Source organism: Solanum dulcamara, chromosome 9 (genome assembly GCF_947179165.1).
Source record: "Solanum dulcamara chromosome 9, daSolDulc1.2, whole genome shotgun sequence".
Classification (NCBI taxonomy): Eukaryota; Viridiplantae; Streptophyta; class Magnoliopsida; order Solanales; family Solanaceae; genus Solanum; species Solanum dulcamara.
The window spans coordinates 70,734,702-70,806,790 of NC_077245.1; the positions used below are offsets into that span (position 1 = coordinate 70,734,702).

At 33.3% G+C, this 72,089-nt stretch overlaps 3 protein-coding genes, 1 long non-coding RNA gene and 1 pseudogene across 6 annotated transcripts; 1 reads left to right on the plus strand and 4 right to left on the minus strand.

Moving 5' to 3' along the window:
* Positions 1–4,632: 4,632 nt before the first annotated feature.
* Positions 4,633–8,292, plus strand: LOC129904174 (uncharacterized). The gene is made up of 4 exons (XM_055979717.1): positions 4,633–5,050; positions 5,972–6,393; positions 7,363–7,905; positions 8,134–8,292. The coding sequence occupies exons 1-4, from the start codon at positions 4,633–4,635 to the stop codon at positions 8,239–8,241; spliced, it is 1,491 nt and encodes a 496-aa protein (XP_055835692.1). The 3' UTR covers positions 8,242–8,292.
* A 6,096-nt stretch (positions 8,293–14,388) lies between these two features.
* Positions 14,389–18,342, minus strand: LOC129903769 (2-dehydro-3-deoxyphosphooctonate aldolase 1-like; annotated as a pseudogene).
* Positions 18,343–22,834: 4,492 nt separating this feature from the next.
* Positions 22,835–24,247, minus strand: LOC129903427 (uncharacterized). The gene is made up of 2 exons (XM_055978984.1): positions 24,060–24,247; positions 22,835–23,947 (listed from the first exon to the last, which is right to left on the minus strand). The coding sequence occupies exons 1-2, from the start codon at positions 24,145–24,147 to the stop codon at positions 22,944–22,946; spliced, it is 1,092 nt and encodes a 363-aa protein (XP_055834959.1). The 5' UTR covers positions 24,148–24,247; the 3' UTR covers positions 22,835–22,943.
* Positions 24,248–28,257: 4,010 nt separating this feature from the next.
* LOC129904411 (uncharacterized) lies at positions 28,258–28,991 on the minus strand. Its single transcript, XR_008770422.1, has 2 exons — positions 28,650–28,991; positions 28,258–28,559 (listed from the first exon to the last, which is right to left on the minus strand). It is a non-coding gene; the product is annotated as an uncharacterized LOC129904411 (long non-coding RNA).
* Positions 28,992–32,765: 3,774 nt separating this feature from the next.
* Positions 32,766–37,822, minus strand: LOC129902504 (probable serine/threonine-protein kinase PBL7). Of its 3 annotated transcripts, XM_055977767.1 has the most exons (6): positions 37,446–37,822; positions 36,235–36,500; positions 35,888–36,077; positions 35,397–35,788; positions 35,218–35,304; positions 33,500–33,638 (listed from the first exon to the last, which is right to left on the minus strand). In XM_055977767.1, the coding sequence occupies exons 1-5, from the start codon at positions 37,552–37,554 to the stop codon at positions 35,239–35,241; spliced, it is 1,023 nt and encodes a 340-aa protein (XP_055833742.1). In that variant the 5' UTR covers positions 37,555–37,822; the 3' UTR covers positions 33,500–33,638; positions 35,218–35,238. The 3 variants fall into 3 exon arrangements, with proteins under 3 accessions (XP_055833740.1, XP_055833742.1, XP_055833741.1); XM_055977765.1 differs by lacking the exon at positions 35,218–35,304 and having other exon boundaries at positions 32,766–33,638; positions 37,446–37,815; XM_055977766.1 differs by lacking the exon at positions 33,500–33,638 and having other exon boundaries at positions 35,142–35,304.
* Between the last annotated feature and the right edge of the window lie 34,267 nt (positions 37,823–72,089).

A 72,089-nucleotide genomic window follows, 5' to 3' on the forward strand; every position in this document is an offset into this window, starting at 1 on the left:
TTAAGAAAGTAATAGTTTGTGTTTAGCTAATCAATTTGAAAAACACTTCTATCAATATTAGAGCAGTTATTTTTTCTTGACTAAGATTCCAAAAGTGCTTATGAGGAAAAGCTACATTTTCAATTTTTGAAAAACTTCTTCTGCTATTCAGAAACACTTTGCTTATTTTTATTTGATACAAATGATTATAACACGAGTTGAGCTTAAATAGCAAAGTGATGATTCATATATATAGCCGACCTCTAACTTGCTAGGGACTAATGCATAATTTTTGTTATATTATAAGTACTAGCGAAGTAGCCTGCATTTCACAGTTTATAATTGTGACATTAGTACATATAATTGATATTGTTGTAAACTTATTTTAACATAAAAACTTATTTTAACTATAGAGCTTCAATGAACTGCATTTTTTTTCATTTATGTGTTTAAAAAACATTGATAAACAAATATATGTATGTGTGTATGAGCTAGCTTTAATACATGAATATCTTTATGTGTTGTTGAATACATGAATCATACATTTGTTAAAAAGTATACTGATATATTTATTTCATTTATAAAACTTTTGTTTTTTAAAGAATTTCTTCTATTCAGGTAGCTTAAAATGAAATGAAAAATAAGGAAATTTAACTATGAATGAATACAAGCCAAAGGGAGAATTCTATTTCGATTTAACTTTCAGTCTTTAAGTTTTGTGCATAAAGATAATAATTCCAAGAAATACCCACCCCCGCCCCGACCCGTATAACCCATATATCTAAGGAAGGATAAGTAGAGAATTCATATATGTTTGTTATCTTGGGCCATATCTAAATTTTTAATCCTGGATAATATTCAGAGCAGGGCTGATCCATATTAGAGCAGTCAAACTAGGCTTAAATCGTGAGGTCGGCTCAATCCAATCCTTGAATTAAGTAGGATTGGGTTAAATTGTTTAAACCGATTTAAGAACGAGACTTTTTAGCCTAGCCTCATTTGGCTCGCCAGCCTCATAGGCTCAACCCGCGAGCTTCAGAGACCAGTCCGTCAGGGGCGGACCCACATGTAGTTGAGGGGGTCATCCGAACCCCCTTCGTTAAAAAATTACACTGTATATATAAGATAAAATTTTTAATTTATGTGTATATATTTAACATTGAACCCCCAGAACATAAGCCAAAGGACTAGTGTAACACCCCTCAAAAAATTTTCCTAAGATTCGGACCTTTCTTGTACACGTGTAAGGTCGAACTCGAGTATTGTGAAGCAATTGCATGAGTAAGATGAGTCTTTGAGAAATTGAGCAGCGTTAGAGGTGATGTGGGGTCATGAAGGACCCCTAGGACCAAGCTAAGTCCAAAAGATCCGTCGGGGCTAAGCTTTAGGATGAGTTCGTAAAAGGGATCGACTTCTAACGACCCTATCTTTTGAAAGACGATAATTTAGGTGGCCCACGACCTATCAAATTAAAGGTCGTCGAGTCTTCTTATCAACGCCGCCAAGAATGTAATTTTTGGAGTTCGGAGTTGAAAGATATGACGATCCTAAGATGAACTAGCATAGTAGAGATTTTCAGGCCTGGGTTGCAATTGCTGGAAAACTGGGCTTGGGACCGCAGTGGCGCGACGCGCCACTATCGCGCCAGAAACATGCCTCAGTAGTTTGGGCTCTGGCGACTAAAAGGTGTGCAGGGTTTTTCAAGCCAAATTTCCAGAACCCAGGAACAATGGCCTTGGCACTGTAAGGGCGCGACGCGCCACTATCGCGCTAGAAGCATGCCTCAGTAGTTTGGTCTCTAGCGCGGCGTGCCACTACGAGGTGTGCAGGTTTTAGGCGTAATCGGCCTGGCGCTGCAATGGCGCAACGCGCCACTATCGCGCCAGGTGCATTTTCGCCTATTTTTCAGAACTTTGAGAAGGGGCAATTTGGGAATTGTCCCAAATTATATATGTATCCTCCTTGAGCATTTGAAGACACATTTTTCAGCCCCCACTCTCTCTTTAGAAAATCCCTAGAAAACTCTCTCCTCTTCATCTTCTTCTTCTTCTCCATTTCCAACAAGAAATTGTTCCAAAAGCTTCAAGACTTCAAGCTTTCCATTGAAGACCCAACAACAAGGTTTCTTCAAGAGTCTATTCTAAGGTATGTAAGGCTATCCAAAACATGGGTTGAGTCTACCCATGTGCCCTACTCTTGCTTTGAGGTTAGATGTTCATGAAAAATGGAGTTTTCTTGGTATGGTTATGTTTGTATGAGCTTTGTCCCCTATTTATTTGACTCTATATGTGTTGATGTTGTTGAGCTAAAAAGTTCTTAAAATGGGCCTTTATGTGAGTATGAGTTGATAAAGACGAGTTGTTAAATATATTTTATTGATCTTCTTAATTATGTAGATTATGATAAAAGATGCTATCTTCTTAAGAATGTTGCCTATTATAAAGTGTCGATTTAAAGTCTTGAAGTTGTGATGAGTCTCAAAGATTTCTCAATGGATGGAGGAAATGATTGGTTATGTCTATATGTTGCTATAAACGTGCATTTAAATTTCTTTAAAAAATATGATTGAGATTGATCGGATAGTATGATTGAGAGCGATTTGATCATGATAGAGTTGATGAGTTGACAAGGTTGAAATGAGACTTGTCGATGTGATTTGATTGAGTTGATTGGATGGAGTTTTATGAGCATTGAGTCTTGGGAGGAGTATCGAGCACCGAATTGGGCAAGAGTATAGTCCATACTCGAACCCAATAACTACGTCGCCAAACGTAGGGGGGATTGAACCGTTAAAGTCGGATGTTTCCCCGAGATGTTTATCCTGACATTATAGGACTTGGTTGGATTGGATCCATGATTGGTTGATTTGTTCATACCCTGGCAAAGTATGAACGGATGCGGCAACAACGTCGGTTTATTGTACTTTCACTGGCTCATAAGTGATGGTTGTCGGGTAAGAGAAACTCCCAAATAGGTCTTGATAGTACTCTAAGTCAGATTGAGTTGAATTATATGTGATTGGTCCCGTCTAAATCATATCCTTGTTTAGACTTAGGACATTTGATTGAGTTGTTATCCCTTTTGAGTTGAGATTTTGAGTTGATTGATTCTTTCTTGATGTTCGTTGCATTCGGCCATTTTACATACTCGTACATTCCATGTACTGACGCCATTTGGCCTGCATCGTTTCATGATGCAGAGACAGGTACTAGAGATCATCAACCAGTGCTCCATTGAAGATCCACATACACTCCCAGCTAGTTGGTGAGTCCTCCTAGTTTTCGGAGGATGTTGAGCTTTCTTGTATAGTGTGTTGTCGTTTCCTTTATTTTGATTATTGGTAGCCATGGACTTGTCATTGGCACCTCTTAGACTTTGATAGAGGCTTCATAGACTGGAGTGTGGGGAGGTTGAACTGTTATTTTGAGGAGTCTTATTATATTGTTTTGTTGGGTTGAAAATGCTTGACCTTCGGCCCCCACATATATATGAACGGTATTTCATTATTTGAGTTTTCTGCTAAGAGAATATGATTGAATGAACGTGTGACTGGACCAGGTGGTTCGCTCGGAGGTCAGAAATGGCCTTCGAGTGCCGGCCACGCCTAGGGTACCCTCCCGAGGCGTGACAACTAGCTCAGTGGCAAATGGGGTTCAATATTTTACCTTAGTTTGTCTTAGCTCGCGGGTTCGAATCCGAATAAGCATATATTTTTTTTCTGATTAGCGTGTTTAATTTTTTTGAACCCCCTTCATAAAATTTCTAGATCCGCCATTGCAGTCCGTGGATCGTGAATTTTAAAAATATTTTTTATATATATTTTAAGTAATATTTTATTTTGCCAATTTTTCAACAACTAGGTGATTAAAGTTATTATAACTATGAATCTTTGACCTCTTTTACTTTTGTGTTTATGCCTAATTTTTTCGTTTCTCTTTTCTTGTCTAGTTTATGAAAAAAATGATCATGTAATGTATGTTGTTCTGATAAATCCTATGAATGTTGACGGTTGTATCTTGCATATTCTATTATTTTGTAAGTATTCTACTAAAGTGTGCAACTCATGGACATTGGATTTTTGACGTATTGGTGTTGTGTTTATCTTGTCAATCGAGTAGGTATTTTGGATTAGGATAGTCTTTCTAAGAGGCCAATATTGTTCATTTTTTAATTTAAAGGTCAACCCGTCCCAATTAGTAGCCCGCTTAGAACTGGATTGAGCTTCTATTTTATAGGCTCTTTAGTTAAAAGGGTCCGTCCGTCCTAATCCATTTAACTTGCTATATCTTTAGAGTTGGGTTGGATTGAATTGAACCAGCCCATTTTGACAGCTCTAGCTCTAATAATATACGAAGTATCTGATTGAACAAAATAAATTATGTTGATTTCTGCTAATAAGCTATTCTTTAGCAAAGTAAATAGATAAATATAATTAAATATATGTTCAAACAAGTCATATAACAATTTGCAATTATTATCATAAATTAATTTAATAGTATTCGTGCATCGCATAGATTCGTTTATTCCTCTAACAAACTTCAAAAAATTTGATCCGAACATCTCTCACACTCATCAATTTTCTTCTCCATCATTGAATTGTAAACAAACTCAACCATTTTAATTTCTTCTTCTTTCTTCATAATAATAATAATAATGAGTGTTTCTCAACGTTCTCAATTTAGCCATCGGAATTTAATTACTTGGTTCTTCGTCTTATTATTAATCATTTATCTTATTTACTCCTCAAATTACATTCTTAACAATGATGATTCTTCAGATTGTTCTTCCAACATTTCCATCAATGAAAATGATCATCTTTCCACGAATAATGCGTCTATGTTCACTCTTCCAGAAGAAGAAGAAAAAGAAGAAAGAAATTATGTTCATAAAAAGGAATTAACTGAGCTCAAACATATTGTATTTGGAATAGCTGCATCGTCGAATTTGTGGGATAAAAGGAAAGAGTATATAAAATTGTGGTGGAAACCAGGAGAAACAAGAGGGGTTGTTTGGTTAGATGAAAAGGTCAAAACTAACAAAAATGAACCCCTCCCTGATATTAGGATTTCAGGTGATCACACTTTCTCTATTTTTTATTTTTTTTTTTGATACGATGATTTCAATCTTTAGGTTCTTATCGTGGAAATCATTACACTTTTAGTAACTCTTGTGTCAAAAATGATGAGTTCATGAGTTGAACCTGTTGATTGTATTTCAACATATTAGATTTGCAACATATATATAGATGTACTTTTGATTTTCAACTAATAAAGAGTGTCAGGTTTCTAGTAGTAGAAATATTGATTATCAAGAGGGGATATCCTTGATTCTTTAATTTTTAATTACATTTAAACATATATATTAAATTTGCAATGTATCGACGTACATATGATTTTCAACTCATAAAGAGTGTCAGGTTTCTAGTAATAGAAATATTGATTGTCAAGAGGGGTTGTCCTTGATTCTCTAGTTTTTACATTTAAACATATATAATTATATATTAAATTTGCAACGTATCAACATATATATGACTTTCAACTCATAAAGAGTGTCAGGTTTCTCGTAGTAGAAATATTGATTATTGAGAGAGGATATCCTTGATTCTTTAATTTTTTTCATTTAAACATATATATTAAATTTGCAATGTAAGTCATGTTTCTAGTGATAGAGGTATTGATCGTTGAGAAGGACATCCTTGATTCTTTTAACTTTTACATCTAAACATATATACATTAAATTTGCAACATAAAGACATACGTCTAATTTTCAACTCACAAAGAATGTTAGCTAATTTCTAGTAGTAGAAGTATTGATCATCAAGAAGGGATATTCTCGATTCTTTAATTTCTACATTTAAACATATTGTATATTAAATTTTCAACATATAGACGTACGTATGATTTTCAGCTCACAAAGAGTGTCTTCTTTCTAGTAATAGAAGTATTGATCATCAATGCATGATTCTCAATTTCTTTATATTTGGATTTTTCAGGTGACACTTCGAATTTTCATTACACGAATCGACAAGGGAGAAGATCGGCTCTGAGGATATCTAGGGTTGTTTCGGAGACATTAAGGTTGGATTTGAAAGATGTGAGATGGTTTGTGATGGGGGACGATGACACGGTTTTTTTTGTAGAAAATGTGGTTAGGGTTTTATCAAAGTATGATCATAACCAATATTACTACATTGGTAGCTCATCCGAAAGTCATGTACAAAATATATTTTTCTCATATGCAATGGCTTATGGTGGTGGTGGATTTGCAATTAGTTATCCATTAGCAAAAGAGTTAGAAAAAATGCAAGATCGTTGTATACAAAGGTATCCTGGATTATATGGAAGTGATGATAGAATTCAAGCTTGTATGGCTGAACTTGGTGTACCACTTACAAAAGAACGCGGATTTCATCAGGTAAATTTTTTATTTGTACCGACAGTATAAAGAATTTTTACACTATCGATCAGTGTAAGTTTTACATATCATAATAGGTTATCTGACTTATTTTTAGATTAGTAATTTCATAAATCTTGAATGGTTACGTGTAATTATCTTTTAGGTGATTTAGAATTTTGTATTTAATTGATTGATATGCTTGCTTTATTTGGATATTTGCTTACCTATATATAGGAGCATAGATCCCCATGTGCAAATGAAACATATGGTCACTTAATTATGGCAAATTATGGAGGTAATTAAGTTACTTTTCGTTTATCTAATAACAAAAAAATCACGCAATTATTGAAAATGGTGTAACAAAGTCATTTTTCTTTATTTTGTTATAGAAAGTCACTTTATTATTGTTATATAAAGTCAGTAATATTGCCCCAATACTTCAAAAATACTTCATTGGATGCATAGTACGTGTTAGTTCTTCTAAAAATAGTGGTTTTTTTTGAGAATCTACACAAGTACGGCAATATTTTTTGGAGAATCCAAATAACATTGATTATAAGTTAAAACTCAATTCTTATACCTTTTGATTTTATCATAACTCATATGTTATGTTGCTCAAACTCTTAAAAATAGTCGTCTAGCGTATGTTGGATCATCCGAAAATATTGCATTTTCGGAGTCCAATACGGAGAGACTCCGAACTACATAGATTATAAGTACTCTAAAGTGTTGTCTGAATGTTTTCTTTTTGTTTGTGGTAGTATACTATAATATATATGTGAACTTCTGGATGATAAGTCATGTTAGTTTGCTCAACTCTTAGAAAAAGTCGTTGTACTTGTGTCACAGCCTTCAAAAGTATAGCATTTTTTGGAGAACCCTATTGGCACGGGTTCATCAATATTTTTTAAAAGTCCGGGCTACATAGATTATAAGTACTCTAAACCATTTGGCTAAAATTGACGATTTTTTTTTGTGGTCGTATAGTATGATGTATATGGGAATTTACTAGGCCTATTGGGAGCACATCCAGTGACACCACTAGTCTCACTTCATCATCTTGATGTAGTAGACCCAATATTCCCAGGAATGTCCAGGGTTAACGGTCTCCAACGACTATTCGAATCTTCAAAACTCGACTCAGCTAGCCTAATGCAACAATCAATTTGCTATGACAAAGACAGATATTGGTCTATTTCAGTGTCATTGGGCTATGTTGTTCAGATAATTAGAGGAAATATTTCACCTAGAGAACTTGAAATGCCTACAAGGACATTTCTCAATTGGTACAAAAGGGCAGATTACACTGCTTATGCATTCAACACTAGGCCTGTTACAAAACATCCTTGCCAGAAACCTTTTGTGTATTACATGAACACCGCGAAATTTGATCAATCGAGAAATCAGACTATTGGGATTTATTATAGACATAGAGAGCCTTCACCTTCTTGCAGATGGAAAGTTGAGTCACCTGAGAATATCAACAACATTGTTTTGTTGAAAAGACCAGATAGCAACAGATGGCAAAAGGTACAATTTTTAACACTTCTATATAGCAAATAGTCTCATATTTTTTGTTGGCTTTAATGGAACTTCAATGAATTCCCCGTGTCAAAATACTTTGGGAAAAAAAAAGGTTAAGATTTGCTAATGATGGTGTCCAAATCAATTTGCACATATATCAACTATAACACATTTTCGTATAATGTTTTTTGTAGTGTCTTTCTCTGATGGGATCTTTTTTTCTTTCTGGTGCAGTCTCCAAGGAGGGATTGTTGTGGTGTTCTACCATCAAACAATAACTCAAAGTCAAATTTGTACATGTGGGTAGGCAGTTGCAGAGATGGTGAAATCAGTGAATTGTAGCTGTTAGGGAGAGAGGCTTAACTCCATTTTTTTCTAGTTTATCTGTAGTTCTGTTTTTAGGCCATAGAAACAATCCAAATATTGGAAGTATAAAATGAATTTGCAATACCTGAATCATTCAAATATTATTCCTGTGTAAGCATCACACTAATTTGACCATTGTAGTTTTTTGTCTATTTTGCCTTGAAATTCTTTTCTGGTTACATAGGAAGGAAAGGCTGAAAATAGAAAGGATAAGAAAAGGAATTTGCAACAGGCCGAGTTGGATTTCCAATCTCCAGGAAGACTAAGCTAGACATGGTCTGAATTGATGGTGTTTGAAATTCTTAAACCTAATTCATTCTGATTACAACATAATTTTCTTCATCATTTTCATGCTCTGCTGTGGCCATACCTCTTTTTTGGAGACTGATAATACGACAACACGAGTTTCAGCTAGCAAATATTGCAACTCAGAGGCCATTTGAATTGGCTTATAAACTATTTTTAGCTTTTTTTTAAGTGTTTGGCTGGTCAACTTAAAGTCATTTTGTGCTTAAAATAAGCCCCAATAAATAATTGAGTTTATTTAGATGAACTTATTTTAAGCAGTTTATATATAAGTTGAAAACAACTTATAAGTCAAAAAAAAAAAGTTGATCTGCACCTACTTTTTTAAAAAAAACTTATAAGCAATTTTCAACTTATAAGCTGCTTAAAAATAAGTCAATCCAAACACGTTATCAATCGAATGCATGGAAGTAATTCTTCCAGCATTATCTTCCTCAGTTTTTGCTTTTTGTCTTTTCTTTTCACGGTATGTCAACAAAATCAGAACTTGAATGAATTCACAATGTATGTTAAATAGCATGAAAGGTTCTATAGGAAGTCCAAAGACAGCATTTTTATTGCAACTACTTCAGTATACTTGCTTAAAAATCACATGGCCATCACAATACACACACCAAGAAAGCTGCATTGGTAGAAATGATAGGTAAGCCTTCTAAATGCACTGGAAGTGTTACAACTCTCACCAATGACTCAGTCTTGGATCAAATTACAATAAACAGTGAAAATTTAATAATGTTCAGTACATTAACGAATACACGCTGTAATGTCTGTTAGATTTTTAAACAGATAAGAAAAAATAAGGTTTTGCAACAGATTTTACATTCATATGACATCTTACATAAGGCTTGAATACATATAGCTATATAAGCTTTTTCAAAAAGTAAGTAGAGTCTATACCTATCCAACCACTTACAAAACAAATTCCATAAAACAAGGATTACCCTTCCTTTACAAACCAAACATAATATTTAAAAGAGAACACTATTAGACTAAAAAACTATCTAGAAAATCTCATTTTCTAACACTCCTCCTTGAGATTTTTCTTGGATACTCCCAGCTTAGCCTTTAGAACTTCAAATTTCCCCTTAGGAAGAGCCTTGGTCATGATGTCTGCAATCTGCTGATCTGAGCTGCAATGAACAAGTTTAACTTCGCCATCCTTCTCTGCTTGTCTGATAGCTTGAAACTTCACATTTATATGCTTGCTACGACCATGTTGCACTGGATTTTTGGCCATAGATATTGCTGACTTGTTGTCAACCTTAATGACAGTAGCTTCAATGTCATTTTGCTCCAGATCACATAGAATCTTTCTTAACCATAGAGCTTGATTAGTTGCACCAGCAGCGGCGATGTATTCAGTTTCTGCAGAAGATTGAGCTACCACCTCTTGCTTCTTTGAATTCCATGAGAACATGCCTGAACCAAGTGTAAAAGCATATCCAGAAGTACTTTTCATATCATCAATGTTTCCTGCCCAATCACTATCTGAATAACCCATCAATTTCCCTTGCTCTTCTTTTTTAAACCAAATACCAAAATCAGCAGTTCCCTTGATATACCTCAATGTTCGCTTAGCGACGCCAAGATGAACTTGACTCGGAGCATGCATAAATCTCGACAGAAGACTTGCTGCGAACATGAGATCAGGTCTTGTTGCTGTCAAATACAGCAAACTACCTATTAAACTTCTATAAACTGCAGGATCAGCCCTATCACCTCCTTCAAACTTCGAAATCTTTTCATTGTGAACTAGTGGGGTCGATACAGGCTTGCATCTCTCCATCTTGAATCTTTTAAGAATATCCCATGCATATTTTCTCTGTGAAATGAAGATTCCATTTGTAGCTTGACGAATCTTCATTCCCAGAAAGTAATTCATTTCACCCAAATCAGACATTTCAAACTTGGTCTCCATTTCTTGCTTGAATTGATTTATCATAGCTTCATTGCTTCCTGTTACCAGAAGATCATCAACATAGAGTGACACCAAAAGCACATCTCCTCTTTTAGCCTTCTTCACATATAAAGTGGCTTCATTTTCACTTCTCTTGAAGCCACAATAAATAAGATGAGAATCAATCTTACTGTACCAGGCTCGAGGAGCCTGCTTTAATCCATACAATGCCTTATGTAGCTTGTAGATTTTATCCTCCATTCCTGCAACTTGAAATCCTTCTGGTTGGTCGATATAAATCTCCTCCTGCAACTGTCCATTTAAGAATGCTGATTTCACATCCAAATGATACAATTTCCAATTTGATTGAGCTGCCAAAGCAAATAGAAGCCTTATTGTATCATGTCGTGCAACTGGTGCAAATGTGTCTCCATAATCCAGACCTGCAACTTGCGCATAACCTTTCACAACAAGCCTTGCCTTGTATTTATAAACTGAACCATCTGGATTAAGTTTGGTTCGATAAACCCATTTCACCCCTATTACATTTCTGTCTTTTGGTTTATCAACCAGCTTCCAAGTATCATTCTTCTCTATCATACCAATCTCCTCCTTCATAGCTTCAATCCAAACTTCATGTCTTGATGCTTCTTGATAGCTATTTGGCTCTGAGATTACAACATTACATCTTTCATATATCTCAGAAAGGGAATTTGTTTTCAAAATGGGCGAATCAAGTGAGGATTCCCCATCTGATTCTTCATCTTTTTCCAAATTTTCAGAGCCAAATGATTGGATTTCAGGCAGCGGACGCAAGTTCTGAAAATCTGTATTATCTTTCTCAATTTGCTCCTTATCCCAGTTCCAAAAAGCATGCTCATCTACTACAACATCTCTTTTGATGGAAATACTTTTTATTTGCAAGCTGAAAACTCTATAACCTTTGGCTTGCGATGAATAACCAATAAAGATCCCCAATTCACCTTTCGGTTCAAGTTTGCTTCTTTTGACTGAAGGAACATGAGAATAGAAAATCGAACCAAAGATTTTTAAGTGCTTGGCAGATGGTTTTATTCCACTCCAAGCCTCAATAGGAGTTTTCTTATCCACAGCTTTAGTTGCCAACCTATTTAAAAGATATACTGAAGTATAAACAGCTTCTGCCCAAAAGCTTTGCGGTAGTTTCTTTTCAAGCAACAAACATCTAGCCATTTCAACAACAGTCCTGTTTTTCCTCTCCGAGACTCCATTTTGTTCGGGTGAATAACTTACTGTCAACTTGTGATCAATACCCATATCTTCATAATACTTATTGAACTCATTTGAAGTGTATTCACCACCATTGTCCGATCTCAAAGACTTCAGCTTACAACCACTTTGTCTTTCAACAAAAGCTTTAAATTTCTTAAAAACTGAAAATACTTGGCACTTGTTACTCAAAAAATACACCCAAGTCATCCTTGTTAAGTCATCAATAAAGAGAACAAAATATTTATTTTGTCCTAAAGATGATGTCTGCATAGGTCCACACACATCAGTATGAACTAGTTCAAGTTTTTCAGTTGCCCTCCAGGTAGCACTTTTAGGAAATGATTTTCTGTGTACCTTACCCATCTGACATGCCTCACATACTTCTTTAGACAGTGTGATCTCAGGCAACTCTTTAGTCAAGTCTTTCTCATACATAGACTTTAAAGTAGCATAGTTAAAATGCCCATATCTTTTGTGCCACAACCATGACTCATCCATACTTGCAAACTTTGCATTATCAAACTTCCCATCTAAAGGAAAAGATTTATCCACCATTTCTACTTTAACAATCAAACTATCTTTTGAGTCAAAAACCAAACAATGTTTGCCCTTAAAAATTAAGGAACAACCTTTCGACATCATTTGAGCCACACTTAACAAGTTACATGCTAAACAAGGAACATACAACACATCATGTATAAACTTTGTACCTTGTGTAGTTTGAAAGGTAACTGAACCCTTTCCATGTGCATCGACTGATTCACCATTTCCCATCCTAACTTTAGCTTTGAACGACTTGTCAAGTGTGTGAAACAAGAGCTCATTGTGTGACATATGACTCGTACATCCACTGTCTATGAACCATGAGGATTTGTTGCTTGTGTTTTCTTCGTGAGAAGCCATATACAAGCTTTCTTCTTCCTTTTCCGACTCTTCAACAAAATTTGCCTGCTGCGCATGATGTTGTTGTGGCTGATTCTGCTTGACCCTGGAATTTTTCTCAATATGACCCATCTTTTTACAGAATCTACATTGAATGGATGGCTTTCCTTTGAACCAGCAGTCTTTTTCTTGATGATTGGTTCTTTTACAGTGGCTGCAAGGTGGAAACTTTCCTTTCTTTGAAGATTCCTTCCATGGTTTTCCCTTTGCTACTTTATCTCCTTCCATCCTTCTATTGTCCTTCACAAGCTGCTTGCCTTTATGTTGTGCCTGAAATGCCATTTTTGCTACTTCTCCATCTCTTATGCTTGATCTTTGTTCTTGGGCTTGCAACTTGCTGATCAGTTCTGCAACTGATAAAGTCTTTAAATCACAAGATTCCTCTATTGCTGAAATCTTGGACTCGAACCTTGCTGGTAAGCTTATCATCATCTTCTCCACCACCTTTGAATCTGGAAAGATTTCACCAAACAACCTTATTTTGTTTACAACTTCCACAAGTTTGGCAGAATACTCTTTCACAGTATCTCCTTCTTTCATCCTTAACATCTCAAATTCTCTTTTGAGAGTTAAGAGTTTGACATCCTTCACTCTATCACTTCCATCGAACTCCTCTTTTAGCTTATCCCATGCTTCTTTAGGTGTTTCACAAGTCATTATTCTTGTGAAAATCACATCTGAAAGTGCTGAATGAAGACATGTGAGAGCCTTTGGTTTCCTTGACTTCGCATCTTCATAAATCTTCATTTGTGCAACTGTTGGATTTGGTCCAAGTGGAGGAGGATCATCTTCTCTTTCAATTGTTTCCCATAGACTAAGAGCTTTGAAATAAGCCTTCATCTTTATCACCCATATGTGATAATTTTCTCCTGTAAACATAGAAGGGCCTGCACCCAAGAAGCTGTTGGATGCCATGTTACTGCTGCTCACTGCTCAGCTCACCTTAGAAGAACTGGAGAAAACCTTGGCTTTCTTGCCTTCACAGATCCCTCAAGAAGAAGGGCTCTTGATACCACTGTTAGATTTTTAAACAGATAAGAAAAAATAAGGTTTTGCAACAGATTTTACATTCATATAACATCTTACATAAGGCTTGAATACATATAGCTATATAAGCTTTTTCAAAAAGTAAGTAGAGTCTATACCTATCCAACCACTTACAAAACAAATTCCATAAAACAAGGATTACCCTTCCTTTACAAACCAAACATAATATTTAAAAGAGAACACTATTAGACTAAAAAACTATCTAGAAAATCTCATTTTCTAACAATGTCTTCGAAGCAGAAAACTAAAAATGCAAGAAGCTCATCACCACATGTAAGCTAAAACGACTGGAGACATCGTCTCTGCAGAATCATCTGGTTAACATTCAAGAATATGGAAGTTGAGAGATTTATAATTTCAAGGCATAGAACTAACAAGTTCATAGGGCTCAAGAAAACATTCTCATCTATGTTAGACAGGTAGTTTGTCAACAAAGTGAGCTATATGCCCAGAAAACTCTGACAAACATATCCAGATCAGAAACTATTATATAAATCATGGACTAGATAAAACCAATCCATTTTCCATAAGTAGTAAGAAAAACACTACAAAAAGTATAAATGTAAATCATGATCCGCAACCTGAGTTCAACTGGTCAAGTACAACTCCTATCAGCTTGAACACATAATTTATGGTTTATGGGTTTGAATATTGCTTACTGATAGCCAAACTTGTGTGCCCTAATCACAAAATGGAGTGAGTCAATTTTGAACTGCTGCTTTCCCTTGCTAACTCTCTGTAAGAAATGTGATATTAGGAAAGAAAAGAATAACTGCAAAGTGCTTGGAACAAAAGAACACAGAGATATAAAGAATGCTAAAAGCATAAGCTAAATGACAACATATACCATTTAAGTAGTTTGATTTCTTTGTTCCTTGCATTTACCAACATCTATTTATTGTTTTAATGCAGTGATTTCTCTTCTGTAAAATCCATAAGTTTTAAAAGGGCAATTTTTACTCATGTTTTCTCATGAAGAGGAGACTTGGACAACGGTAAACTTGTCTCCGTGCGACCAATAGTTCACGGGTTCAATCCGTGGAATCAACCACTGATGCTCGCGTCAAGGTAGGTTTTGTGTACCTTACACCTCCTGGGTGTGCAGTCCATCTTCATCCCCGTATGAACATGGGATGCTTCGTATACCGAGCTGTCATTTTTTTCCTTTATAGTGTTTTAATACTAACTATTTATATATCACTTTGTCAACTATATTTATTTTCTGGGGCGGCTTTCTCAAAGACAAAACCTGTAGGGAGACGAGGGGCACGCATTAATGCCTAGATATCTGCATTTGAGTGAGACAAGTATCCAACTTTAACTTCACCTTGTTATTTGGTTTAAACGCACATCAAATGAGCATTCAACACCACTGCAATGTAGCAAGATGTCCCAAATTTATAGAGTCTTGGAAATACCCTTGTGGGTCAGGAACTACATCTCCTTACAACCCTCTTCAACTCTTATAGACCATGACATCAACAGGCAACAAACGATGCTAAAATTGGCTCCTACAGACTAACTTATTAATCAGATTAGAGAAATTAGGGAAACAGAAAACATAAACGAAATAAAGAAAAATTAGCAAACATTTCAGATAAATGACAAAAAATAATCAAAAAAACAAAAAGAAAAATAGAAGAGGAAGACTAGGAAATAAAAAGTTTAGATTTACCTACTCTTTAATACATCTCTCCTATATTTTCCCTCTTATGTCATATACTTCTAGCACCAAATGTGCCTGCTATAGCTTAACACAGCCTACTCAAATGCCCAGTGTTTTGGATATAACGTAGCACCTTATCAGTCTCCCTATATCTTCTACAAGTGTTGGTATTTAGAAGTTTAGTTTCATTCATTTAAGCAACAAAGAGTGTCAAATATGCAATTCATGCTAAACAGAAATTAACTTACACCAAGCGCAACAAGCTCTTCTAGTAGTTCCTCCAGATGACGCAGAGGCTAAGTCAATACAAAGATGAAAGCATTGATCAGATTAATAGCTAAAATCAGAATGCCATAGCTTCATGTAAGGGGAAAAAAGTGATGCCTCAAAAGTCCCAACAGATAATATAGTTTGTGTTTAACGTACCCACTGTGTTGGAACATCAACTGGAGCACTCAGGGGATCATTGTGCACCTAATGAAAAATATCTCTGATTCAGTCAAGCAGGAATTTTTTTGAGAATGAGTTGAGCAGAAATTTAAAGCAAGTTTTGACAAAACGGATATCCTAAAAGTTCAGGAATCTCAAGAATGGCTTGAAAGTTTCTCTTTTGAATGAATGCACCAGCAAAAGTAGTATCACCGCATTTTGATTCCAGTTCCTTTTCAGTCTCCTCTTAAATGAGTAAACATCTTTGTCTTCTTAAACAAGAAGTGCATACAGAAAGCAGATTGCAACTTTATAAATACCAGATGCTCTTTTATAACTCCATAAATATTCCAACTATTCCCACAGCAACGGCTGTCCTGGCAATACAAGGAATTAATTCACGAAGACCGCCACTAGCAACACCACCACCTTCCAGCTGTACAAGAATGGAAAACTTTAATTCATTGACATAGAATAAACTTTTAACATTAGATCCTAAGAAAGGTCTGATTATGCGATTGAACTCATGCTTAGATCGTTGAATTGGCTACTGATTAATAGTTATAATAAATTATTAACAGTTGATTCTGAGGCTTGAAAGATTCAAACAGCACAAAGTCAGGACAATGTCATAAAAGAAAGAGAAGATAGGCAATCAAGAATTGATTCTGTACACAGACATGTCTAACATGATATGGAAGAATGAATTTTATGCTAATTAAACCTAAAGCTTCAAACTAATTAAATTCCATGAGTCATAGTCATGGACTAAGAGTGAAGGCTTGTGTTGGCAATAAACTGCATGTATCCAATACTGATATGCAATGGTAAACTAGAATAGTTTCTCCTTTTCTTTCCCTTTTATCAGATCAGTTGCATACGTATCAAGGACTCCTATAAAGATTTTCACTACTCTCTAAGGAAAGGATAAAAGAACAATGCACCTTTTTGCCTGCAGGCTGTTGTAATGAATGAGTTATATCAGCAACCTGAGAATAAAGAATGTAAATGAGAAAAAGTACATCCAAAAACAACTATCTATGTAATTGGATTCCTCCAGTTATTTTATCTGGGAGTAGAATAATAAAATACAGTCATAAATAAGACTCTTACAACAGGGCAATTGGCCTCCCTCATCCACTCAAAGTTCCGGGGATCTACAATCAAGTCATCTGCAGAGATAGATAATATATGTTAGATTTAAATTACCTGCGGTAAGCCTCCTTACCGAGTTTGGGAACAACTATGCTTTGTGAAGGTCCAACAGGTAGAGTAAAATCCACCTCATCCACCTATACACCTTGCTTTTACTGTTATACCAGGAGTTACTCTATGTATTGTTTGACGTAAAATGAATAATGGATTTGCTTCTGTCCACCCTGGGTCCCCACCCCAGAATCATTTTGCATCTGGTCTTTTATGAACCTTTCATGAACATTGAGTACATTTCTCCTATGCTTTCTATGTTTAGCATTGACCATAAGAAGATCAGTGCAGAAAATTATTCATAATGTACTTGTAAATCTTCAAGACATTCCTTTCCCGCTTATAAAAAACTGAAAATAACTTCTCAAAGACTTGGCTCCATCCAACTAGAAAAAGTTAACAAGAAGAAACAAACTGAAGAGAACTTACTATAGCCAAACATTGTTCCTCTCTCACACACCATGACATTTTGATTTCCAGCCAATCTCACTTTTTCAGCAGAATTTACCATCACCTGAGAACATTGTAGCATAAGTAGAAAACGGACAGAATATAAACCCACGAGTGCATCCAAGATAGTGGATAAAAGTTTATCAGGGTTTTGACAAGGGCTAGTGTGTTGGGAATAAAATAGACCCGCAAAAAATAATATTCACAGTATTAGTGATAAACGCGGAACACTAAGTTATGATTAAATCAACAAGAATAAAATGCAGCAATAATGACACCAAGATTTTACGTGGAAACGCTTCTGAATAAGGGAAAAACCACGGCCAAGAGGAGCAGCTGATATCACTATAGTAAGGAATTTTACATTGTGTAGTAACGAGTATAAATACTCTTAAAACCACTACACACTCAAAAAAAAAACACTCTTTTAGTTTTTCCACCTCACTACAATATCTCTCACACTCTATTTTTCTTCACAGACTATTTTCTTATAGTCTATGGAATACCTTGCTCTCTATATTTTTTTTCTCTCTTTTCTGGTGTGTCTTAATTGAGAAATGATCTGCCTATTTATAGCAATAGGCTACCATCCTATGACATCATCAATAACATAAATGGCATACAAATTGTTCACCTACCGTCCAAATAAATCTTTGGCCAACCAACCAAAGATATGCACACCTTTGAAAATTACTTCCTGCAAAACATGGGGCTGGACCCCACAAAGTGGAAGAAGAGCTAAAACAAAACTGAAAGGAGGAGCATTACTTACTGATTGATCCAATAAAAAAAAAGGAATGTTACTTACCGAAGAAGCACAAAACTGGCCCTTCTTAATGTTAATAACTTTTCCAGTCGTGGCAGCTGCAACAAGCAGGTCAGTCTGTCATTAAAAGCCGAAAAGTAGATCAATATGGCTGCTTCCTGAGAAATGTATTTAAAATTTGGGCAGAAAGTCACAATATCTTTCTGAAATTGAAGATTATAACCTGCCTACATAAGAAAGCAGGAATTTGAATTATATCTGCCACCCGGCCAACTGCTTCACACTGAAAAAACATTGATAGATGCAGTTCATATTGTAAGGGAAACAACTTCTGGACCATCAATATTCAATGATGAGCTGATATACAAAATGGATAAATGAACTGAAAATACCACATTACACGGATACCCGAACTAAATTTTTTGCATAATATGTTTCTGACAAATAAAGTGTCAGTACAACCAACAACACACTAAGTTTTTGAAATCTTCTCCTCCATTTATTTAAGACGGGAGAATAATTAGAGCTAAATACCATAACCATAGAACACAACATCTGTTAGTGAGATCATTTTAACATTTCAGGGACTAGGCAGTTGTAGAGTGAGTGAGGAAAAGTAAAATGCTGCGTATACCGTCTACAATTGAGGAACAGTTGGTACTAAAAGCAATTAGAGAAGAATGTCCTTGGGAGAATCTTCCGAAGCGGCTTCAGTCCACGTTAAATTCCAAAGAAGATTGGCACAGAAGGTTTGTTTTCATTTTTCCAAATCATGTTTATGGTAGAGCCTACTGGTTTTGTCCAATTCTGTTGTTGGAAGCTATAATTAATAGTTCCATTAAATTCAACTAAGCATGTTTATGTTACTCCGCGAGTTATGACACTTTGATTCGCTCTTGTGTCTCATATGGAAGCAAAGGACGAAAGTTTTTAGATACGTGTATGTTGAAGACATAATTAAGTAAATAAAAGTGTCGAATCTAATAGTTTAAGCTTTTACACTTCAACATAGTATTAGAGCAGAGTTTATGGTTTCAAATCTCACCACCATCCTTTGTCAAAATTTAAAATAAATCACATGCTTGACCCATGAAAACGAATAAGGCCTGCCGGCACATGATGACGTGAGTTGAGATCTAATTGAGTAAATAAAAGTGTGTCAACTCTAACTGATTAAGCTTTGAATGAGGTGGTTATGCTGTTCAACAATTTCAGAAAGAAAATATGTTCAGACGGGCTTTAGGATGATGCAATGCAGTCAACTTTCTAGCAATCTATTTGAACTTTTGTAGGATATATTGACTTCAGGTAAAACTTTTGTATGACTGTCTGCAATTAGCTATGAAGTCAACAGTGTACATGAGGCTATCACTCTTGAGCGAACTTGTTATGATATGTAATGAGTTTGGAATAATTGTGTTTACTATGACCGTCTAGGTTCATTTGAAAGTGAAATGCTAAACAGTTGTGAGTGGTGAGATGGTTCATTTTCTTGACATAAATGTTTTGAGGTCTCAGTGGAAGACAAGTTGCAGGAGACGCGACTGAGATGGTTTGGACATGTAAAGAGGAGAGTCCGAGATGCACCAGTGCGAAGATGTGAGAGGTTGGCCATGGATGGTTTCAGAAGAGGTAGGGATAGGCCGAAGAAATATTGGGGAGAGGTGATCAGACAGGACATGGCGCATTTACGACTTACCGAGGACATGACCTTAGATAGGAGGGTGTGGAGGACACACATTAGGGTAGAAGGATAGTACATAGTGGCATTATTCCCCCTTATCCGTAGGCGTATTAATGCACTATGATTTCTTGTACTCTGATTTATGGTATTTATGTTATTATCTAATAATACCTACTGTTTTTTTGTGCTTTGATTATTTTGTTATCTACTTATCTACTTTTAATATTCTTGTGTGACCTTTTTCTATGCTTCTATTGAGCCGAGGATCTTTCGGAAACAGCCGTCCTACATTGATAGGAGTCAGGTCTGCGTACACTTTACCCTCCCCAGACCCCACGATGTGGGATTTCACTGGGTGGTTGTTGTTGTTGTTGTAGTAAATTGCAATTTTAGCAATTGTCCATTGATGATATTTAATGTCATCTTTATTATTCTTTCTTTAGTGTATAAAAATGTCTTTCATTATCATCTTTATTTAGTGAAAGACTAAATCATTCCATTATGTATTTTTAATCTAATTATCACTAATAAGTGGTGCACTAAATCATATTATTATGTATTTTTAATCTAATTATCACTAATAAGTGGTGCACTAAATCATAATGGTGCACTAAATCATAATGGTACACTAAATGATGATAATGATGACATTCTATTATTTTTTTCATCTTTGTATGATTTTCTCTCCTATAAATAGAGAGGCCTTCTTTGTTTTGAAAAGTAAGATAAGAGAAGAAAAAATTGAGAGAGTTAAGTTTATATAAAAAAAAGAGTTCTTATTAGTTGAAGGGAGGTGTTCTTTGTGTAGAGCTTTAAACTCAATTCTTGTCGAGAATTTGTTGAGTTACATTTTTGTGATAAGACTGTTGTATCCTGGAGGGGACAAGTCAAGAGGACTACTGCTGGACCAGTGAAACAATTTACTGCAGTGGGCTTGAATCTCCTTAAAGAGAGCGAGATATTCGCGCATCAACCAAGAAGTGAAGTTAATTTCTTCATTTTATTTTTCAATTGTAATTTGTAATCTTATAATTTCACCAACAACATCCATGACATTCTCAGAAGAGTCGGAATGAGGAATATAATGCAAAAAAAAGTACTTTGTGGAATGGAAAAACCTTAAGTTGGTCAATAAACTTCAAAGGAATAAGAATGGATGAAAATAAAAAAATGATGAACAATTTATTTACAGAACATAATTTCCTAAGTGAATATTGTAGTGCCACTAAAATATGAAAACAAATTTTTACCTGAATAGATTAATGAACATCAGTAACAATCGGTATGTCATATATTGTTTTCACCTTTCAAGAATATGAAACGAAGGGGGGAAAGGTTATATGCTGGAAGAGTTTTTGTAACAGTGGAATTCATACATGAGATGGAATATAACATATTAAACCAAGTTGCAAAATTAAATCACAAGAGAAGAAGGATTAGAGACCTTCATTCACAAAATACATCTTTCTAAAACTGGTATAGGAGTTAAAAAAAAAAAACATGAAACCAAAGTATTGCAATATCCTTCCAGAAATTAGAATGTTTTTCCAGCAAAGCAATGGCACTTCTATACCTTCAAGCCTTCAGCTAAGCCAGGACCGCGAAATGATTTAGACGAGGTTCGGTTAGCCTTAAAAGTTGAAGTAGTATGATATTTAGCAATATATTTTAACTTTTACGGATAAGTAATTGTAAAAAACATTAATAGATGATAATCATTTAATATTTTGAAGATTTAATAATGTTAGATTTGATTTTTTCTTACCTCGTCAGCTATATATATAAAGTGATATTTTTGATAGTGTATGGGTTATATTAACAAATACTTTTTAATTTTAGAATATTTGTTTTAAAAAATTAGAAAAGTTTGTAATTTGACGATCGGATTAGAAAAAATCTAAGCTCTAAACTAAATTAATTATGAAATAGGTCATATGCATAGAACTAATTTGAGAAAATATTTACATTTGTATGCATAAATATATGAAGATTTCATCCATTAAACCATTATATTTCGGTTAAATTTTTAATGAGATTACATTATGGATTTATATCTCATGAGCCAAGATTTCTGTTTATTTAATTTCTCACTTTTTGGATCTTTTCACTCATTTTAATACATTTCTATTTTTATTTTTAAGAGATATGAATTTTGATTAATATTTAATTAAAATATATATTTTTAATCTTATTGACATGAGAAAAAAATGTAATTTATAATACTTCTTGTATAATTTTTGAATAATTAATTTTTAATTTTTAAAATATCAAATTAATTTAATTTTATTTAATTTTAAAAAATAATCAAATTGATCGTAAAGAGGAGCAATCTCATTGAATTGTAATGTTTCCACTTAATAACGTGTGAGATTATATAACAATAAAAAACAATAATTTATTTAAATATTATATTTATTAAAATAATATAATACAACAATGTAAAACACAATATGATAATACGTGACATAATGAAACAATACGTAACAACCATTCAAACAAAGTGCTAAGTATAACATATTTTTTTGAACTTACAAAAGGTATTAATACTACTTTTTATGAGTACTTTGAAAGTTAAATACATTTCTTAATATCGTTCATAAAAGTTACATGACTTTAAGTCTGTTACAGAAATAAATTCCACATTTTTAAATGCGTCTTTCTTGATTAATAAATCTATTACATGTTTATGGTCTTCTTCCTTGAAAAATCTGCACATTTATTCACCTCCCCAAAATATGTGTAATAATAAAGTTATTCACTTTCAACAAATATGGACACTCTTCATTAATGATCTTTTAGGTAAGTTTGACAGCAAGTACTATTACTATTAACTTTTATATACAAATCAATTTATTTATTTTTTGCTAACTTAATCACATACAAGAACATTAACTATGCAATTAAGTAAAACAGAATAAGACTAAATTTTGAATCTTGCAAAACTTTCTCATTTCTTCATGAATTCACCATAACAAAGCTGACTCAAGAAAAAAACAAAGAAGTGAGAACCAGTTCCTCAGTACATTGATCTTCATCACTGCAGCAAAAAGATACTAACACCCAAAAAAACCATAAACTTTTCAATGGAAAATGGAATATTTGAATCAGACCCATCAATAAAACCTCTTCCTCTTGCAGGAAAATATGATGGAAACACTGATTTCGGCTTTAATGTTGGAGTAGGAGCATCAACATCAGCATCAGGCATTGGTGGACTTTCAACAGGAGGAGATAACAGGGGTTCAGCATCATGAACTGAGTATTCAAGAATCTTATCGACACCATGAACTGTGAAGGCAGGATTTACGTATAGATCTGGGTGTGTAATTTGAGACCCATCAATGGTGAAATTGGATAAAGAATTATTGGTGACGACGATGAATTTCGAAGGCAAGAGAGTTGGGATTCGGGTGTTGGGTTTGAATTGTAGGAGATCGGAGAAAGAGAGGCGTTGTGGGATTATGTGATAAGCGATTAACAACGGGTCTAAGTTTTGTTGAACACCAAGTGTTTGATGATTTAACATGGCATTGTTTCCAGGGATGAAGAAGGTGGCGGTCAGTGGGAGAGATGATAGATCTGCTGAGGATAACAAATTAGCCCACCCCACGAAATCCCCTGCTCCAATTAATGCCTCTAAGATGTTGTTCAGTTGCTGTTCTTGGATTTGGCGCTGTGTCAGCGACGGCGGCGGAGGTGATGAAATTGCCGTGGTTGAGAACGGCGGCGTTGGTGGTGGAAATGTAGGCGGCGATGTTGGTGAAACTGATGCTAAAGAGACGAGATGAACTGGACTATGACTCATAGATTCCGGCATATCAGTTCCGCCATTGTTGACCTTCAAATTCGATTTTCTCAGTGGTTCATCAGCTGATGCCAAAGAGACGAGATGAAATCGACTTTGATTCCGAAATTCAGTTCGTGCATTGTACTCTGTTTTCTCCCGTAATGATTTGAGAAATACAAGATCTAAATGGTTCTCGTTCAGATAGCGATCAAAGTCGTCCATGGTTTTTCCATGTCTCATCATCATTCTCACTGTAAAAAGCATTCAAATCAAAGATTCTTAACTTCTGATAATGAACAGAGAAAAACTCAAGAAGAAGATAAAACAGGAAAAAGAATCAACCATGAACAGAGAAATGCTTACCAAAAATACTTGAGTAAATCAAAAGGTAGAGTAAGAAGAGAAGGGTAACGATGGGAACAACAACAGACATCCGTAGAGCCATTTTCATGAAACTTGGTTCTTGAGCTTTTCTTCTGTAAACTTTGGATCTTTGAAGAAGAAGAAGAAGCAGCAAAACTTAGCGGCTTCTTATGTAAATATAATTCAGTTAGTTAAAAAGGCGGGAGTCCTTGTTACTGGTGCCAAGATTTTGTTAAAATCAGTTATACAATTGCATTAGCATATGTAGGCAATTATATTTAACCATTTTTTTGAGATGTAGATAGGTGTGTGTCGATTGTTGAATCCTAAAAAAATAATGTACTTATTTATTTTAGCAAATTAAGATAATTTTATTATTTTATTCATCCTAATTTATGTGATGTCGTTTGATCAGACACAAAATTTAAATAATAAGGGAGACTTTATTATGTTTATTGAATTGCTTCATAATTCATAGTATTCATTGAAACCTAATAATGATAGAAATGGATATGTGTTATTAAAATAATTGTCAAATAAAAAAATATGTTATTTTTTTTTTAGACAAACTAAAAATGAAATGGTGTACACAAATTGGGATAGAATGAGTAATTTTCTTTTCTATATTGCCCTTAGAGCTTGTTTGATATAGGGATAAGTGATAACTAATCTCAGATTGTAGTGTTATTTTTACTCCGCATTGAGGGTGGAATAACAATATTGAAATAATTAATCATTGATAACTTGTTACTATTATTATTGACTAGTGAATCTTTATAAAATTATATATATTTAAAAAATTTATAGAAATATTTATATATAAAATGAAACATGGAGATATGTGATTTAATAATGTGCTACCTTTGGATATTCTCAATATCTTGTTTATGAACTATGGTTTGCTCATCTGATAAAATTATATATAAATTTAAAAAAAATTGATAGTTTTCACAACTTATGGGGTATTCATGTTTGTGAAAAAAATTAACTTAAAAAATTCAAATTATATGTCCAAACAAAATTTTAATTTTATATTAATCTGATTTCATATTATGTCCAAACACACCTTTAATGTTGTTTGAACTTTTTAAAAAATGTAAATGAAAACGGACCCTTAATGTTGTTTGAATCCTAAAAAATAATATATAGTTCTAAAAAATTAATACGTGGCAACATCTTTAAAGATTAGTACAAGCAATATAGAATATATCATTAATAAATGCAGAATTGAAGATGTACGTTAATTTTTTTCTGGTTTCCAGTTAGATTACTAATGGGTTGCTATTTTTTAAACTTTTATTTTACTTGTCTATTTTAGTAAATTAAGAGAATTTTATTACTTGTCCATTAAATAACTATATGAAGTAGTACTCCCTTTCGTCTCAAAATAATTATTTAAATTAGTACAAAACTATCTTTCATCCATCTCTCGGCCCCCAAATACTCCTAACATCAATCTTTAAGCTCAAAAATACCCTTGATATTAACTAAGAAATCAATATGTACAATGTGTAGTTTACTAAACTACTTCTATTTAATAAATATCTCTTGAAAATGGAATACTATTAAGAAGACGAATATAGTTGAAAAAACATACTCCCTTTATTCCATATTAGCTGAATTTCTAGAGCCTTTTTCATTAGAGAAATGTTTAAAACTTTTTCCATGTTTACCTTTTTCATTAATGAAGTTTTGTAATTTTCTATAAGTTAAATTACACTACTTATAAGATTATACTCCAATAAAAGACTATTTATATTTATGATCTCATATTTAATCATCTTTATGAGGTTGATAAAATAAAAGGGTAATAGAGAAAAATATGGTTTAAATTTTGTCTTAATATGAGTACATTATCTTAGAAATTCAGTTAATATGTAATAGATGGAGTATTAATTATTGTCTTGAATTTCTAAGGTGACACTTACTTTGAGACATTTTTTTTTGCTAGGGTGACACTTATTTTTGGGTGGAGGGAGTAGTAGTCAAATTTAGAACTCCAACACATCATTAATAAGGTTAGTTTAGTAAAATACACCTATAATAAAAATAAAATTCCAATGGGATGTCTAGTCAACAAGGGTTAAATAATATGAAATAGAGAAAGTAGTTGTTATTCTAAAAAAAGCCAAGATAGAACTTTGTTCCTTTTTACTTGTCACTATTCATTTCACAAGAATAAATATGACTAATTTTTGGAGTTAAATTAAATTAGAATTAATTTCATATTTAAAATATAGATAACCAAAAATTATATGAAAAATATTATAAATTGCAATCTTTCTCATATAAATATGATTAAAAAAAATACATCTTAAATTGTTGGTCAAAGATCATGCAAATTGACTCTCGAGAAGTATAATATGCCAAGTATAAAAGGAACGGAGAGATTATTAGTTTTCACCATTATGCTTACTCAACAAATATGAAGAGAAATTATAAAAATAATAATATTAAATTAAAATCAAATAATAATAAATAAAAATAATTTAGTTAAATTATCCACTTAGTCAATTATACTTGTGGGAAAGACTAAATGTAGCAATTCATATAGTATAAAAAAAGGTTACATTGAGTATAGTTAAATCTCATAACTTATGGTCTATGAATATATTGGAAACTAGGCTCGTGTGAATTTGGATAGACATCTTCGTCCTCCTATAATGATAATATGATAAGTCTGATCAATTTTCTAAAATTAACTTATTTTATAAAATGATTTTTTAAAAATAGAATTTTTGGTGAGAAATAATTTTCATTTCATTATACAATCTAAAAAAAATACTTTAAAGCAACGACTAACGTTTGATCAAACTTTTTAAGAAAAGCTTCTAAATATAGTTTTCAAAAGTGCTTTTCAGAAAATTATTTTTGGGGATTTTCTTTATTTTTTTTAGCAAACAACTTCTGCTATTTCCTAAAGAGAGAAGACATAAATTCTCCTTTGAACTTGTTCCGAATAATCAGTTACACGTTTAAACTATCATGACGATCTATTACACACATAATCTTGTTCAAAGTGATATTAATATCCCCTTCTGAAGGCAATCTCAATTTTTGTGTGAAAAGGTGTTATACACACATTTTAACGCGTAAATAATATTATTTTAATCATGGTAACAAATGAGAATGAATTACTCAAGAAGAAGAACTCAAAAGAAAAAAAAAGAAAAATGTAAAAGCCTTTAAGAAATGAGGGCCACCAATTAAAAAAAGGAGACATAATTAATATATTAGAAATTATAATACTTAATAATAATGACCAATAAAATAGTGTCATGAATTTAAATTTGTCATTTTAAATTTTTTTCTTCTTCTCACACACCATAAGGAGGGTGAAGGCACTTTCTCTGCCATGTCACCTTCTAAGGGGGTATTAATATCACTTTGAACTAGATTAGGTGTATAATAGATCGACATAATAGTTTAAGTGTGTAACTGACTTTTTGAGACAAGTTCAAAGGGAAATTTATATCTTTTCCCTTTCCTAAAATTACTTATTTTTCTCTTAAAATATTGATCAAACACCCCACTCTTTTTAAAATGAGCACTTTTGGAAGGAAAAAATAGAAGACTCCTCCATTTTAATTTGTTTGGCTTACTTTCTCTTTTAATTCGTTTTAAAAAAAGACTTTTTCCTTTTTAATAATTCTTTAATTTCAACATTTCACATAACATGTTCCAGACTACAAAATTAAAGAACAATTTGATACGTTTTGTCGTATTTTTAATTTTAAACTATAAAATTTAAAAGTCTTTCTTTATTTTTATAATATCCGTATAAAATCAAAATAGGCCAAATAAATTAAAACAAAGGGAGTAAACATTTTTAACCTGTCATGAACATAGTCAAACTTGAAGGTAGTAAAATTGCTTTCATAGATACTCAATTCAAGTAAAATATTTAAAAATATATAGGTAAAAAGAATACATTAGTGAAAATAATCGAGAAAAAGAATAAGATATTAATTCAAGTAAAAACTCACTACAGAAATACGAATCAATTTTTCGTATTCATTATTTCTTGAACTTCTTTGAGTACTTTCAGAATGCATAAAAATTGTTCCTTAGCATTAGTGAAGAAGCTACGACGGAAGTAACGGAGAATTGAGAAAAGAACACTAACAAGAACAAATTATATGATAATTGAACGAAAAAGAGTAATATGTAATCAAAATAGAAGCAAAGAGACAAGTAATACGGATGAATGAATACTCATTCTATTTCATTTGAATCCATAGGAAGACTCTGTTTTTCAGTTTACAATGAAGGAGATATTAATGTTTTTTTCAGTACAAATTCAGTATAGAAATACGTATCTAACTTGAATCAATTTTGGGTATTCATCATTTCTTGAACTTGAAACAATTTGGGTATTCATCATTTCTTGAAGTTGAATCAATAATTTGTGTATTCATCATTTGTTGAACTTGAATCAAAATTTGTGGATTCATCATTTCTTGAACTTGCAGCTCCATTTCTCTGAAAATTGTTATTTAGCTGCACGAGAACAAAGAAACAGGGAAATCATTCAGAAACAGGGGAACAAATTAACAAATTATTTTCGAGAGAAGAAGAATATATGGATACCATGAGAGAATAACCAGTAGAAAAAAAGGAAGACGATGATGATCAACAACATCAGCATAATCCATTCCCTGTATCTCTGCCTAAATCCTCTGATAAACCTTGTACCAACGGATTCATCATCGTCAACAACATCTCTAGAAATCGTCATTCCCTGATCCCACGATAACCATTTCGTGAACATCTTCAAATCAATTTTCTTCACTTCTTTCTGTAAAATGAGATTGTTATGTGAGGAGTAATTACTCTAATTGTTATATATACTCTGCTTGTTAGTTAGTTAAAAGACGGTTTTCAAATATGCGCTAATTGGCACTATGAATGGGTGGGAATGCAAAAGGCAATCTACACACCTCCGTATTAATTTAGGTGATAGGAGTATTTTTTATATTTTCGAAATTCAATTAAGCTTTTTTAATTGAACCTTTTTTATGTCTTTAAAATATTTTAGTTATCAATTATTATAACTTATAATATATTTAACGTAATTTTCAAATATGTAAATTTTAATTTTAAAAACTTAAAGATTTTGTGCCCGAAATTTATAATTAAAATTAAATAATTTGACTCTCGAAATTCAAATTGTGTCATATAAATATAGTAATGTACTTTGAGTCAACATTTTGTAATTCAAAAAAGGGTCCTTGCTCCCTTTCTCTCATAAAAGAATCATAATTGCCCTTCGTTATATTTTTTTTGAATTAAATAATGTTTACATTTAATTATAGGGGAAAATAAAATTCACCTAGGTAATTTTATGTGAGAATATGGAGATTTAACACATTGAGGGTAAAAATGGCATTAAAGTTAAATGACAAGAGCAAATATATCAAAAAAAATATAAACGCATGCCAAATATGTCCCTTTTCTGTTTGTAATTTGTTCCTTATTTATTTATTTATTTGGAGGGTTGGGGGGTGTGCACCCACGTAATCTCTTTTTTTTCCACAACAATGCTTAAGGCGGACCCACCCGTATAGTATCGGGTGCTCAAGCACCCATTGACCCCGACGAAAACTTTATATATGTATATAAAAAATATTGAAATATTAATATAATCTATTCGTGAGCACCCCATAACCAAAAGGTCTCAGACTAAAGTTAAAGCGTGCACTAATGCCCTTGAGTGTAAGGGTTCGAATCTTGGTAAAACCAAACTAACTTTTTAATTGAAAGAAAAAAAAAGGCCAGCTGAAGTTTTTTCTTACATATTTACTCTTCTTTTTATATCTTTTCACAGTCATTTGCTTACCTTTTTTTCTCTTCAATTTATTGTTTTCCCACTTTTTTATTTTTAGTATTTCATTACTAATTAAACTATAAAAATATTAGTAAGCTTTAGAAAGAAAACCCTTCTTGGCAAGCAACTTTACATTAAAGGATGTGAGCACCCATGACCTTTGGATCTTGGATCCGTCACTATTATACATTATCATTGTAAGCAATGTATAGATTTGTATAATATTGTATAAGAGGTGCTTGTATACACTTCTACATTGTAATACAAATTTATACAAAACCGTGTTTGGTCTTCTACGAAATGGTGAAGTCTTTTTCAAAAATTGGTACATAACATTTATAAGCAATTATAGTTTGCTTGTGTTTGGACATGCAATATGAAATTATGATTTCAAATCAGTATTTGGACATGTGATTTAAAATCAATGATTTCATATCTCAAATTCTCTAAAAGGGATGATTTGATATTCCAAATCATGATTTCAAAAAAAATTAAATGTAAAACTTCACCCATAAATTTATATTTTGTATGAAAAATCCATCATTTAAATTTTGCAAAAAAAAGGACTCATGTTCGACGTAATGAGATTGTTTGCATAATGTAAAAGGTATATATTAAAGAATAATCGGAAAAAGGACAATATATCTCTTAACTATTATAAATGGTATCTAAATACCCTTTATTATACTTTTAGGACACTAATGTCCTTGAGGTGTATCTTTTGGGGTCTATATACCCTTTGGACTAACGAACAAACATGTGTCAATTTCAACTTTTCATATGACATGTTTAAAACCACAAGATATACATTGTGATACATTTAACATATCTTTAATTTTAGACCATAAAATTTAAAAGATTTACTTTCGTAAACTAAATGTTCAGTCAAAGTAGACCAAACAAATTCAAACGGAGGAAGTAAATATTCTACCTCCCAAAAACTTGATCAAACTTGAAGGTGATAGAGACTAGAGATTGTTTCCATAGACCCTCTATCGAAGTAAAACATTTTAAAGCCTATATGAAAAGAGAATGCATTAATGAAGAAGCTACGAAGGAAGTAACGGAGAAAAGAACAACAAATAATATGATAATCGAACGGAAAGGAACAACAGGTAATCAAAATGGAGAATACTCATTTCATTTCATTTGAATGAATAGGAAGACTCTGTTTATCAGTTTACTTGTTTTTCCATTACAAAGAATGAGATATTAATTGGATAAATGTGTTGCTATCTAACTTCAATCAATTTCTTCAACTTGCAGCACCATTTCTCTGAGGACTTTCACAAATTCACTACAGAAGTACAATTTCTTTAACTTAAATCAATTTTCATATTCATCATTTCTTGAACTGTCAACTCCATTTCTCTTGAGGACTTTCACAATGCATCAAGATTCTTCGTTAGCTGCACCAGAGCCATACACAGTGTGTTCATAAGTTTAATAATCAAAATTACCAAGAAATCAACAGAAACAGAAAAGAGAAAGGTGGTCAATGATGTTAGAATGGTAATCATTCAATCATATCCGCCTTTAAATCCTCGTAGGTAATGCTCTTGATCGTATCAGATACCGGGGAACGTTAACCAAAACAATTACAAATTCACTTGAGAAACAAAATAAAAAAGAATTAGGAAGCAGAAACATACAATAATTGAGTAACCAGTAGCAAATAAGGATTGTTATGATGAAATCAATGAGTAAACTAATCGAGTTGATGATCCTTCTGCGCTCTCGACGAAATTCATCCATTGGATGATCAGCATCAGCATCAGCCAATCTGTTGAAAATTAGTTTGTCAAGTATCATCTTCAACAGTATCAATTTCACGAACATCTTGAATGATCTAATCCACAATTTTCTCAACCTTTTTTTTTCTTTCTGTACAAATGAGATAGTAACATTTTATATGTTAGTTATATGTCAGTTAAATTTGTTCAAATTGGCGCCAATTCCTTTTCTTTAAAATATAGTTATATTTTATGAACGGGAATGGGAATGAAAAAGGCCTACTCTCTATGTGATGACTAACATTATAATAGTATATGGTAGAGTATTTCCTCTATTTTTATTTATGTGGGATTTTGCGGATTTCTAGATTTAAATTAGTTTTTTTCTGTTGTAATATTTTTATATAATGTTTAAATAATTTAAATTATTAATTATTGTGACATATAGTACTTTTTAAGTAGTGTTGAAATATATAAAAAAAAATTAAAAAAAACTTTAAGAATTCATACACAACAAATTCACAATCAAAGTTAAATTGTTTGATTGTAGAAATTCAAATTGTGTTGCGTAAATTGGGACAAAGGGAGTTATATAGTGATTTCCTTTGATAAACGGTGCTTATACAATATTATACAAAGAGGCGGAGCCACTTGACACCCCTTCGTCGGAAAATTACATTGTATATAGATTAAAATTTGATTTAATGAATATATATACAAATATTGACACCTCTTGACATAAGTTGAAGGTTTAGTGTAGTGATTAAGGAGTTGCGAAAATTGCTTGAAGTTGTGTGTTTTATCCTGATAGCAACTTATATTTTTTTAGTTTATATTTTCACTCTTTAATAAAAATCCTGCCTCCGCCACTGATTATACATATACTGTACACAATGTATAAACTTATATAATAGTGTATAAATGTGTTTACACACACTTTTACGATGTAATAAAAAAAATATTTTAAAAATTATATTTGGCCTCCTACGAACTCTATAAGCTTGATCGTCGTATTGAGCATATCGTTGTTGTTGTAGTAAGGCTCGAGAGAGCAAAAAATCTTGGTTTAGAATTAAGGGAAACGTTGTCATAAATGAACACAAATTCAAGACGGGAAACATTATCATAAATGAACATATTGATTGATTCCTTGAACCAAGGCTGCATATCTTATTGATCATTATCGATTCGATTATTGATTATTAATCATCCAAAAACAAAATGACAAACCAAATAAACCAGGCACATTGGTGTTGGTTTTGTGTTGTAAAGGACTTCATAAACTAGATCTTTCTTTCAAGAAGTTGCCAAGAATTTGAAAAGTCTAAATTCTAAAAGTAATGCAAGAAGAATGACCATAAACCAGGCAAACAATGGGATACTTGTTCCTGCTAACACTCCTTATCTTTCAGATTTTCTTTCCTCTTTATACCTTTGAATCATATATTGCATCTACACACTAACTAGCCTTTCCATTTACACAAATGCAAAAGGAGAATCTTGGTTTATATTACGTTAGAATTTGAGCTGCACCTGTTATCATGTGACACAAAAATTGATAACAAGGCAAGTTTTTCTATTAGCTTATATGCCCTTCAACCCCGAAAAGGTCGGATTCTTGCAAGAAAGCAACAATCCGAGATTTTTTAACAGAGAAATCAATCGGATGAATACCAGCAGGGGGCGCCAATTTGGTTCTTTAATTTAGCTCTCTGAATTCGATGTGTCATCACCGTCAACATTAATGGGGTTCTTTTGATCATCTATTGATCTTGATTTTCTAGAAGAATTATTACGCGATCCTTGGGGAGGCTGGGCTTCGCAGTCATACTTTTGGGAGGCAAGGTAGTTGAGAGCAGTGACAATATCAGCGATGAGAGGCCGCATATTAGGTTGCTCCTGGACACACATTGCAGCAATTGCAAGAGCTTGGTATAAACCCCTCACAGGATAATGACCTTCTAGTACTGGATCTGCCATCTGATGGAATTTCTTCCGGTCTTTAAACAGTGGCCGTGCCTGCAGAAGTAGAGTTATCGTGTTGATAAAGTGATTCATCAGAAGATTCTCGTAATAATTGAGCAAAAGAGAAGTAGGACTTCCAAATATTATAATCCACAGCAAGTCACTCTTTAACAAGTGTTTCTCACTGGTCTATTCATTTTTATGTCTACCCGTTCCATTCTTTTTCTGAGAGGGCGAGGAGATATCAATAAGGTTCGGTCACATGCAATTTACGATTAACAAATAAGGTTTTGGGGCTCATTCTTCCATGCCAAATTGGCATATGTATATATGGATATATAATATTACTCTTGTAATTTACAATCTGTGGCAATTGAAATGATATGATTGAGTGCTCAACGAATAGCGGAGGTATGTTTCAGCACATGGTTCTTAAACACAATGAAATGAATACTGTTAAAACAAGTAGCGCATGGTGCTCAACTTTGTTCCAGCACATAGTTCTTAAACACAATGAAATGAATAATCTCTTAACAAGTAGCACATGTTGCTCAACTTTGTTTCAGCACATAGTTCTTAAACACAATGAAATGAATAGTCTCTTAACAGGTAGCACATGGTGCTCAACTTAAGTTATCTTTCTTGATCAAGTAGATTTTTGAAGCACACATCTTTCTTTACCTAAAAGAAATTCAAGTTGTAGCTATGTAAAGCTTATTATCAGTAACTAATGTATGAACTAACATAGCATACAAATCAAATCAAAGGGCTTGATCTGATATATCAGGCACAGTGGTTCTTCAATGATTCAGAGGCAAGAATACTTAACAAGCCATATATACCTGATTATCATGTCCAAAATGCTAATAGTAATGTGTATCACTTCCGTATTTTACTTCTTACATTTTTACTTGATGAATCTGTGTTACAATGTAATTTTCCAGTCACTTCTCAAGATTCTGAACTAAAACTCTAAACAAGTATGATGTTCAAAAAGGCACGAATGCAATAAAGACCTGATTAAACCAATACAAGATTCTTAAGCAAGGCCACATATGGCCAGGGAAAAAGGATAGGGGGGAAATGTAGACCTTGACCTTCGCACCAGAAAGGTATTGGCAGAAGTAACCCCATTCTATAGTTGCTCATGGCTGCTTAAATATACAGGCATTCTGGACAGCCTAGCAAGCAGGACATCAGCTTCTACTTTCTAAGGTCACTACCCATGTGTACATGACTACCCACACTCCACACCGTTCAATATGACCAAAAATGAAAAGATGACTCAGATAAGTGAGCATCAACTCTTTCAAGCAGGACGCGGAAAACTTATTGACTAAGAACTTCTAAACTGTTATGTATTAAAGGCATTCAAAGGGGTTTTAAAAGGTCTTGGATCGCTCCAAATCTCAAATCATTGCCTTATGTTTTAGGTTGGATGCTCAGATTTTGTAGCAGAATATAATGTCAGAGCTAACTCTAGCAAGGTCATCCTCACACCCGTAAAGTCCGCATTGATGTTCACAATTAAATCCAGAGTTAGATTACACATGCGGGAGGGTAAAATTTATATGTCTGGGATATAATGGCAGAAAAAGGGTTTATACATGTCTTAGGCCACTCGATTCATTACCTTAATATTCGGGGTTGATGCTCAACTTCGTTTACATAAACCGCAGACAAGCAAACAGGAAGCAGGAGTGGACAAACCCTGTCTTGTCTGATAAAAAGTAATAAAGGAAAAACCATGCCTTATAACAGAACAACATCACAAATTCACATTTGGCAGACGAAGAGACAAAGATATCTTACCCAAGCAACAAGGTTTTGCTCCGCAGCAGATTTTGTATTGTCAATCGCTTTCCTGCCCGTGATAATCTCCAAGAGAACAACTCCAAAGCTGTATATATCTGATTTGAATGTCAGTTGGCCAGTCATAGCATAATCTGGTGCACAGTATCCATATGTGCCCATCACTCTGGTAGAGACATGGGTCTTGTCTCCAAGAGGACCCACTTTAGCCAAGCCGAAATCAGATAACTTTGGATGGTACCCCTCTCCAAGAAGAATATTGGATCCCTTCAAGTCACGATAAATAACAGGCGGTTTCATTTTGTCATGCAAATACTCCAGGCCCCTTGCAGCACCTGCAGCTATCTTCATTCTGGTGTTCCAATCAAGGCGTTTTTTATCTGGCCAAGGGTCTGCAACATATGTTTATCAAGGCCATGGAAATTAAAATTTGTAGGAAAGTAACAAAATCCAAAAAAACAAACAAATCTTTTCTTCAGTGTATGACATACCATGTAAATGGTCTTCTAACGAACCAAGCGGCATGTACTCATAGACCAACACCCTATGATGTCCCTCGACACAATAACCAATTAATTTGACAAGATTGGGATGGTCAGCCATACTTAGAGTGAGTACTTCCACAATGAATTCCCTGTTGCCCTGACATCCATCGGGGTTCAGTTGTTTGATGGCTACAACCTTCCGAAAAATGGAAAAAGAAAACAGGCCTCAGCAAACAAACCAATTATCCTTATATTCAACCACTTATGAGTACTAAGAAAGAATAAATGCAAGAAAGCAATCTCCTACAAGCAGCAAATTTTGATTAATCTTAGAAGAACAGAGTCGAGCTGACCTGACCAGTATCTGCCAAACAACCTTTGTATACTTTGCCAAAGCCTCCTTCACCCAAGAAGTACGCTGCTTTGAAATTTTCTGTCGCGGCTACCAGTTCATTAAATTTAAACGCCCGCGCTTTATTCACTCCATTAATTTTAATTCCATCAGTTTCCTCATCTCTGGAAACGCTACTACAATCGCCATCCATCCTAGTTGTAGATTGGTTTGCATTTTCAGTCTCTTCTTTCTTCACAACTTTATGTTCACTCGTCTTTACTGTATCTACACCACCAAAAAAAAAAGACACCAAAAACCATTAGGAGTGAAAGAAAGTAAGGTCCATTTGAAGAAGAAAACGACATGAACAAGCACATGGATGGTAAAAGACAAAGTGTGCTGATTCTCACATAATAGTATACCAAGATGACCTCAATGATTACATAATCTAAAAGGAAAGGATGAGTTCTTGAACACAAAAGACAAAACAAAGAAAGAGACTTCCAAATTACATTACAGCAAGATATTATACTTCAGTGGTACCTCAACAATCAGCAACATCAAAATCAACAACTACATACCCATTGTACCACAAAGTGGGGTCTGAGATCCCTTAATAGAGTGTATGCACACCTTACTCAGAGGTAAAGAATTTGTTTCAAATAGACCCCGGCTCAATAAGCGAAGTACAAAAAACAACAGCTGGTAACACAAATGGAAGGACACCCTCTCGAAACCATCCAAAAATAATAATATGAATAATTAAATTAAAAATAGAAAAAAAATACCAAAAAGTCAAAAGTTCCAAAAGATGATGTCTACAATTGCTTGTACTCAAGAGACTTCCTAGAAAACACCCCTCAAATCAGAAATTAGACTTTTTTTACAGAAAAACAGCACCGACGCATCAAGAATTCAACTTTTTTTCTTTTTCTTCTATGAACAATCAACAAGACATCAGGAATTTCAACAATACCCATTAACAAAAAACAATCAAATCATAGATGCATGCAGTAAATCAGATGAACACAAAGCACAAAAAAAAACAGTAAAACAGAACAAAAGGGCATGGAATTTGATACCCAAAAATTCTTTTTTTAGGCAAAAAAGTTCAATCTTCGATTAGTTTCCAACAAACCCCACATTGAATTTTCCAAAAGCGGGCACAACTATTCCAGTCAAAAAATGGGTAATCGAACTTTATGTTAAATTTAATAATAATAAAAAAACCTGATTTGGGGTTTGGTTGATCATCCCTTTTGTATTGATTATTGGCTTGGATTCTTTTTCTTTCTCGTTTCTTGATCGATGGATCACCAGAACAAGGGAAACAGCCCATGGCTTCCACTTTCTACAAATACCAAATAAACTAGTAAAACACTATATATTTATCTCTCTGTATCTATATCTATATCTATATCTATAAAATATATAATATATATCTGTGAGTATGAATTTTCTTCTCTTCTTCTTCTTCCTCTTTTTGTGAGAGGAAAAGAAAGCTCCAAAAACAAGAAGAGTTACAGAGATTTTTGGCTTTTGGTGAGAGAGAAAAAAGAGAAAAAGAAGAGAAATAGAGAGATGGAGCTTCTTCTTAATAGTAGTAGTACTATGGTTTTTTTTTCTTGTTTTTGTTTTTTTTGGTGCTAATCAAGTGTGACATTTACTAATTGGGGCAATCCAATCAACAACTTCAACATGTCATACTAGGGACTTTTAGGTCATTTTGTATTCTTGTCTTTTCTCCTTCTTTTATTTACTTTAAATGTATCTTTAATATATTTCGTTCATTGAATTCAAAATAATGTTCTTTCCATTTCAAAAAATATAACTTTTTTTAATCTGTTTATAAAAATATAATAATTTTTTTGTAACACTTTAATTTTAGCTTTATGATCACAAGACTAAGAGGTATTTTGATACATTTAACATAAGTTTAGTTTAGGACCACAAAATTAAAAAGTCTTTTATTGCAGATAAGTGTCAAAACACACTTGAACGATATCTTATTTTTAAGTTTCATACTTAAACTATTGGGTGTGTGAGTTTCATACCTAAATTATCACTTATTAGTTTGAGAAACAGACATCTCTCTTTTATTTCACTCTCATCCTGATGTGTGTACTACACTCTCTGTTTTATTTAGAAAAAAATTTCATATCACACTTTATATGGATAAAACATTACACCTTAACAAAAATTAAATAATTTTTTAGAATTTTAACACCCCAATTTTTAAATTTATTTATTAAATTTCTTTTATAAAAATTTTCAAAAAAATTCTTAATAATTTATTTAATTTTTTTCAAAGTAAAATATTTTATCCCCAAAACAATTCATATGGCAAGGTTTTTTCAAGAAATAGAGAGAGTAGAGGGAGTATATTACACACCACTGAGGTGTGTTTCTCAAATTAATATGTAGTAGTTTAGGTATGAAACTCACACTTCCAATAGTTTAGGTATGAAACTCAAAAAAAAAAAAGATAATTTAAATGTGTTTTTAACACTTGTCTCTTTTTATTTTTCTTAAACTTTATGTTAAGTCAAACTATTATTTTCTTGGGTTTATTGGTGCTAATCAAGTGTGACATTTACTAGCAAAACCTTTCTTTTCAGTATTTTCTATTATATTTGTGAAGGGTATCTTTATAAATAAATATTTTTAAAAAAGTTATGCAATACATGCTATTTTTAATACACCAAATTAAAAATGTATAAAAAGTTAATGCAAGTACAATTAATATAAACATAACTAATGCAAATATTATTCTTATACACCTTACAAAACGACATATATTTGTTCATGGCATTACAAACAATACTTTTCACATCTCAATTTGTATGATACCTTTACTTTTTTAGTTTATGTCAAAAAAATGATTTTTAAATTAAAAAAATATTTTTTTAAAATTTAATTTTAAAATCTATGGTTAAACGCTAGTTTATAATCTTATCTTTATTTTTTGAAGTTTTAATAATAGTGGTATTTCACACTTGAGTTGACGATCTATTAAAAATAATTTCTTTACCTTCAAAAGGCAGATGTAATATCTGCATACATATCACATTTTCCGTACTCTATGATTTCATACATAACACTAGGACGACAAGGATGAAATGATTTGCCTCTAAAGTGTCGTGTGATAAAAAGATACCATATATACAAACTAAATGTAAGTTCTGTAGAGTGGTGGTTAGACCATCCTTGTTGTATGGAGTGGAGTGGAGTATTGATCAGTCAAGGACTCACTTGTTAAGATTGCATGTTGCAGAGATGAGGATGTTCAAGTGGATGTGTGAGCATATATACTAAGAGCGACAAGATTATGAATGAGGTTATCTAGGAGAAGATGAGAATGACTTCTGTGACGGAAATGATAAGGAACGCGAGACTGAAATGGTTTGTACATGTAACGAGGAGGTATGCAAACGCTTTAGTGAGGAAGTGCGAAAGGTTGGTGATAGTTATGCAGAGGGATAAAGGTATGCCGAAAAGTATTAAGAGCGCTGATTCGACAGGATATAACACAAATTCATATTATTGAGGACATGACTCTAGATAGAAGGAGTGGAGGTCACGTATTAGAGTAGAAGATTAGTAGTGGAAGAATATTGTCTTGTCTCGCATAAATTTAGGCTTATTAGTGCTCGTCGTAGTACTAGTGATGTCCTAGTAGTTCTTGTCATATGTAGTTATTATTATTTTTTAGACATTATACTGTTTTTCTTTCTAACTGTTATGCTTTCTTCATTATTTTCTTCTTTCTTTACTTGGGTTTGATGCACTTAAACCAAAAATTTATTTCACTAGATATATTATTATTGTTATACTAGGAAATTTGTACGCTCTTTGTGCAGTATAATAATAATTTAGAATGAACTTTTTATAAATAAAGAGACAAATTCTATTTTGGTTAGAGGCCTTAGAGCTGGGAGTTGTTTTTTCTCTTAAACAATTATTTATTTATTTTTAATTTCAACATTTATGTGTTAGTTATGAGTATTAAAAATGGCATAATTATTTTTAACAAAATAAGTAAATGAAAGAAATTGGAGCATTTCCTAAGCACAACTAAAACTAAAATGGCGATTCATGTATGCAATAGTTTGGTAGTGAAAGATTATATATAGGTTAATTTTTGTCTTTTTATCACTACTCCATATTAATAAAATTAATTAAGAATTATAAAAATTGAAAGTTGAAAAATACATGAATATATATTAAAATCTCTAATAAAGAAGACAATTATAGTGGGAGGTGAAAAGTTTTGATAAATTGAATAAATATTTTTTTAATTATAAAAAATAAAATAAACAAATAAATTTGTCTTCCATTTTTAACACATCATTTCTACATTAATAAAGTTAATTAAGAATTATAAAAATTGAAGGCGGAAGAATACATGAATATATATTAAAACTCTAATAAAGAAAGCAATTATAGTGAGAGGTGAATATACTTCAAAATAAATTTCTACTAATATGATTTTAAGGTGTTACAAATTTGTACATTAAATAATTAAAAGTTATGAATATGAAATGCTTGAAAGTTATTAGTAATATTAATTAAGAGTAAAAAGTATTTATTAAAGAATTATGAGTTAAGAAAATAATTTTACAAAATAAAATAATTGAAAAAATGAAAAAAAAAATGTCAAAAAAAGAGAAAATAGATAAATAAGAATGAAGGTCATACAAATGTGTCACATTACCTTGTCTATACCCACCAAGAGCTAGATTTAAAATAATAAAAAAAACTTAACTAGGTCTTTTATTTCTCCTAGAATTTGAAAAGAAGATAAACTTAAGATTATTTGATTCTTTCTTTTTTTTTGCTTAAATATTAGGGTAATCTCAACTATTCTACTTTGTAATTTACTCCATTTGAAAAGAGTAATATTTTATGCTAGAGTAATTATTATAAATTGTTATGCAAATTAATTAATTCTCTACATTAAAAGTATCAAATTTATTTGAACCCAATAACAATTAGCTTGTTATTAGCTGCCTCTGTCCCTGTCCACGTGTCAAGCACTCCTTATTACGAAACTTCCTTACCGTTACCTTAAGGTAACAGACCGTGTATCACAGCTGTGTGTTTTACTTCAGTGGGGCCCAAAGTTAAATTACTCGGCTACGCGGAGAGTAGAATCGGCTAGCCGGCGCCGATTATAACGTAGTTTGACTTTCTAAGTAATCCAATAAGATATTGACATTTTTAAATCTTGATTGTAGAGAATTATTGCCTTTTTTTAATTAATTGTGGTTTAAGTTTTGACCAAACAAAGAAGAGTCAGAGAATTTTCAGAAATTTGGCTGAATATTCGGGAAACGAAATAAGTACTACACTATTATATAATTAACAATTTATTTTAGAAAAAGTTTAAATTATTTATCAGACTAACTAATTTACTAGTAATATAACCTATATATATATATATATATATATATATATATATATATATATATATATATATTATATATGGCATTTTATATTTAGCACATAAATTAGAACAAAAACTATAATATGTCTATATATAAATTAATTAATTTTCCCATTACTTTTCTCCAAAGGTAAACAAAAACAATTCAAGTTAAGTTAATGTATGTTTCACGGTGTTTCTCCATAGTTTACTTTCATATCAACCTAGAAAAACTAAAATACGACCATTGAATTCCATAAATCTATTTGCAAGTTGATACTCTCTTTTCATTTATCTTTTTCAATTAAAGGGTAGGTATAGGGGAAATAGGAAGCAGAGGCGGATTCAGAATTTTGAATTTTTGAGTATCACGCTACTTTGAACAATATTCTATGACACAAACTTCAGCGTAGAGTGATCTAATACTTAATATTACTAATTAGCAAATATGCATACAAAATTTAGACTTGTCTTGTTGATTTAGTTAAGATTTTACTTATAAGACGTCTGAGACTCTAATCTACTTATTCACAATTCTTTTTATAATAAATCCGCTACTGATATTTTGCATGATTAATTTTTTTTTAAAAGAAAATACACTCAACAACAGGGCTCGAATTTGCATCCTCATGATGGTAAACTTGAGCTTTAACTACTGGTACCACAAGACTCATTGTTTCTACGAATGTCGCGTTTAATATTATACTTTCTTTATAAATATATATATATATATATTTGTATATATATATATATATATACAAATATATATATATATATAAAAAATTTCAACTGAGATCACAGATTGGCTTGGCACCCCCTCCGATATACCTAAATCCACCCCTTATAGGAAGAATTATAAGTGTGGGGAATCTTACCCTCACAAAAATATGCCTGTTCAAGTAGCTAATCAATTAAGTTACTAAAATTTCTTTTTAAATAGTTTTAAATTATGAATTTAATGGCATTTGACTTGTGTTCACTTTTACTTTTCAACTTTATTAAACGTACATTTTATTTTTACTCCCTCTATTTTATTACCTGGCCTTATGACCTATACTAAAATAAATATTTTATTTTACTTGTCTATTTTAGCAAATCAGGAGAGTTTTATTACTTTTTTTTTTCATATTACCTTTAGTAGTTAGTACTACTCTCCCTATCTATGTTTACTTATCCAGTATACCAAAAATAGATGTCCAAAAATACTTGTCCAATTTATGAAATCAAGAGATAATTTTAACTTAATTCTTAATTTACCCTTATCATTAATTAATAGTCATTTTCTATTATATTTTTCAAGACATTATATTTATTATATTCAAAGGGTGAAATGATAAAATTATCCTTCTATTTATAGTTTCTTAAAAATTATGCAAAGTCAATAGTGGACACGTACAGTTGGACGGAGGGAGTATATTATTTACTTGTTAAATATTTCCTAATTTGATTTTTCTATTTACTTGTCAATTTTGACAAATCAAGAAAGTATAATTTTTTTCTTCCTGTTATACCCTCAATTTATCAACATTAAGTTAAAGTCTTTGAAAAATGTAGTGAGTAAATATGTTTAAAATTCTATCAATGTATAGGGATAAAATGGTAAACTCCCTATACCAATCATTATTTTTTTAATATGTGTGTAGTCAAAATTTGACGAGTAAAAAGGAACGGAGGGAATAACTACATAATTAAAGTAATAGTAGTGGTCAAATTTTTAGAGTTCCAAAATATCATTAATAAGGTTAATTTATGAGGTGTTTGACCAAAATTTTGGAGAAAATAAGTGTTTTTGGAAGCAACAAAAGTTGTTTTACAAAAGCTAAAAAAACATAATTTTTTTCCTAAAAACACTTTTATGAAAAGTACCTTTGAGAAAAATATACTAAAAAGCACTCTTACAAAAATTGCTCAAACATTAGTTATTACTCTAAAGTATTTTTAAAATTTATTGGTTAAACACAAAGTGTTTCTCACCAAAAGTATATACTTTTTATATAAACACTTTTGAAATTAAGTTGATTTAGAAGTTTAGCCAAGCAAGTTAATAGTAAAATTATCACGATCATGACCTGCCGTGAGTGGTACTCACACTAACTCTCTGGTGGAAGAGCCAAATACTAACCCAATAACAACAAGCTAATAACCCAAAACACGCATTTAATGAGTGGAGCCGAATAAATATAGTTTTTAAAACTGAATTTTCATAAATTCAGAAAATTTATCCAACATGCAGAAATTACTCCCTAAAACCTTAAAGTCATTTTACCAAAACTTCTAACTAAAGGTCTAAAATAAGGGGATGCAACCTTGAAAAATAAACATAAATAAGAGTGAGTCTAAGCCTCAAAAATTTGAAATAATATGTTAAAAGATAAAAATTATGAAAAAGTATAAGAAATATTTAGAAATTATACCAAAGTAATTACTTTTTATGTATAAAACAAATTTAAATTATATATAATGTCAGGTTTGTTTTGTTCGGGTTAACTTCTTTTAGTTAAAACCAAACCAATTCAAGTATAGTCGGGCTATTTTTTTCAATACCAAATCAAGTCAAACCAAATTATTAGTCGATTTTTTTTTGTTTCACTCAATTTGATTTGGTTCGATTCGGTTGTAGTCTTCTTGACATGACATGACATGACATGGCATATCAAGTCAAGAGGGCGAGGCTCCTAGCAATGGGGGGAAAGGGGAGTGGGTAAGCGGGCTCCTTTCACTTTACTGGAAGTCAAAACTATGAGAAGGGCGCGAGAAGTTTTGTGAAAGTAGAGAGAGATTTTCAAATCAGACTTCAAGTTGGTGTGCCGTGTGTTAAGAAGACAGAGACCGCCCCAGGCTTCGCCCTAATTCCCATCTAAGGTTGAATAAGATTAAATTAGTCTCACTAAATTGGAAAATAAGTTCACAAACCGTGGGCCTTCAACCTAGCACTAAATCTTGAAATTGTTGAGCCAACTTTTTATGGGAAACTCGAGACTCTCTAGGATTGTGAATTTCTAGTTATCACACGCACTTGGTGAGCTTGACTTTATTCTAAATTCTTTATAACCAAGTGTTCAAATGACACTGTTTAGTGTATTCTAACTCAGCAACGACATACTAGCTGTTAATACATAATTAACTAAATAAATAGGGGGGTTGTCGTCGCCTAATAGAGGCAGAAGCGGGGGTCACCATAGCTATCTGCGTCAAGTATTTCGATTGAAAGAGGAAAGGAGATAACTCAAATGCCAGCACAGAGATATTCACAAACAGTGGTTATGAGCTCTTTCTTGTTCCGGTTCAGAAGAGGCTCGCACCTTTAGTTGCAGTTTCATCGATTTTGTCCGGATCCCACCTTTCTTCTGAAAAAAGGGAAGGAGAAGGATTTTTTTCAATGGATCCCTCTTGTTCTTGTTTAGTCCCCTTCGTGAGCCTAAGAACATCGGTTATCTTCTGTATAGGACTAGTACGAACTTGAAGCGGGATTTCGATTCGATTTTGTCCATTCTATCCTCAACATTAATTACTTGTTCTTTAAATCATTTTCAAGATATAAGACTATATATTAATAATTATGAATAAATTTCATGACTGAATTTATCTAAATCCGGACTACCAAAAAGTGACATGACATTATATTTATATCAGTCAAAATTAATTGATTTAATCAATAAATTTAAAATAAATCCAACCTGCAAAAACCTAATTTAAAAAATTACATAAATCCGCCCTAATTATTTTCTAGAATAATAATTTTGATTTGAGATAATTATTTTTAAAAATTACGATAAATAGTTTGAGAGGATGTTGGAAAAGGTATATCAAAGGAAAAAATCATTCAAACATAAAAAGATGTTCTCTTCCAATATTATTATTTCCCTGACAAAAGTAGATAGATTATATTATATTATATTATAAGAAGAAAATTCACTTCCAATTTCTATGGCTCTTCTTCTTCCAAACTTTTCCAAGAATAAGACGTGCACTTTCTTTCCCTTCCAACAAATATATATTTTTCTTTAAAAAATATAATGTCTTCACCAACATGGCAAAATATGCAGTCCCTTCCACACACGTGGGGAACATATATTTTCTCAACATTATAAAAAGAATATTAGTCCATGATATCATACGTCTACTTCTTGGTCTGTCGGTCCAACAAATCACTAAATATCTACTATTGTAGCACAAAAGAAAATAAGTCTAATAACATTCCACAAAATATATATCACAAAAGTTGGTCTTGAAATAGTAGGTATTCTTCTTATCTCTCTCTCATTTTTGGTGGACAACGTTATTCGGTACTTGAATAACAAGTATTAAAAGATTAAGAAGATGAACAAATTCACTATTTATATTCACATATTATTTCAATATTTATATAAGAAAGTAAGAGATAATCTACCAAAAAATAGAAGATGCTAATTGTTAATCAACTTAATTACAAGAGGATTATAAGGAATTATAATCAAATCATATTAGATTATAATCAAATCATATCAATCACTTTGATAATAGGATTCTTCCTTATATGCCCCCTCAAGATGACGATCGATCAGAAACACCAAACTTGTACCGAAGAAATGCAAATAGAGAACTAGGGAGCTTTTGTAAGTAAATTTGCAAGTTGATCTTTGTTGGGTTTAATTGATAGTTTGAATGGGAAATTGAGGGAAAAAGAAGTGGAGAAGAAAATGATATGTTCTCTCTTGATTTATTAAATAAGCTTTGGTCCCACATAGGTGGTGGAAATGAAAAGTCTTCTACTTAAAAGTAGAACCACTCCTTCATGTTGCTAAAGGATCAAGAAGAGGGTCTCCCCTCGCGCCGTCGTCGTCATCGTCGCTCGCTCGGCTCGGCTCGGCTTCGGCTTCGGCTTCGGCTTCAGTCAATTGATTTGATTGATAATCTTTTTGGACCAAATTTTCTTTACATTTTAATTAATTAATATTATTTATTTATTGATATGATTGATTGATAATTTTTTTGGATCAAATTTTCTTTACATTTTAATTAATTAATATTATTTATTTAATTAATTAATTAAGTGGAACTGACCCGCGACCCGCGACCCGTTTCTTTCCCGGATTAATTTTTCGGATTCAGATTCGGATTCGGATTTGGATTTGGATTTGGATTTGGATTTGATCAATTGATATGATTGATTGATAATCTTTTTGGACCAAATTTTCTTTACATTTTAATTAATTAATAATATTTATTTATTTAATTAATTAAGTGGAAAAATCCTAACCCGCGACCCGCGACCCGTTTCTTTTCCGGATTAATTTAAATATTTCCCTCCGTTTTTTCCAACAGATTTTTGAAAGGTTGCAACCTTGTCCAAAAAGTTGCAAACCTTTTCTCAACAGACAAATCTTTTCCCAACAAGTGCTTTTTCTTAAAAGGTGCAAACAGTCTATATATATGTCTCTTAATCCTCAGAATGTTCCATACGAAATTCTGAATATATACCATCTTCTTCTTCTTCTTTCTGCACTTCCTAAAACTCGTGTGAAATACAACCATCAAGTGGTTCGAAGTCATCAAAGATTTGCAGTACCTCTACTTTGGTGAGTAAATCGTTCTATCCTGGGAGGAAAGATTCCAAAACCTCAGGTACTTTGAGGGGAATAATTTCCTTAAGGACACACTGTGCACTCAGTGGACTCGATTTTGTTCTTGCATTAAATTTCCAGATTCTGTGTTTTATTAATTTTAGTTGTTGTTACTGTTTTAATATTTTTCAATACAGTTTACTAACAATCTTAAGGAAATTATTATTATTATTGTCTTCTGATCAAACTGTATTCTGTCTTTGGAGACTAAAACCTGTGTGGTTTTCTACTCCGTATGAAATAAATATTCTGACTTGAAAAGTATAAAAACTTCATTGGAATATTAAAGTTCATACTTATACAACAATTTGAAGAGTATAAAAACTTCGTCGTTGTTTTTTGTAAAAGGTCTGATATTCTGAAATATTAAGACAGTTTGTCTATTTTGACAGTGAAAAGAAATGACAAGTGATACTCCTACTACTTCTGCGACTGTTGCTGCAACAAGCCGCACTTCTGTGCCACCGGCAGAAAAACCAGGAAAATTTTCTGGAGCCAACTTCAAAGGATGGCAACAAAGAGTGTTCTTTTGACTTACCACTCTTGATATGCAGAAGTTCACTAACGAAGACCCTCCTGTGCCCGCTGCTGATATGTCGGCCAATGAAAAATTTATGATTACTGAGGCATGGACACAGGCAGATTTTCTATGCAAGAGCTACATCCTAAGTGCTTTGGATGATAATTTGTACAATGTCTACAGTGCTGTGAAAACTTCTAAAGAATTGTGGGATGCACTTGAGAAGAAGTACAAGACTGAAGACGCATGCTTGAAAACATTTGTGGTTGCTAAGTTCCTAGACTATAAAATGATAGATAGCAGAACTGTTGGAACCCAAGTTCAAGAACTACAACTTATTTTTCATGACCTTATTGCTGAAGGTATGGTAGTTAATGAAGCATTTCAAGTGGCTGCGATGATAGAAAAGTTGTCTCCTTCATGAAGAGATTTCAAAAATTATCTAAAGCACAAGCGTAAGAAAATAAAGTTGGAAGATCTTGTGATTCGTCTCAAGATTGAGGAAGATAACAAAATAGCAGAAAAAAAGTTGCGTGGAAATTCAACAATTATGGGAGCGAACATCGTTGAAGATGCTGCTCCAAAGAATAAGAAAAGGAAGCAACCTTTTGGAAAGAATCAGGAGCAGAACAAGAAAAAGTTCAAGGGCAATTGTTATAATTGTGGGAAAGTTGGACACAAAGCTCCAGATTGTCGTCTTCCGAAAAAGGACAAGAGAAAGGGACAAGCCAATATGGTGGAAAATAAAGAAGGTATTGATGATCTGTGTGCAATGCTATCAGAATGCAACCTAGTAGGTAATCCCAAAGAATGGTGGCTTGATTCGGGAGCTACTTCGCATGTGTGTGCAGTCCGAGAAGCCTTCTCTACTTATTCCCCTGTAGCACCTGATGCGACGATCTATATGGGAAATTCTGCAACTGCTAAGATTGAAGGATATGGGAGAGTATTTCTGAAAATGACATCCGGCAAGGTGGTGACGCTGAACAAAGTGTATCATGTTCCAGAAATGCGAAAGAATTTGGTGTCTGCCGGCCTTCTTATCAAGAATAGATTCAAGTGTGTTCTAGTTTCAGACAAAGTAGTTGTCAGTAAGAATGAAATGTATCTAGGAAAAGGCTACCTCACTGAGGGTCTTTTCAAACTAAATGTAATGGTTGTTGATGTTAATAAAGTTCAAGCTTCTTCTTACTTACTTGAGTCAAATAATTTATGGCATTCACGTTTAGGACATGTCAATCATAAAACCTTGCGAAAACTGATTAACTTAAATATATTGCCTAACTTTGATTGCAATAAATCAAAATGTCAAGTATGTGTTGAATCTAAGTATGCTAAGCATCCTTATAAATCTATTGAAAGGAATTCTAGTCCCTTAAAATTGATTCACACAGACATTTGTGATATGAAGTCTACACCAACTCGTGGTGGAAAGAAGTATTTTATAACTTTTATTGACGATTGCACTTGATATTGTTATGTATATTTGCTTAATAGTAAGGATGAAGCAATTGATGCATTTAAGCAATACAAGAACGAAGTGAAAAATCAATTAAATAAAAAGATAAAAATGATTAGGAGTGATAGGGGTGGAGAATACGAATCTCCTTTTGAAAAAATATGTTTAGAATATGGAATTATTCATCTAACTACTGCCCCCTACACACCACAATCAAATGGAATTGCGGAAAGGAAAAACCGAACATTAAAAGAAATGATGAATGCTTTATTAATAAGTTCCAGTTTACCGCAGAACTTGTGGGGGGGAAGCTATCCTTATAGCTAATCGAATACTCAACAGAGTGCCCCACAGCAAAACACAAACTATTTCGTATGAACTATGGAAAGGAAGAAAACGCAACTTGAAATATTTCAAAGTGTGGGGGTGTTTAGCAAAGGTCCAAGTTCCTTTGCCCAAAAGGGTAAAAATTGGACCAAAGACCGTGGATTGTATTTTTATTGGCTATGCTATAAACAACAAAGTTTGTCGATTTTTGGTTCATAAATTGGACAATCCTGAAATTAATATTAATACAGTAATTGAATCAGATAATGCTGAATTCTTTGAAAATATTTATCCGTATAAAACTAAATGTGAGTCCTCAAGTGAAAGATCTAAACGACCACGAGAAGAACCAAAGGAAAGTAAACCAACTGAAGAGGATCCAAGGCGTAACAAACGTCAAAGGATATCTACTTCCTTTGGACCAGATTTTGTGACTTTCTTGCTTGAAAATGAGCCTCAAACATTTAAAGCTGCAATATCTTCTTCTGATTCAGCATTTTGGAAAGAGGCAATCAATAGTGAGATTCAATCAATTTTGAATAACCATACATGGGAATTGGTTGATCTTCCTCCTGGAAATAAACCTTTAGGATCAAAATGGATATTTAAAAGGAAAATAAAAGCTGATGGCACTATTGATAAATATAAGGCAAGACTTGTGGTCAAAGGTTATAGGCAAAAAGAAGGCCTTGATTATTTTGACACATACTCGCCGGTAACAAGGATAACGTCTATTCGGGTGTTAGTGGCACTTACTGCTGTTTATGGTCTTGAAATCCATCAAATGGATGTTAAGACGGCTTTCTTAAATGGAGAATTTGAGGAAAAAATTTACATGGAACAACCTGAGGGTTTCGTAGTTCCAGGTAAAGAAAGGAAAGTGTGCAAACTTGTTAAGTCACTTTATGGACTTAAACAAGCACCTAAACAATGGCATGCGAAATTTGACCAAATAATGTTAGCAAATGGATTTAAGATTAATGAGTGTGATAAATGTGTTTACATTAAAAATACTCCAAATCATGAAGTCATTGTTTGTTTATATGTTGATGACATGCTGATAATGAGTAAAGACATTGCCGATGTAAATGCTACAAAGCGTATGCTTGCTAGCAAATTTGACATGAAAGACTTAGGGGTTGCTGACTTGATCTTAGGAATTAGAATCCATAAAACTCCACAAGGTCTAGCATTATCACAGTCACATTATATTGAAAACATACTTGATAAGTTCAAGTATTTAAATTTCAATGTTGCAAAAACTCCAATTAATGTAAGTTTTGCACTTCAAAAGAATGAAGGTAAAAGTGACTCACAATTGGACTATGCACGAGTTTTGGGAAGTTTGATGTATATTATGAATTGTACACGACCAGATATAGCATGTGCTATTAGCAAGTTGAGTCGATTCACGAATAATCCCAATCAAACTCATTGGATGGAAATGAAACAAGTCTTGGGGTATTTGAAACACACCCAAAACTATGCTTTGCATTATAATAAATATCCCGCAGTAATTGAGGGATATAGTTATGCAAAATGGATCACCGGATCATCTGAAGTTAAATCCACAAGTGGATATGTTTTCACCTTTGGTGGAGGAGCAGTGTCTTGGAAATCATCAAAACAGACATGCATCGCCCGCTCTACAATGGAGTCTGAATTTATAGCTTTAGACAAGGCTGGTGAAGAAGCTGAATGACTCAGAGATTTTTTGGAAGATATTCCATTTTGGACCAAACCTTTGGCACCCATATGTATACATTGTGATAGCCAAGCGGCAATAGGGAGGGCAGAAAACGTTATGTATAACGGAAAATCGCATCACATTCGACGGCGACACAATACTGTTAGACAACTACTCTCTAGTGGTATTATCACTATTGACTACGTAAAATCAAGAGATAACGTATCGGATCAACTAACAAAAGGCCTATCTAGAGAGGCTGTTGAAAGATCATCGAGGGGAATGGGGTTAAGGCCTAGGACAAGTCATCATGGCGGTAACTCTACCTAGTAGACTGGAGATTCCATGAACTAGGTTCAAAGAGATCAAACAAAGTTATGATTGGCGGTTCAACATTGTCAAATAACTCAACCCATTCTCGTGATGATGACAATGTTCATAAATAAAGGATAAAACCTTAAGGCTTTTTAATGAGTTAATAAAGCTTTAAAGGTTTTTAATGAGTTAATAAAGCTTTAAAGGTTTTTAATGATTATCTAAATCTGGCGGAAAATGACTAGATAGTGTGTCTATAGGACTACACGTTTAGAAATCATCTATATGAATGTGAAGTATAAGCCGCTTCAAGGGGAATGACGGTAAAGGCCCATTCTCTATGCATTCACGAAACCAGGCGGTGTTCATGGCTGAAACGAACACAACCGTGAGGACCATAGATGATTGATGATTAATTGTGTGACTTATGTTGTCTATTTATACAACAAAGTTCGACGGTTCAAAGATATCGCATCTACCGATTGATCGAGTATATCCTATATAAGTTCACTATGGAAAGTTCAAAGGGAAACCTACTTATCCAGATGCAATTAATCTTCGTTTGTATATCACACACTTATCCGTGCATTTCTTTATCTTGTAGACATTCCCCATTTATGTGGGGGATAGTTGGGTTTAATTGATAGTTTGAATGGGAAATTGAGGGAAAAAGAAGTGGAGAAGAAAATGATATGTTCTCTCTTGCTTTATTAAATAAGCTTTGGTCCCACATAGGTGGTGGAAATGAAAAGTCTTCTACTTAAAAGTAGAAGCACTCCTTCATGTTGCTAAAGGGTCAAAAAGAGGGTCTCCGCTCGCTCGGCTCGGCTCGGCTTCGGCTTCAGATTTGGATTTGGATTTGGATTTGGATTTGGATTTGGATTTGGATTTGGATTTGGTCAATTGATATGATTGATTGATAATCTTTTTGGACCAAATTTTCTTTAAAGGTTGCAACCTTGTCCGAAAAGTTGCAAACCTTTTCTCAACAGACAAATCTTTTCCCAACAAGTGCCTTTTCTTAAAAGGTTCAAACAGTCTATATATATGTCTCTTAATCCTCAGAATGTTCCATACGAAATTCTGAATATATACCATCTTCTTCTTCTTTCTGCACTTTCTAAAACTCGTGTGAAATACAACCATCAAGTGGTTCGAAGTCATCAAAGATTTGCAGTACCTCTACTTTGGTGAGTAAATCGTTCTATCCTGGGAGGAAAGATTCCAAAACCTCGGGTACTTTGAGGGGAATAATTTCCTTAAGGACACACTGTGCAGTCAGTGGGCTCGATTTTGTTCTTGCATTAAATTTCCAGATTCTGTGTTTTATTAATTTTAGTTGTTGTTACTGTTTTAATATTTTTCAATACAATTTACTAACAATCTTTTCCAAAAATATAAAATACTCGAAGCTGTCCATTTTGAACCATAGTGCAAACAAAATGATAACCAACCTCTATATGCTTCATCCGCGAATGAAAGACTGGATTAGCAGCGATATATGTGGCACCTAAATTTTCACAATAGACAACTGGCTACCTTGGCAATGAAATAACAATCTCACGAAGTAAGTTCTGAATTCATTGAATTTCAGCAGTAGCAGAGGCAACTGAACGGTATTCTGCTTCAGATCTAGCTATGCTCCTTTGTTTCTTTAAGCTCCAAGAGACTAGATTTTTATCAATATAGTCAAGAAAGGCACTGGTGGAAGATCGGTCATCCTTATTTCCTGCACAATCTGCATCTGAGAAGGCATTTAGATCAAGTGGAGACTTACGATGCAGAAAGAGACTATAGTTTAGCGTTCCAACTAAGTAGCAAACCACACTTTGACTACTGACCAATAATTTTCAGTTGGATGATGGGAGAATTGTGCCAGCTTATTTATGAAAAAGTCTATATCTGGTCTTGTCAATGCCAAATACTGTAAGTTGCCAACAACAATACGATATAGCTTAACATCATCAAGATGTGCGCTATCCTCTAAGGACATTGAATTTCTAGTAGACATGGAGTATTGACTGCTTTTGCACCAACCATCTGTGTCTTGTCAATTATGTTATTAATATAGTTCTTCTGAGATAAGAAGAGCCCGCCAGAAGTTCTCACAACTTTAACACCAAAAAAAATAATTAAGAGAGCCAAGGTCTTTGATAGAGAAGCGTCACCCAAGTCTCAAAATAAACTTATCGACAACATTTGGATTACAATCAGTAGCAATCAATTCATCAACATAAACGACCAAGTAAATACTGATGTTCAACTAATTGTAAATTAAGAGACAACAATCATCATGAGAAGCTTGAAAACCCAAGGTTAGAAGATAGTTCTGTAGTTCTGAGTACCAAGCTCTTGGTGCCTGGTTAAGGCCATAGATTGCCTTCTTAAGTTTGCAGACATGTGTAAGCCTTGTATGGTCAACAAAACCTTTAGGTTGAGCCATATAAACATCTTCTATTAGATGACCATTTAAGAATGCATTATTGACACCTAATTGACATAAAGGCCAATCTCTAGTGACAACTATAGTTAAAATAACTCGAACTGTAGTGTGTTTAGCAACTGAGAGAAAGTCTCAATATAATCAATGCCCGATCGTTGTGTAAATTCTTGAGCAATAAGATGTGCTTTATATTTGTTTAATAACCCATCAAAATTGAGCTTGACTTAAAAAATTAATTTAGAGCAAACTAACTTTTGCTTTGCAGAAGATGGGACAAGCTCCCATGTACCTTATTTCTATAATGCTTGAATTTTTTTCTTCCATGGTTGCCTTCCAATCAGTATCATGTAATGTTTTTGACATAAATTTTGGCTCGATTTTAATGTTGGGTAATATGATATGCTCAGGATGAATGACCGAGGAAATGAAAAAAAAGAAGATGAATCATAGTTGGACATATTGGCTGGGACTTTGGATGGAGTGTTATTGGCTTGGATGAGAGAATTGACTTTTGGGACAGAAAGAGAGGTGTGCAGGCATAACTTTTGTGATGATTTATGGATATTATTCTTGTTGGGGCGAGGAAGCACCACAACTAAAGTTTGATATGATGAAAATAATGAAAATAAATTGGACACGAGAATTTTATGTGAAAACCCCTCTAAATGATAGAAGGGAAAAACCACGGGGTAGAAGAATCTCACTATTTTAATATGGAGTACACAACTCTCAAATACAAGGAGAAAACAAAAATAAACACTTCTCTCTTGTAAAAGGAACAACTACTAAAGAGGACACTCAAGACTAAAATATTTATCTTGGTGTATAACTCTCTTTGTATTCTTACTCTCTCTTTCTGAGATGGGATAATTGAGGGCAAGGGGTCTTCTATTTATAGGAAACTAAAAACGCATAAAATCCACGTATTGAACCTCCCTTTTTGACTACGCGTTCAAAATGCGTTTTGTTGACTACGCGTTCAAAATGCGTTTTGTTGACTACGCGTTCAAAACATGTTTTGACTATCTTGCATTCTCCCACTTGAAGATTTAATTGAGAATCAATTAAGTCTTCACACAATCCTTTCTACACAATTACTGCAATGTTACATTTCTACTAGGCCAATAGAAGATCGACACCATATGAACTTGTTACAGTTGATCGGCTTCGTAAATATATCTGCCAGGTTGTCATTAGTGTGAATTTTCTGAATATACACACTACCTTCTTCCACCTTCTCACGAAAAAAGTGATACTGAACTCGTATGTGCTTTTTCCTTGAATGAAATGCCGGATTCTTTGCAAGATGCAAAGCACTCTGACTGTCACAAAATAGAGCAACCTTCTCTTGTTTGTGCCCGAGCTCCTCCAGTAACATCTGCATCCATATTGCTTCTTTGCTAGCTTGTGTAGCTGCTACATATTCTACTTCCGTCGTAGATGTTGCCATGATAGATTGCAGTTTTGAAACCCAGCTTACAGCTCCTCCAGCAAGAGTAAACACATAACCTGTGGTGGACTTACTTTTATCAAGATCACCTGCATAATCTGAATCAACATAACCTTTAACAGTAAAGTCTGATCCTCCATAACACATTATAACATCTGAGGTACCCTTGATGTATCTCAGGATCCTCTTAACAGTATTCCAATGCTCTCTACCAGGATTAGCCATGTATCGACTAACCACTCCCACTGCTTGTGCAATGTCAGGTCTTGTACATACCATGACGAATATTAGACTTCCCACTGCTGATGCATACGGTACTCGAGACATCTCCATCCTCTCTGCTTCATTGCTAGGACACATACTTGAGGATAACTTGAAATTAATAGGAAGTGGGGTAGAAATTGACTTACAGTCTTGCATCTTGAAGCGTCTCAAGATTTTCTTCAAGTAGTTCTTTTGAGAAAGCCAAATCTTCTTATTATTTCTGTCTCGGTGAATTTGCATCCCTAGAATCTTGTTTGCTGGTCCCAAGTCCTTCATTTAAAACTCCCTAGCCAACTGTGCCTTTAAATTTGTGAGACGATCTTTGTTGGGGCCTGCTACCAACATATCATCAACATACAACAGCAAAATAACAAAATCTTCATCACTAAATCTCTTGTAATAAACACAAGGATCTGAACTATGTTTATTGTATCCAAGACTTATAATGAAGGAATCAAATCTCTTATACCAACATCTCGGCGCCTGTTTGAGACCGTATAGAGATTTGTTCAACCTGCAAACCAAGTTCTCTTTTTCCTGTTCTTCAAAACCTTCTGGTTGAAGCATGTAAATTTCTTCTTCAAGTTCTCCATGAAGAAATGCAGTTTTGACATCTAACTGCTCCAAGTACAAGTCAAATGTAACACATCTCCAAGACCACTCGAATTGTTGTGAGTCGAACCACCGGAGAAAATATCTCATTGAAGTCTATACCTTCTTTCTGAGCGAATCCTTTCACCACCAATCTTGCACGATACTTCTCCACTTGATCATTACCATTGCGTTTGATCTTGTAGACCAATTTATTTCCAATGGCCTTCCTTCCTTGTGGTAATTGAACAAGATCCCATGTTTTATTTTTATGGAGAGCTTCAATTTCTTCTTGAATTGCTGCCACCCACAGAGATGATTCTTGGCCTTTCATAGCCTCGTGAAAAGTTGAAGGCTCTCCATCTTCTGTTAGTAGATAATATACAATATTACTCTCCATAGAATAATCTGAGTGCCAAGCTGGTTCTCTTCTCTTCCTAGTTGACCGTCGAACTTCTGGAGTTTCGATCTCAGCTTGCTCTTGTTCTTCGTGCTCTGGTGCTGCTTCAGAAAAAACTGAATCTTCTTCTATTTCTTCAACTTCAACTGTAGTAGTCTCTGATTTTTCTTTTGAAGTGTTACCTTCTTTTGCTTGTATCTTGTTTTCAATAAATACAACATCCCTGCTGATTACCACCTTGCGGGCTGTGGGATCCCACAAGCGATACCCCTTGACTCCATCAGCATACCCTAAGAAAATGCATTCCCTGGATTTTGGATCCAACTTCAATTTTTCTTGGGTGTTGTACATAACATAAGCAGGACTTCCAAATATATGTAAGCGAAAATAATCAGCTGGTTTTCCTGTCCACATCTCCATTGGCGTTTTCAGATCAATTGCGGTTGATGGTGACGGATTGATCACATAACAGGCAGTTTTGACTGCTTCTGCCCAGAATGGTTTTTCCAAACCTGCAGTTGCCAACATAGCTCTTGTCCGTTCCAACAAGGTTCTGTTCATCCGCTCTGCTACTCCATTTTGTTATGGAGTATATGCCACCGTGAACTACCGTTTAATACCTTCTTGTTTACAGAAGTTATTAAATTCATCACCAGTGTATTCTCCTCCATTATCTGTCCTCAAACACTTGATCTTTTTCTCAGATTCAAGTTCCACCCGCGTTTTGAATTCTTTGAAAACTGAAAAAACATCTGTCTTTCTCTTGATTGGATACACCCAACTTCTCCTAGAGTAATTGTCGATGAATGACACGAAATATTTCGCTCCTCCTAGAGACTCCACCGGTGCTTGCCAGACATCAGAGTGAACCAGATCTAGTATTTCCTTGCTTTTAGCAGAGCAACTGCTAAACTTCAGTCTATTTTGCTTACTGGTAACACAATGCTCACAAAAGGGTAGTGAAACCTTTTTGAGCCCTAGAAGAAGTTTTTGCTCAGCAAGAATCTTCAAACCTCGTTCCGACATATGGCCAAGTTTATGATGCCACATCATCGTTGATTCTTTAAATGAACTTGCTGACGTGGTTGATGCTTCTCCTTCTTGGTGTGTTTCACCTTTAAGTACATATAGATTTGCAACAAGTTTTTCTGCTTTCATCACTACAAGCGCTCCTTTGGATATTCTCATGACTCCACCATGAGTCTTATACGAACATCCATTATCATCTAGTTGTCCTAAAGATAATAGATTCTTCTTCAAGTCTTTTACATGTCGTACCTCCTGGATGGTGCGAACCGTGCCATCATACATCTTTATTTTGATGGACCCAATACCAATAACATCCAAAGCATAATCGTTTCCCATGAACACAGACCCTCCTGAGATAGGATTATATTGATGGAACCATTCTCTCCTGGAAGTCATGTGCCATGTTGCTCCTGTGTCCATGATCCAGACATCAGCGAAACGTTTTCTGCCTTCATTATTTGATATTGCCTCACTACATAAAATATCGCCATCATCCTAGGTACATGCAACATTCCCTTGAGCATTTGATGGCTCAGGGTTTTCACTCTTCTTCTTGAACCGACAATCTTTCTTGAAGTGCCCTTTCTTGCCACAATTGTAGCACTTGATATTCTTCTTACTTCTTGATTGAGATCTGCCATGATTGTGACTCCTACTAGGGCCACGTTCCGTTGGTCTTCCTCTCACCATCATTAGGGCTTCAGCTTGTTGCGAACTTGCTTGTCTGTCTTCCTTATTTTTGCGCCGATTTTCTTCTTCCAAGACAGCGGCTGCAATTTCATCGAAAACTAGACTGTCTGAATTGTTCGTCAGGTTGATGATGAGTTGATCATACGAGTCAGGCAGACTTTGAAGTAGAAGCTCCGCACGTTCAGTCCCCTATATTTTGCAACCCATTGTTGTAAGTTGCGAAAACAGAATATTCAAAGTATTGATGTGTTCAGTAACTGACATGGACTCTGCCATTCGAAGAGTATACAATCTTCTTTTTAAGAAGATTTTATTATGTAAAGACTTGGCCTCATACAACTCTGTAAGAGTATCCTATATTTCCTTCGCCGTCCGCTTTTCTGCTACACTAGATAACACTTGATCAGCTAGTGCCAAGTGTAGATCAGCAACTGCGTTGCTGTTTATGTCGTTCCACTTGTTGTCATCAACAAAGTCTGTGGGTCTGCCTTCAATTGCAGCTAAGCAGTTGTCTTTTCTCAATATCGCTTTTATTTTCATTTTCCACAATGAGAAATTAGTCCCATTGAATTTCTCAACGTCAAACTTTATTGTACTCGACATTGTTATTTGTTTCACACCCTTCTAGATCATTTCTAAATATTTTGCAAACAACTGTGACAAACTGTACCGTTACTGAAATTTACTATTCACGTGAATAGTATTATTCACTAAACTTTACTATTCACGAAAAGTTACTATTCACAGATAGTACCTTCGCATAAAATAGACAGAATAACCGAGGGCTCTGATACCACTGTTGGGGTGAGGAAGCACCACAACTAAAGTTTGATATGATGAAAATAATGAAAATAAATTGGACACGAGAATTTTACGTGAAAACTCCTCTAAATGATAGAAGGGAAAAACCACGGGGTAGAAGGATCTCACTATTTTAATATGGAGTACACAGCTCTCAAATACAAGGAGAAAACAACAATAAGCACTTCTCTCTTGTAAAAGGAACAACTACTAAAGAAGACACTCAAGACTAAAATATTTATCTTGGTGTATAACTCTCTTTGTATTCTTACTCTCTCTTTCTGGGATGGGATAATTGAGGGCAAGGGGTCTTCTATTTATAGGAAACTAAAAACGCGTAAAATCCGCGTATTGAACCTCCCTTTTTGACTACGCGTTCAAAACGCGTTTTGTTCCTTTTTTGACTACGCGTCAAAACGCGTTTTGTTGACTACGCGTTCAAAATGCGTTTTGACTATCTTGCAATTCTTTGTTCGGGTGATCATGGAATGGATGCTTCGTGGTAACTGCTTGTCATAGTTAAAAGATAATAAATTGGTAGGTGAGGAGCTCATACCTGAAACATGTACTGATGATCTCAATAATTCATTTGATGGTGGAGTATTTTCGTTCGAAGCCACTGGAGTGGTTGGACCAGGGGAAGGACATTCACGATTGATCAAATTTATACTAGAAGAAAAGGATTGTCCAATAGTGGAAAAGGAACAAGTAGGTGGGTTTGAAAGGGGTAAGGATGGAATAATGAAATGAGAAGTCCATTTATCAACAGTAGCATCACACACCCTAACATCACTAAGTTGGATGGTTTTATAGGGGAATTCATGCTCAACAAAATCTACATGTCTCGAAATAAAAATTCTTAAAGTGACTGGGTCATAACATTTATATGCACTTTGATTTAAAGAATATCCAAGGAAGACACATGGAAATGAACGAGGTTGTAGTTTGTTTTGTGTGTATTGTCTCAACCAAGGATAGCAAAGACAACCAAAAACACGAAGCTTCTTATAATTTTTAAGAGATCCAAAAATTCGAAGATATGGAGAATCATTATACAATAAAAGAGTGGGCATTTTATTTATCTGTTATGCGGTAGTTTGAAAAAGCATATAACCAAAATGATAATAGAAGACTAGCAATATGAAGAAGAGTGATACCTGTTTCAATAATGTGCCTATGTTGTCTTTCGATCGTGCCATTATGCTCAAGATTGTGTGGAGGAGTTAAAAAATGAGAGATTTCATTAGAATCAGAGAAATCCTTTAAGCTGGTAAATTCACCACCATTGTTTGAGTAAAACGAGACAATAGAGTGATTAAATTTTTTTTCTATGATGGCTTTAAATATTTACATCTTCAGATTTCCTTTTCATAGGATAGAGCCAAACATATTTTGTGTAATGATCCACAAAAATAAAATAGTATTTAAAGCCATCAACGAAATCTAATGGTGAAGATCCCCATACATTGGAATAAATAAATTTCAAAGGCCGTGTCGATTTTATTGAAGAAACTTGAAAAGAAGTCTTGTGCATTTTATTGCACTTATGGAAATTGCAGAAAAACTTAGAAGTGTTTATTGGAATAGGAATATCAATGAAATGTAAAGTGCGACTCAATATCGGAGAAGAAGGGTGGCCAAGACGACAATGTCATTGTGAAACAGTGGAGAGTTCCGTGGAATTGACAGTTGATGGAGAGGAAATAGATATTGCATGAGGTAATAATGGCCACTCGTAAACACCATCCTTAGGCTTTCCCACTACCAGAGGCTTCTTCGTGGAGTAATCCTTAACAACAAATGAAAGGGTGAGAATTTAACAATAATATTATTCAATGAGCATAATTGATAAACCAGAAATAAGATTCTTTTTCATTCAAGGGACACAAAGAACATTATTAAGATATAAAGGCCTTGAACGAGAAGGTAAAGAAGTAGAGTCAAAATGTGTCATTGCCAAATTTTTACCATCACCTAACATCATATCTTCACCATCATAGTCAGAATGAATTTATAGATTTTGAAGATCTGCAGTCACATGGTGAGATGCACCGCTAAACAACAAGTCTAAAGAAATTAAAAGGGGATGCAATCCCAAAAATTTAACAATAACAATGTATGAAAGTTTAAGTTCGGAAAGAGGGATCAAGATTAAGAAGAATTCATGGTAGCCAATTAATTTCCAAGTATCTGCAGTCACATGGTAAAATGCAAGGTAATGTTGCGTACAATAGATCTTTGTGGTCGGACCCTTCTCCGGACCTTCCGCATAGCGAGAGCTTTAATGCACTGAACTGCTCTTTATATATATATATATTAAATTAAAATTTTGACGTAAGTAGCACCTTAAATATAATTTTTTAACGCAAATTCAAATTAATCAAATCTGAAGTACGACTTGAGTGGCAAACTAAAGATAGAATACTTTAATCTTAATGAGTGATGAACTTCCATGTTCTTGCACGAATTGATGAATTATCTAGAAGCTCTACCGGTCCTTCCCATTTTTCAAAGTCATCCCAATACATGGTACGAAACACGTCGTATCTTTTTGGCGATTATTTTAAAAATATATATAATTTATATATTTAGAATTATATAGAAACGCTATATATTAGAGCACTTTTTTATTTTTAAAATTACTTTAAAATTGGAACATTGGCATAACAAAGCTAAAAAAATTAAAAGGATAGCTATATGAAATGTAATTTGTATCATCTAAGCAACATGCAAGTAACTTGTAAATTTTACCTAATTAAGCAACTTTTGTATGTGACTTTCATTTACCTCATAAATCGGTGACTTAATATAACAATTGAATTTGTTTTAATGATTTAAGAACGCGAAAGTTATGATAATTGAATAATATATTCTTGATATTAAATTTTATCGAATCAGCTCATCAAGAAAATCGCATGGTGAAAAATTGATTTCCGTTGATGTGCTTTAAACAAAATCACCCACGTAATCTTCAATTTTATGTGCTTTTTGGCACCGAAAGTAAATTACAGAAACAGAAAGTATTAAATGTAATAAAGAAACCTTTTAGAGTAACAAAAAATAAAGGATTACAATTAATGGTAGTTGATTAGGAGTAAACCTAACTGCTTCTGATTAATTTCTTAACCGTTTCATGTATTAATTATTAATTAAAGGAGTTTGATTAATGCTAATACTTGATTAACTTCTAATTATGAAGTGACAAATAAGTCGGCATGTGTACTTATGTCCAATTAATTAATAGAAAATTTTAATCAACTTTTTAGACGTGAAGGATAAGTTGCCAATGATTAAGACGCTAATGACAAGGATTTTCACTACCTAATTAACTCTTTCAGTTTAGCAAAGCGTTAGTATTAGGTGGGAAGTACTAAATTTAGTTTTAATTTCTTATTTAGAATAGAAAGGGAAAGCAATCGATCGATGATAATAACTCACTAAGACGTGTTTTGTATGAGAAAAGTTATTCAAGAAAATGTTTTTTATTAATAATTTTTTTTAGTATTTCGTTGATTGAAGATATCTTTTAATCACAATGAAAAAAATAATTTTCCTCACTTATGGACGAATGTCATTTTTTTATAATTATTTTAACTTTTAATTTCATATCACTTGCTTAACTAATATTTAAGACGATTTTATCAATCACTCATCAAAACACCATCTAATTTATTTAATTTATTATTAATCTATAATTTATATTATAATTTTTTAAAAGTATTTTCACTCACCAATCAAACCTGAAAAGCACTTTCCATGAAAAGTGGATTTGGTCATATCAAACACACATAAATTTATTTTGGGAAATAGTTCATTTTCTTGGAAGTTTTTAGAAGTATTAATTAATGGAATGTCTTTGTTTTGATAATGACTCTCAATAATCATCAAATTTAAATAGGAAAATGACTTTTCATAAGTTTTCTGTAGTTTCTACGACTAAATTTTGCAATTTCTTTTTCCTTTTTTTTTTAAAACCTGATAAGAATGAAACTTTTTGTCACTCAATTAATTAATTTCACTTTTGGAAACTTGCCAATTGACATATTCATGCACGTAGGAAGAACTCAACTAGTTTTGCATCGGTTAGATGGGTTAAAAGTATTTAATGAAATTTGCAAATTTTTAGATGTTAGTCTCTTCATTTCAATTTGTTTGTATGTGTTACGATCCTGATCCGGATAAAAGATAGGCAATTTAAGATGTGAAAATAAGTTAAATAAAAAAAAGCGCCGAATTCCCGTAAACTCAAACAACGAAACTAAAACATGTGAAAAATACCCCTAGGACCTGAAAGTCAATTATACCAAAACTCCCGCTAAACAACAAGTCTAAAGAAATTAAAAAGGGATGCAACCCCAAAAATTTAACAATAACAATCTATGAAAGTCTAAGTCCGGAAAGAGGAACCAAGATTAAGAAGAATTCATGGTAGCCTGAAAGAACTGACTCACCCTTGAATTATGTAAATCAATGATCGTCTACTCGAGATCTCTCAACAGCCGCCTGAAGATGCCATGTACTCAATAAGAAAAAAACAAGTGCAATATCAGTACACAAAACAACGGTGTACTGGTAGGATCACGCGACTATTCCAGTAAATGAGATATATAACACATAAATACAACACAGTAAGCACACATATATAGAATACTCTACCACTTGTCAACCAATACACATACATATTGTCACGACCCAAGCCTAGGGCCTAGACATGACATGGCGAATGAGGAACCCGAAAGTACCTCAAACAAGCCTCTTAGCATTCTTTTAGCCTTTCATATTTAATGATGATAAATAAACAAGCGGAAATCATAATAAATCTTCAACTTACATATGTCCAACAATACCTCTAACTATTAGATTTAACGGGGCTAAGACAAGTCCCTAGCTCACCCTCAATCATAATAGAAGAAATTCCATAGTAAAATATCTTAACATATCATAAACTAGAAAGATAAAGGAGTATTGTTCCCGGAACATGGGAACTCACCAAAAGTAGTCTTCAATGGAATATCAACTAGCCATGTGGAGGAGAATGAGGAGGAGCATTGATCCCTACATGGTGATATCATGTAGGCAAAAGAGTATGCGTTAGTACTTTGAATGTACTAAGTATGTAAGGATGCATGAACATTGAAGAAACATTAAAACATTTATGTAATATGGAACATAATTTAATGTATGCATAATAAATCATATAGATATCCTTTAAAACATTCATTTTGTGGGAAATTAACCATAACCGACATTTAAGACCATGCGAGCTATTACATGGAATCCAACATAACCCCCTACGTTGGCCGGGGAGACTACTTGCCAGGTAGAACTCCGTCAACTTCATTTATTTCTTTAACTTTAACTTTAAGGGCTATTTATGGATCCATTAGCCTAAGCCTACAAGGGCTCCTATGTTGGCACATAGTTAATGAGACAAGGGGTTGCTACTAGGATTCCCTTACCGAATCCCACCTCAATGCCTCATTCGGTGCTAAGTCAATCCCACAGAATACTTTAATACTTCAAAATATTCATAGCATATAACTTGAGAATTAAAACATCATATTCGGTAGAATAGCTCATTAAAACATTTGATAATTCAAATATGCAAGAATTGTCCTTATTGCATAAAGAATCCATCATTCATATCATTTCATCATTCTTTCATTTCATAAGACTCCCTTTTTGATCATAGATATTGCTTTCATAAACATTTATTTGGAGTCAAAGCTTTCAAGTCAAACTTTATTAAAAACATAGTAAAACTAGGTGGGTTCAAATCACTTCAACTTGCAAATATGTATGTAAATAAATATTCATAAATACTTTGAAATCCATTAATTAAAAATCATGCTTTAAACAACCCACCATGAATTTCAAGAGCCTTTAAATAGATAAATAGAGGAATTACTTGTAAACCATCAATTCATACATATGAAATTATGTTACATCAAAATAGAACAATAATCATTAGTTTAACCATGATTCATACTATTAAGTAAAATTAAGAATTATCATAAGAAAATATTACTTGAAATCAAGAGACTTAATTGAAAGAGTTTTTGAACTACATGGGTGGAAGAACTCATGGATAAACACCCACATAACTTAGAGTAAAGCTTAAAGAAAATAAATATAATTTATCATATAATCAAAATAACTTAGACATGAGAGTGGAAGGAATACTCTCATTGAAATCTTACATACCTGGAAACCGAAGCTTTAGTTGGTACCGGAAGACTTAATGAGCACTCTTGAGTCCTAGCTTCTCTCCTTGCCGGAACGTTTTGTGTACTACCCGGAATATATGAATTACCGGAATAGTATTTCTTCACTACTAAGAACTAAAACTATATTTGAGAATGTGTAAAGAAGTGTATAGAGAGAAGATTTGCTTGAGAAAGCTTTGATGAATAAAATGAGGAAATAAGGTGGGTATTTATAGGTGGGAAAGAGGACCTAACAATAAATAAAATAATTATAAATAAAAATCTAAAAATTTAGTGGAATATATTGATGTCATGGATGATGTTAAATGGAGGACAATTTATGTCATAAGTGATGTCAAATGTATCTAGATCTTTCTATGGTAGGTGAAATGAGTTATTTTTGACAGAATACTCTTTTTGGGAGCTACGTTTGAATAAGATAAATTCCTTATTAGGATTTGGTGTCTTCATAAGAATTGTAGATATGGAAGTCTAGTTTCATATTATTTAAGAATCAACCAATTTGGATAAACCTACAGTGAGATATGAGTTTTCTTCTATAAACACTCATTTCCGTCACAGCATCCTACCTTACAAAGATTAATTTATTTGACCTACTTAACCTCCGAATCTTAAAATATGGTCTTCATAAAAGTTGTAGGTAATGATCGTTTGGTTACTCAGAAATTTGAATCACTCAATTTGGATATTCCTATGAAAAGTTATGACCAACATACCGAGGCTGTATCATATTTAGGCAAAAATTGAAACATCGTATACAACGTTTTTAGGGGATGTTACACATATACACAGGTCAAGTCTCAATTTCTATGCAACACTCAAAGAATGGTTCTCTCGTGAAACCCACACTCCACCTGTTAGTGTGTTGAAATGTGACACCCGATCTAATATTATATCGGAATGTGACACTCAATTTAAATGCATATCAGAAAGTGACATCCGATCTAATTATGTATTGGAATGTGACACGCGATTCAATCAAACACAACATAATCACAATCACAATGAATAGTCTCAAATAGTTACAAATACCAAGAACAGGTTTGCATGCAATTGATCCTAAACAATCATTTCATTTAGTTCATTTCACCTTCCCCTATTCACACACATATATGAATACAATGGAGCGGTTAACAAGCACATATGACACAGACATGAAGACAAACTATCACCTACCTCAAAACCAAGCTTTGAAAATTCTAAACAACTAGAGCTTTCCCTTTTCGAAGCCTTTTGGTTTTTTTAGGTCTAAAAATAATCACACATATGCCAATAATCAATAAAATGACCTAATTTATCTGGATTATAACAAGTTACTAACCCTTGTCCAAACTCATGATCCTAATGCCCAACTAGGGCCTTTTCCACCATTAATTTCAGGCCAAAACCCTCCCGAATGATGATCAAACATGATTCTAAGTCCTAAGAATCAAAATACGGATTAGGGGAGTAATTAAATTACCTCTTTCATGAGAATTCATGTAGAAATGACGGAGAACTGCCCTAGGTCACCTCTTTGCTCTTAAAAATAATTTTTGCAAAAAAAATAACATTTTTGGGGTTTTTCCTCGCTTTTGTCCCAACTGTCCCGCCCTGGCGGGGTGCACGGAGACAGAACATTGGGACTTGACTCCCAAGCTCTCATTTTGCAACACACCCTCAACCCATGATGTTCTAAATTCAATTCTTCACGCCAAAATTAATTATGGGAGTTCTACTCGTCCGAATACGATTCCGTAAAGCCGTACAGGCTCCATATCGTCTTGGATATCAATTCAAATGATCAAAATCATGATTCAATCCCCCATACATTATCGGATTACCCTAGACCTCGCCTGACTCAGATTTCGTCCAAGTTTGGCCTATACTCAAAATTTTCATATTACTACTTAGAAGTTTTCTGGCCCAATTTGCTTCCCCATTGGCCTATCCATAACGATTAGGGCTGTTCAAAACCGTCCGCTACCGATAACCCATCCGCAAAATTGGCTTATTGGCTTATTGATATTGGGTTATCAGATTAGCGGGTGGGGAATGAATTTAAATCTTATAATTAACGGCTTATTGGTGTGGGGGACGGATTTCTCAATTTTGTTATTGGGTAAACCATTAATCCGTTAAGAATTTATTATATTTTAATATATTTTATATGAAATTTTCATAATCTCTTTATTTATATAATTAAAAAAAATCAATGATTTTGAGACAACAAAAACATAGATACAAATTAAAGGGAAATCAAATGAGACAGCAAATTAGAAATTGTTGGTGAGTACAAGTTGCATCATTCTGTGTGGCTTAAAATTTAGCTAATAATACTAATGGGCACGAAAGTTCCTTTCAGCTTCAAATAGAGTATTTTGCACTGCTTTTTCTATCTCTGCTGCTCCACTCTATCACAAAAATATTGACCATAAATTTGTCAATGAATGAGACAACTTGGTAAATATTAATAAGGGAATGAAGAAAGAAAGAAAGGCACAAGCCATGAAAATTTTGTGGCTACTGTATTTGACTGAACATGATTTTTTTAAAAAATAAAAGATCAAAATTTGTTAATCCGACTAATTTAAATTTAAACTAGATAGGTCTTCAAAATAGGATAAGATGCTTCTTACTATCACTCAAAGTAATTAAGAATTTAAATTGTATATGAAAATAAAATTAACCGATACACCATCCGATAACCGCCCGATAATTGCTAATCCGATACCGAACCAATCGATATCTTATAGGTTGGCTAGCGGATTAGTACTTTTAAAAGTCGATAACCGTTAAGTCAAACCGTTAAACATAATAATTCATCCGATCCGCCCGATAAGCACCCCTAATAACGATAGAGACATGTTGTTACAGTATGATTTTAATAGACAAAATTTAACAAAATAAAAAAGACTTTAAATTTGTGTTCTTAAAATAAGTGTGTAGAATGTACCAAAATATATTTTTAGTCTTGTGTCCTTAAACATGTCTTGTGGAAAGTTTGAATTAAAAAAATGTCAGAAAAGAAAAGAGACTTTCTTTCTGAAACAAACTAAAATAAAAAGTAAGATAAACAAATTAAAATAAAGAAAATAATATATATTTTCCTGTATATCATGATTTAATAAACTTGAGTTTATCCCATCATAATATTGCAATCATTCATCTCTCCAAATGAGATCATGAAAGAAAAAAAGGGAGAATTTTTATTTATTATAAATATGTTATTTTTTATTTTTATTTTTTGGTGTTTGATAATAAGTAAGTAGAAAATATTATTCTAAAAATATTTATATATAATTTATTTAAACACTATGAGGATAAAGTGAGGGTAGGGGCGTGGGGTTTGGGGTGGTGTGTGTTGGAGAGTTGAGGAAGACAATTAATTAGTGTAGAATATTATTCGTAGAACTTATTTTTTCTAATTGGGAAAAGTCATTTTTCCCCCTTTTTAAAAAGCCTTTTTTTAAAAAAAAAATATTTTCATTCCTGCCAAACACACCCTTTATTTATGAGATAATTTCTTCTATATATTTTTGAAACTTTAATTAAATGTTTTTTTTGATTTCTCACCCGGTGTTCAGGGTTCGCATTGGAGCTCCAACTAAATTTGAATCGCGCACTGCAGGACTCATTCAGAGGTGGCATTCCCGACAGAATTTCTACCCACAACTCGAATTCGAAGCCTCTAATTAATGGTAAAACAATTTCATAACTATACCACAACTCATATTTGATAACTAGATGTTGATATTATCCTATATCATGATATCAATTGATTTATCCCATCATAATAGCGCAATCATTCATCTCCAAACGAGCATAAGATTTTCACCCTTTTGTCCTTTTATAACAACTTACTTCCTCCGTCTATAAATAAATGTCATTTTAATTCATTTCAAATCGTTTGTGAATTATAAATGTTATTAAATTCACAAAAAGGAGAGGAATTGAAATTTCAAAAAACAATTCCAAGAAGGGGTTCTTAAGACTATATCTCAAAATAAAATAAAATAAAATGAGTTCGTTAGACTACCAATTAGCAAATAATTATCATAAGAAATAAACAATTAAAAATAATAGTATCTCAAAATACTAAAAATACCTTTAAATAAAATATACATTTAACATTAATTTTTATTTTTTAATAATAATTTAAGCGTCTCAATGAAAATTTATTTTAAGCCATCAAATTTGTTGAGCCGCTCTTGAGTTAAGCTATGGTTTATAAACACAAATTTGATGATTAGTAAATTTTCTTAATTATCAAAGAAAAAATATATATTCGAATTTTTGACAGTTCTCTTTAGGTACTTTTGTTTCTATTTTTATTTAGAGATGATACATCAACCCCCCACCCTCCTCCACCAAACTTGGCATCATAACTTACTTTAGTACTTTGACTATACGGGGGTATAAATATCCCCCCCCCTTAACATCTTTCAACTCTCTTTTTTTACAACCTTTACAGCATCAGCCCAGTTGAAGGCTCGGTGTTGTTGTTTTTCTATTCGTTCATGTAGTTAATGAATTATTTAAAAATAATATACAGTCGTTCCCAAATTAAAACCCAACCTACTACCCAACCTTTTCTTAAAACCCACCCATTTCTAACAAATACCCCTAATCCCAAATTCATTAGACAAATTCCAAAACTCAGGCAACTTTCTCTCCAAACCGACCTAACTAAACCTAACGATGTCAGTTGATTTCATCGCATTGTGAAGAAAATCTTTGAGTTTGTGGTGTTTTTCGACGAAAATGAAGATATTAAAGTTCGTAATGGATAGTTATCGCTTTTCAATTTAGGGTTTTGCATTGAAAAAAATGACCAAAAACTTGTGTTTTGTAATGTTTTCAGTTCAGCAATGGATGGATGTATACATCACCTTGAAGTTTCACCATGGTGAAAAATTATAACAAAAACCTCGTATTAAGTATATTGGAGGTATTCTCACTAATTGTTATGATGTCGGTGATGATAAATTCTCCTACTTCGAGTTTGTTGATTATGTTAAAGAAATTGAATATAATTGTTCTTCTTATATTGTTTATATTAGACCACCTAAAGCTCATCACGTTGTAGAAGTTAAAAGTGACAGAAATATTATTGGTATTGTACCTCAGTTAAAAAATAAAGATATTTTTGAACTTTATGTGACCCATTTAATTGAAGAACCTGTTGTGGTCCCCCAACCCTTGAATATGTAAATGATAAAGGTGGAGAATCTAACTCTACTTTTGATAAAGAATCTAGTCAAATTTTTTAGGATAGTGAAGAATTAGGGTTTGAAGAGAGTGAAGAGACTGCACAACCTCAAGAACCTGTTGTGGGTGAGGGTTTAGGGTTTGAAAAGAGTCATAAGACTGTACAACCTTAAGAACCTACTGTGGGTGAGGGTTTAGAGTTTGAAGAGAGTCATGAGACTTTCCAACCTCAAGAATCTGCTGTAGGTGAGGGTTTAAGGACTGCACAACTTGTTGGGGAGGAGTTTGGTGGAAGTTCTACTGCTGTTGCATCTAATGTTCCAGTTGTTGAATTTGATTGAAAAGTGAAATAAAAGCTAGTGATGATTCAGACTATGTAGATTTGTTTGATGAAGGTGAATAAGAAGAGGATAGTGATGTTCATGAGGAGGTTAGAGTTCTTAGGAAAGTAAAAAAGGGCTGCCAAAACAAAAAAGAGAAAAGAAAAGGGCCCTAGATCTGGAAGAGTTGATTTAGGAAAAAAAGAAGTTGATTTAGGAGATTATGAGTATTTATCCAAAAAACAAAGTACTTTAGAGGATAAAATAGCTGGAGATGAGCCATACTTTGATTCAGATAAAGCTGTTAGCTTTGAAATAGATACTGATGAAGATGTTTATGAGGAAGATGGGGTTCAACAACCTATAAGAAAATAAAGAAAAGCTAGAAGAGCAAAAAGAAATAAAAAGAGAGTTGTTTTTTATCTTACTTGTCAGTTAATAGTTTGGGAGACTGGTCTTGCTTTTGAAAGTGTTAAGTAGTTTAGAGAAGCTAAAACTAGATATGCCGTTCAAGAACATGTTGAATTGGATAAGTATCTAATAAAGCAACTAGGATGAGGGTAAAATGTACTGCTGGTTGTCCATGGTTATTGTTTGGTAGTCATGATTCAAGAACAAAAGATTTTGTGATGAAAAATTATAATTCAGTGCACAAATTTAATGGCACAACCAAAAATAAACTAGTGAATTCTAAGTATTTATCAGGAAGGTACACGGATAGAATTATTTCTGAGCCAAACATTAGATTATTTTAGCTTCATACATTAGAGAAAATAGAGCTGAAGGTATATGTTGGGAGGACTGTAGCAAGTATAGCTAGGAACATTATCTTGCAACAAATTATGGGTGTTCATGTGGAGGAGTTTAAAAAAATTCTAGATTATAGAGATGAGCTCTTAAGGACTAATCCAGGCAACACATGTGTGATAAGGCTTAGTGAAGAAACCTTTGAAGGTGGAAGAAAAATGTTTCAATCCTTTTACATATGTTTTAATTCTTTGAAGAAGGCATTCAAAGCTGGTTGTAGAAGATGTATTGGATTGGATGACTGTTTTTTGAAAGGTATTTTCAAAGGTCAATTACTTGTGGCTGTTTGTAAGGATGGGAACAATCAGAAGCTACCACTAGCATGG

Bases quoted from the DNA above. Each gene is read 5' to 3' on its own strand.
- LOC129902504 (XM_055977765.1), bottom strand. From the start codon at position 37,554: ATGGGCTGTTTCCCTTGTTCTGGTGATCCATCGATCAAGAAACGAGAA. The intron at 35,789-35,887 runs GTATGTCATACA...CATATGTTGCAG, and splicing joins GTTAGAAGACCATTTACATG to ACCCTTGGCCAGATAAAAAA. The intron at 33,639-35,396 runs GTAAGATATCTT...CTACTTCTGCAG, and splicing joins AGCAAAACCTTGTTGCTTGG to GCACGGCCACTGTTTAAAGA.
- LOC129904174 (XM_055979717.1), top strand. From the start codon at position 4,633: ATGAGTGTTTCTCAACGTTCTCAATTTAGCCATCGGAATTTAATTACT. The intron at 5,051-5,971 runs GTGATCACACTT...TGGATTTTTCAG, and splicing joins CCCTGATATTAGGATTTCAG to GTGACACTTCGAATTTTCAT. The intron at 7,906-8,133 runs GTACAATTTTTA...TTTCTGGTGCAG, and splicing joins ATAGCAACAGATGGCAAAAG to TCTCCAAGGAGGGATTGTTG.
- LOC129903427 (XM_055978984.1), bottom strand. From the start codon at position 24,147: ATGAAAATGGCTCTACGGATGTCTGTTGTTGTTCCCATCGTTACCCTT. The intron at 23,948-24,059 runs GTAAGCATTTCT...TGCTTTTTACAG, and splicing joins GATTTACTCAAGTATTTTTG to TGAGAATGATGATGAGACAT.